This window comes from Camelus dromedarius, chromosome 31 (assembly GCF_036321535.1).
Source record: "Camelus dromedarius isolate mCamDro1 chromosome 31, mCamDro1.pat, whole genome shotgun sequence".
In the NCBI taxonomy this organism is placed as follows: Eukaryota; Metazoa; Chordata; class Mammalia; order Artiodactyla; family Camelidae; genus Camelus; species Camelus dromedarius.
The window spans coordinates 17523147-17595235 of NC_087466.1; positions in this window are offsets into that span (position 1 = coordinate 17523147).

Consider the following 72089-nt stretch of genomic DNA (forward strand, 5'->3'; position numbering starts at 1 on the left):
CCCTACCCCTCCAAACTCCCCTGAGCCAGGGAGGATGTAGTAAATATGGTGGCAGTTTTGACATCAGGCCCTGCCCAGGTGAAGCCTGCAGCTTCCTGGAACTCCCCGAGGCAACAAAAGAACTTAGCTGGCAACACGGAGAAAAGAATTGTAAGTGACGTCTACATGACATCTTCGGCTGATTGAATTAGGCAAGGGATCTTGAGGAAGGATGTATGTGCCCCAGTTAAGTGTCAAAAAGGTTTCTGCAAAAAAGAAACTTTTGTGGCCCAAGGACTTATACGACCCACATCAGGTGGGAGGGCTGGTGAGGGGTCTGTGGGCTTGGCCACAGAACAGGAGGATTGTCGGGTCTTGCCAAGCCTCGGGGTTGATTTAAGGGAAGGGGTGAATGACACAGAAGAAAATGTATTCGGATACACCAGTAGATACTACAAAGGGCCTCATTTTCCTCATCTGTAAAATGGGGATAAAGGTGCAGATTCAATAAGATGGTGCGAGTCAACACTTAGCACAATGCCTGGCATATAATTAGTGTTCAACAAGGGAGGAGGTGCGATATACTATAATTACTTCTGAATTTCAGATAAAACAAATGGGCCCCGATGCACAAAGCTTGTATGTCAGCCATTTTATCGGAGTTGCTGGCCAAACAAAGCCCAACAGCTCCTCTTCTGCCACAACCTCGCCCTTCCCAGTCCCTCCCCTCTCCCAGCCACGCTGGACAGCAGCTGGTCCCCCATCTGGCCAGAGGCTTCCACACTTCCCTGCCTTTGAGCCTAAGAATTCTTGAAACACAAGTGTTCCCACCCCCTCCGCTTTCTGTCACATGTGAGAAGTTTTATCATTCAAGGCCCTTCTCTTGGAAGTCTTCCAGGATTGCCTCCATCAAAACCTATCACCGTCCTTGGCACTCCCATGACACTCTGCTCCTCTATCAGCAAGTAATACAGGTTGTTAGTTGTTAATATCACCACTGCAATCAGAGCTGCCATTAATTATCACCAAGAGAAATTCTCAGTTAATTCTCCAAACAATCTCGTGCAGCAGGTGTGCTCTTCCGCACTTCACAGACAGTGAAACCGAGTCACAGAGAGGTGAAGCCACCTACACACGGCCACCCAGCCAGGAGGTGACAGAGGCAGGCTTGAATCTGGGTCCGTGTAGCTCCAAAGTCCTCACTCTTCTCCAGACAAGTGCCAGAAAAGGTAGCTGAAGAGGTGGGAACCCGCATGGCTCACCTCACGGGGTGGGGGGTGCTTGTGAGTTATATGCCCTGGAGGGAGCAGCAGAGCGGTGTGCGTGCATGCGTGTACACACACGTACACACACACACACAGCTTCCTTCTGGCTTCTCCTGAATTTCAAAACATCTCCCCTTTGCTGAGTCACCTCCCTGAGAGGAGGTGGAGAAATCAATATTGTGTTGCCTATCAGCCCGGTTATCAAATCAACAGGCTCTGGCCCCCAAGGCCACGGCTGATCATTCCCAAACCCTCAAACCCCATTTCACTACAATTAAAAGAACATTTCCTTTTAATCACCCCCAAATATTTCTGAGAAGGCAGAAATAAATAAGTCCGGCCAGGGAGAAGACCAGATGACGCATCTCTCCGGGGACGAGCACAGCACAGTGTGCAGGGGCAGCAGGCCCTGAGTCTGGAAGGGACTGCGCAAACCCTGAGCATGGCTCCCGGGTCTATTCTGGGGGCAGTGATGAGCCGCTCACAGGGCAGGTCGCCAGGGGTGGCTACTTAGAGGAGTGTAGGTCACAAGACATGGCAGCGAAAACCCAGCCAGAGAAACACCATGGATGAGGTCCTGCTCATCCTCTGTGGGAGACGTATGGTCCCCCACCCCTACCTCTTCCTTCTAAAGTGGCATCAACATTCTCTGAGGGCCATGGTGAGCAGCAAGCCCACATGGTCTCAAAAAGGACAGCCAACGTGAAGAGTAAGGGCTGAAGTGGGGGTCACGGTGAGTGGGGCAGGGAGCACTTCTGTGATCTTGGGGTGTCTCTGAAGCTTACTGGGCTGCTACTTCCTCCTCCAGTACACAGGAACGGAGTTTATAATCCTCCTCTCTACCTGGTAGCTCTGAAAACAGCAAGATAGTAAGGATAACAGCGAAGCATCAATGAGCACTCGCCGAGTCCCAGGCCCTTCCTTAAACCCACTGTGTGTGAATGATCTCATTTTACAGATGAGGAACAGGTAGCACAGAGAGGTGAGCAATTTGCCCCATGTCACACAGCCTGAAGGGCACAGAGCTGGGATCTGAACCCCGGAAAGCTCAGCTTCTGAATTGGGCCCCTTCCCCTTTTCCACCTGGCCTGAGTGAGGCCCAAATCTTTGGGACCCAATTATAAATGAATAGATTCAGCAAGATGATTCCTGGGGTTCCCTTTGGACCCTGTTGACTCATGACCTCCCACAAGCCATCCTGGGATCTGGCTTCTAAATTAAATCCTTAACACCCCAAACACACTAACAAGCACTCATTACACATCTCTCATGTTTTTTATATTATATATAAGGGAAGAGAGAAAGGTAAGAAATGAAACTGGCCTGCCAGGGATCATGGTCTACCTGATGTAAACACAATGCAGCCATGATGCAGCTAAATTAGTTACAAAGCAGGAAAAGAGATGATTGGTGCTCTGAGAGAGGAAGAAATGCAAAAGACAATAAAGGCAAAAAGAGAAGGCTATAGATAGAAGCTATGGAGCTCAAGTAGGACTTGAAGGGCACGTAGGTATGGGACAGGCAGAAGAGAAGAGAGCAGTTCAGGAGATCAGTACAGCTTGGGCAAGTGCATGGATCCAAGTTGGCCCAAGCAGAATGAATCCTGGGACATTTGTTAGAACTACAGGGGCAAAGGTGCTCTTTCCCTGAGAGTTGCCATGCTGGTGAAAGAGAGCTGCCAGGGGAGAGCCCTGGCTGAGAACAAAGCCCACCCACACAGAGGAACGCTGAGCCAGGAGATGAGCAGGATGAGACAACATCATTTGAGCTGCTGGATACAGCCATGCCTGAAGCCACTTTGACCTGGAAGTTTCAGGTCATGTGAGCCAGTAAAAATCCTTTTTGGTTTAAGCTGGTTCCAGGTTCTCACACACAACAAGAATCCTGCCCATTATAGTAGAGAGTGGCCCCAAATTCTCCCTCACTGTGACACAGTCTCTGAAAAGTCTATTTGAGATTCACATATCAGTTCTCCTTCTCTTTCACTTGGTTCCACAAGGTGTCTCCCTGTATCACAGCATTGAGCACACAAATATTCACTGAATGAATGAAATTCCCCCCATAGTCAATGCATACCTGTCTGTCAAGGTCATATTCACTGCCTCAAATTTCATTCCCTGGTCTTCAACTTTTAAGACAGTATCTCAATTTTCTGCCATCACCCTGCCTCTGGTCATCACAATCACAGATAAGTAATTAACTCCAGGAGGTGTTCCAAGCACCCACAGCTCTGCAAAGTGTGCATCCCTGAAGGGAGGTGCCCACATCAGTCCGCCTCTTCTGCGGGAAGCTGCCAGGTTGTCCCTAAATCCAAACATCCTCTTAGCTGCAGTAAACTTGGGACTATGATCCTTCCACCCATCCAACGAGCATTTGTTGAGCAATTACTACACATTGGACCTTTCCCTCAAAGCATCTGAATGAGTCTGGTTATAGAACTGGACACAGGGGCAAAAACCCAGGGCAGTTTCTTTTCCATGAAACAGAAGAGGCTCTGCCCCCACAAGAAGATAAAACCCTCAAGGTAAGAGCAGTGTCCCCACTAGGCAGGAAACTCACAAATTCATCTGTTGCCAATAACAATAAAATGTTTTTCTCCTCCTAAAAATAATCTCTCCTTGCAGACATCAAGGTCTCAAATTTGAATCTTGTCGATACCTCTGGTAAACTGAAAGGAATGTTCCCTTGTAAAAAGATGAAATAATAATCATAGTAATAACAACAACAACCCTCTTAAAAAATCATTTACAAGGCCAGATGCTAGGCTAAATGTTTTAGCTACGCTATTCCTTTGAATCCTTGCTACAACCCTAAGAAGTGGAGAATTGGGGGCTCAGAGAGGTTAAGTAAATGGCCTGAAGTCACGGAGCAACTGGAGCAACGAGAATTTCTACCCAGATCTGGGAAATTCCGAAACATCTCTGGGACTCAGCTTTTTCCTTTGTGAAGTAAAAATAAGTTGGACCCACTTTAAAGGGTTTCTACGAAGATGCGATGAGACAATGCCCACAAAGCGCTTTAGCACATGGCCGTACTCACGCGAAGGGCTTCATCCAGCTAGACGGAGTTACTTCATCATCAGCATGCCCCTCACACGGCTTGAGGCGGGTGGGCTCAGGGCACCATGTGGGGCCAGGCTCGGGGAGGATACCCCTCTGCACTCAGCTCTCCCCCCGGCTGTCTGCCGCCAATGCTCAGATCAGTCGCCTTTTGACAAGTGCACAAAACAGTTTTGGGTGCCCACAGCCACCACAAGCCCGAGCTTGCTGGAACCACTCCGGCAGGGAGAGCTGCCAGGTGGCTCTCTTGCCGGTTGGCTCTCGCCCCTGGCTGCTGCCCAGAGTGACTTAACCGAGTCTGTACCCACCTTGCCAAACTGTTGGAGGAGAGACGAGCACAGCATCTGACCCAGCCCACCCATGCAGAACACCCACCCGTAAGCCATGCCATGATGCCCCGGGCACTCCCAGCCGGGTGCCTGGCACGCAGCCGCCTGATGGCACAGAGTGGGCAAAGCTGCAGAAAGAGTGGGTTATAAGTTGTGTTTAAAAAAAAAAAAAGGGACGATATTGTGTGCTGAGGGGATATTTTAATCTGGCTTCAGGCACTCCAGAAATAACAATAATAGCACACGCTCTATAGCACTTAATCTAACCTTTTATGTAAAGTAAGAAATTTAACCCTCACAAACATGCTGTGCAGTAGGCACTATTATTAGCCCAATTTTACAAGAAAACTGAGGCACAGACAGGATGACTTGCCCATGATCACAGGCTAGCAGGAGACACTGAACCCAGCCGTCAGCCCACACAAATCTGCCGTGTTCAAGAAAGGCTCCGAGGCAACAAATGAGGGACAGCCCTGAGAAACTGCCCCAATTCCCATTTTACAGATGGGAAGACTGAGGCTCAGAGAAGCTGAGCAACATGCTCAAGGCCACACAGCATTTGAAGCCAGGCTCCCAAACTGCATTCAGCACTACTTCCCGATTGCATTGAATTTTGCACAGCACCCGGTTTCTACTCTGTAAAATCCAGCTCTCTCATACCAGCCACCTCCCAGTGACAAGGAGGTGAGCTGGATGGGGATAGAGATTAAAAAGAGGTTCCTCTAGCCCTGTTCCTCTCTTCTGAAGAAGTCCAATGGTCACCAAGTTCCCTGCAGGAGGTGGGTTTTCTGCCCTAGAGAAGAGATTATGGCAGGTCGTGCACAGTGGGTGGCAGGGTTCAGGGCTGCTGCAGCATCCGGGGAAGCCCTAGGCACCTCCAGGGCTGTGGCAGGAGCCTCCACCACCCAGCTGGGGGAAATGAAGCCCGGGGCGCCAGCACCCCGCAGGCCAGATCAACAGCTGTCAGCCAGGGGCTCCCATCACCAAGGGCAGGTATGCCTTGAAAAGGCACATTCTGTATCATAACTTTATTTAGAAAGCAGTGCCCAGAAACAAAGCACCCGTTGCTCACATGACTAAAGCTGCAGAGGTAAAGCTCAACAAAATCTCAGCTGGAGCAGGGTGGGTTAAAACAGCACCACCCTCAGAGGCATCTGGAGGTTTCCCGAGTCTCTGACCAGAGCCGGGCCAGGTGGGAGCCTGGCAGCCTGTCAACAGTGTCCTCGAGCCCAGGGAGGTTCGTGACAGGCTGAGTTACCCAAAGATGGCTCTAAGTGTGGGGGGGGGGGGCTCTAAGTGGGAGAGGACAGGAGAGTGCTGCCACACACGCTCTCACGGGCAACACGCTCATGCAAACGCATACACTTGACATGTTACATTCCCTCACGCGTGTGCACGCACTCACAGCACAGCTCACGCTCTCATACGCAATGGGTGCTCACGTGCAATGTGCTTTCACATGCAACACGCACACAACACGCTCTCATACAACATCCTCCCCCGAGACACATTCCCCTACACGTGCGCACATGTTTAAATGCATGCTCACATACTCACACACTGTTACACATACGCTCAAGCTCACACGTGCACACACACAGGTGTATGGATGCACACGAAGTCATGAACCCAGGTGCCTCCCCCAGAAGCTCACATACATCCACACTCAGAAAGAAAAAGACATGCAGGACCACAGAGAAACACACCCAGATCCACACCCAGCCACACCCATGATCACCTCCCGAAGACACACAAGGACAGACACACACAACTCAAGAACACACACACACACACACACAGAGTGACACCCAGACAATCCCCCAAAAGCCATGATATCACACAGAAAAAGACACACAGAGAGCCACACCCAGCACACACCTGGCTGGGCGCATGCATGGGCACAGGGACACACACAGACACTGCCTCCTGCTCTCATGTCCACAGGTCCTCCCAGCTGAAGGAATGTCCTGGCACTCACCCTGGGCAGGGATGTCCAGACACAGGCGGCAGCAATGTCTTTCCAGTCCCAGCCTGGCAGCCTGAGCCCACTCTGTGGGCCTGTCAAGCAGCACCACCAGCAAATAAAGAGCGAATGTGCAAAAATAAAACCGAAAGGCTGTGATAAAGCAGTCCCCTTCCCACAGGACTCGGCGCTGACGCAGGTTCTGCTCTCTGCAATAAACATTTTCATTCTAATTTTAAAAGACATTAGCATTACCTCTTTGGCTCTCAATCCAGCCAGACGGTACCTCACCCGCTGGGCTGCCCACTGGCCACACTGGGCAGGAAGGGGATGCAGGGTCTCAAGCCTCACTCCCCAAGCCTACAGGTCACCCTGCACAACGGGTGCTGACCCAGGGACCTGCTGACCACCTGGGTTTTATCTGACATCCTTGCAGGGTCCCACTGATGATACACCCAGTAAAGCTAAGAGAAATTCCCAAACTTCCCCTGGAGAATTCTATCTGACTCAAGTCAGGATCCCTGTGGATCCAATTGTGCCATCCAATATGAGCACCTCCCATGAGGAAGGCAGCTTTCAAACGTTGGGCCTGCCCCCTGACAAATGGGGGAGGCTCGGTGTGAACTAGGGCACCGCTGTCCACCCCCTAGCCCACAACTCGCCCTGCCTGCAAACTCAAGTCTCACCTCACACCTTCCAGCAGTGACCCAACCCGGATTTCCAGGCTTGGCAAGAACTTAAGGAAGAAGGGAAACCACAGGCTAGTTTGTGAAGGAAAGTGAGCTACTTTTATGAGCTCAGAGGCCTAGACCCTAAAATACAGCATCCAGCCTCCAGCCTCAGCTCTTGCCTCATCCTGCTCAGCTTTTGGGTCCTAGGCACTCTGCACAGGTGATTTCTGCAGAGCCACCTCCAAGCCTCTGCTCAAGCTGTTCCCTCCTCCTAGAACACATTTTCCTGTCTCTCTGCCAGAACTGCCTGGTGATCCTTCAGGTCTCAGCTTTCAAGTCACTCCATCCTACACTGTTGGGGACCTAGGGATCCCATGTTGAATGAGGCCACCCAGTTCCTGCCTCCATTAATCTATGATGTGGGTGGCCTCCTTCCAGAACTTTCCTCAGCCTCCCGGGCTGTGTTGAGCACTTGTCCTCAGTTCCCACGGGCTCTTGGGATAAGGGATAGCTCTTCCTGGGCTGGTTCCACCCGCCTGTCCCTGGTCTGTCTCCAGCAGCTATGACTAGGGGCTCCCCAAGGGCAGGGAGCAGTCTGCCATGTACCCCCAGGTCTCCCTGCACTGGGCACAGCTTTAGCCCAGTAGGTGGCTGCTGAGTGAGTAAATGAACAAAGAGTTTGTGCTAGCTGAGGCATGGCTCTGTCTTCACTGCATGCAAAGAGAGAAACCAGGAAAGGGAGATCCAAGCAAGATCTTGCTAGAGAGACGATGTAACATTGGCTCTGGCTCCCAGCTCTTGTGTGCTCTGCCCGGGGATGGGGGTGCAGCCCCCTTCAGCTGTTACCAAGTGTTTCCACATTATTATGTCAGCAATCAAGACTCCGTAGGTCCCGAGCGTAAAAATGTGGGATGGAAAAGAGAACTGTCAGCAGATGGCTCAGAGCAGCCTCAGAGCCCACCCTCCAGGCCCGCCTTGAATCTGCCTTTGAAACATCCCTGCATCAGTCCTCTGCTGGGCAGCCCCAGTACCACTGCTGGGCCCAGGCCCCCCTGACACAGGGAGCAGTGGCTCCTCCCCGTCTCCCTAACTCTGATCTAACCCGCACGATCCCTCCTCTCCATCGCGGCCTGCGGGTTCCCTGCAAAAGGTAACTGGCTTCTGTCACTGCCACTCCAGGTTCAAACCTCTCCATAGCTTCCTGTAGCTCACAGAATTAAACCCCCAAATCCTTACCCTGAGCCTCCAGAAAAAGTCCAAACTCCACACGGTGGCTCAGGAGGCCTTGCCTGACACAACATTCATCACCAGCTCCAAGCTGACTTCAATCTCCAACTCAATGATTTACCAGTCTTCAAGGCCCCCAGTTCTCATCCTCTATGCCAAAGCCCATGCTGTTCCCTGTGTCTGATGCTGTTCCCTGGTGTAAAAGGGAAACCCTAATTCCCTGACTGGCAAACTCATCTTTCCAGACCCACAGCAGTCTCTTTGCAGCTCCTTCCCAGCTCCTGGCTCTGAGCACCTGCACAGCACATACCCAGGGCCCTAGAAACCTCCATCTCATGCTGTCACGGGTGGTCTTCTCTCCCCAGTGAGCCATTTGAGAGCAGGAGTCCTATTTTATTTATCTAGGGGCTCCCCAGATCTGGCCCAGAGTAGACACATTAATATATAGTAATGATTATGGCTATGATGAATACAATGTTTAAGCTCCCTCTGTGGCCTGGTAACTTGCTCTAAGCTCTTGAATTAGTTTGTTTCTAGAAATCAAGCCAAAAGGAAAGATCCAAATGCCTCAGCTTTCTCCCCATCTCTCCAGGCTCCAGTCTGAAGGTGGAGGGCTTGAGGATTAGCATGTGAGCAGTGGAGGGAAGGCCCCCTGGAAATGACACAGAAGAGGGGAGGAATGATGGGGTTCACCACCCCAAGCCAGGCACTTGAGTATCTGAGACCCTCACACTCAGCCCAGAACAACATGGGTCTTCATTCCAAGGCCACCCTGTGGGTCCCAGTGGATACTCCCAGGTCTGAGGCCCCCACATCACCTTCCAGTGGCTGAGCTGCTCCCGCTTTCTGGAGGAAAAGAGCAGGCTAGAGACACAGCTGAACTGGAAAGCGGGGACTTAACACATCAGAGAAGAGGGACAGGCGATAGGAATGCTGTGTGGTCTCAGGCAAGTGACTTTATCTGAGTCTCAGTTTCCTCATCTGGAAAATGGGCGAAAGTAATAAAAGCTCCTGAGATCCCACACAGGGAGCACCCAGCATGGGGCCTGACCGCTCACTCTGCTCCACACATAAGGGCCATCATGATGATACTTATACCAACCCAACTAGCTTCTGAAGAGCAGGAAGAAAGGACAGAGGGGAAGCAGAAAGGACAGAGGAAAGCAGCCCAGAGGAGACAAAGAGCCTTGGCCCAGGCAGTCAGGGAACTTGAGACCATGGTCCCACCCTCTTCCTCCAAAGGCTCTAATTTGGACCTTCTGGGCAGCTGCGGGAATATGAACCAGGCTCTGGTGATAATGCTCTAAGCATCAGGCAGCTCTTGGTTCTTCACACTGACGGGGTGCTCAGTGGCATGGATAATCCAGAGGCTGTCACTCCTCCATGAGACACTCTTATCAGGCATGGCCAAGCCTCTCGAACTATCTTCTGCCCCTGGATTCATTGCTAGCTCTGTTTGGTTCTGGGGGATGTGAAACTTCTGGGCCCTTGCGTCCGTGCTGGAGGATAGGGCGAGGTGGGGACTCAGGGCTTCCTGGGCCCTGGGGGCAGCTCTTAGCTCCAGCACAGAACAGTTCCATGATAGATGCCACAGTCTGTTGTGGGGGACTCACTCCAGGCCAGTTCCAGTGCCAAATGCTTTAGACCAGCATTTCCTGATTCTGTACAGATCTCTTTGAGACCTTGAAAGGGAGCAACAGTGTTCAAAGCAGACAAAACAGAGGCCGTGAGCTTCCTTGGGTCATGGAGAGCAAAAGCAGTGATAACAACAGGAATAGCAATAAAACATTAACGACAGTGACAGCTGTACTTTACTGAACACCAGCTTTATGCTGGGCCTTGCGCTGGGTCCCCCACCAGCATTCTCTCATTTACTCCTCAACAGCACCCTTCAGGGAGGTAGTAGCATTGTTACACTTATTTTACGGAGGAGGAAACAGACTTAAAGTGATGATGGCCGTTCCTCCATTATCCAGTTTGACAGACCAGGAAACTAAGTCCAGAGAGGGCAAGCCACTTGCCTGAGGACATAGACACCAGAATTTGATCCCAAAGTTTCTGACCGTCATACTCTTAACTACAGTTGTTTCCTTCCCAGCAAAATCCATGCCAGCCATTGAACAAACAGTTGCTGAGCCTTTAAGAAACTCCAGGCAGTGTCTGGGGCCGGGGAGACTATGGTGAATGTGATGAGTCCCTGTGCTCTTGCGGCTGACCAGCTAATGGGGGAAAGACAGACACTGAAGGCTCCATCACTCCCAAGGATGACGAGGGTCAGGGAGGGAACTGGGGGAGGCTGCTAACAAAGAGAGTCTATCTACTTTCTCCCAGAGGTCAAGAGAGCCCCCCTGGTTAAGCGAGACGCCTTCCAGGCTGCACAAAACTTCTAGTCCAAAGGAGAAAGACAGACGTTCACTGGACAATCACATCAAGTCCCTTCTAGCACTTAAAATGGTGGGTGCCACCTAAGGGTCAAGCACTGTAACCAGGGCCCAGCGGGAAGAGACATATCCTTGTCCCCTGTCCCCATAGACCCTCTAAGCTGGAGGCAACAGCAGAAGTTACTTACCTGGAGGAAAAGCCAGGTTCCAGGTCCCTCACCTTCCCTGCCAGCTTAGACCCCACTCAACTTCTCCTGACCTTCCAGCCACAAGGAGGTGGCCAGGCTGCTCACGTGGGCCCAGCTGCAGCCTCCGCTTTCCCTCCTTCACGTGTCTCTCAGAATTATCGATTCTGCCACTGGAAAGGCCAGGATAATTTTGCTTAGCTTCAAATACCTGGTTCCCATGAATTCCTCAGCCAGAAGGTTATAAAGTTTCTCCTAAAACATGGGGTAAGATTAACCCTGCTTATGGTTAATAATACACTGTACCCTGTCCATCAGCTGCCTGTCTGCTATTGAAAGTTCACTATTACATACTTATTTAAACAGCCTCGCAAGGCTTCCAAGGAAAGTGCAGTTATGCATTTTCCCCTCCTTGCTGGCACGAATGACTATAGATAAACATCAATTCGCTCCCGCGGATCACAGCCACAGTAAATAAATTTTTCAGGAAGCTTGAGATCCGCACAAAGGCTTCACCAAGCTCCCATTTCACACAACATCAATGTTTGGCCTCCAAGAAATAAAAGCTCTAAGGTGCCCGTCACTAGGCAAAATTATCAATTGTCAACTCACTTTTTAAGAGGGAGAAGATGGAGCATTTTAAGGAGACATTTCTCCCTGCAGGAAAAAAATTCTGGAACGGTCATTGCACCCATAAACTAACCACTAGGACTTTCCCCCTAAAAGCCCAGGAGTCCATGCCCCCAAATTCTGGCCCCTGGGCAAGCAGAAGTAGCCATAGCTCAGAGCAGCCAGTTCCAGATGAGTTCAGTGACTTCAGTGACTCAGGCTTTGGGTTATTTTTACTTTGTTAAAGTGAGTTTTTTTTTTTTTTTTCACTACTTTTAGAAGTGGCAGACGAGGCTTGTCTATTATAAAATATTTGTTGCAAACACACACACACACACACACACACACACACACGCCCGCTCACTCACCACCCCACACACAGTTCCCGTTTGTGTAAAAATCTCAAGTCGTTCTGGTGTGAGGGACAGGAGATGGGGAAGCTGAGACACCCTTCTGGGCAAACCAGGGTTTATGTAACCCTCTGGGCCTCGTATTCAGCACAACTGTGCTGGAGGTGGGAACCTGGAGCAGATGCCATTTTATAGATGGGGAAACTGAAGCACAGGGAAGCCTAAGGAAGGGAGAGGGAACCAGAGAAGTGGACTTGGTCATTCCTGCATTCGAACCTCAGCTCTGCTACCTACAGCTGCAGGCCTTGGGCAGGTAACTGAAACTTCCTGGAGCCTCAGTTTCCTCATCTGTAAACTGGGGATTGCAGCAGTCTCCGCCACACAGCATCCGTGGGAAGATGAGCTTCTAAATTCATACTTGCTCGTTTTACTCTAAAGGGTTCATATCCTCCTAGCTAATCACTGGCAGGAACCCAGGCTGGATTTGTGAGGAGGGAGCACTGTTATTGGAGCAGCACATCCAACCCTGATTCTAAGCCTGTCACTTCAAGTCACAGCTGTTCTCCCAAATCTCCAGATTCTCTGTCCAAGTAATGAGACCCTGGACTCCTAAGTCTTTAGTATTAAAATCCTTATGTGATGTCTTCACAGCCATCCCGCAGGGAAGGTGCTGGTATTATCCCCAATTTACAGGGATGAAAACTGGGGCTCAGGGAAAGTTGTCAATGACCAAGGAAACATGAACAACCCCAGACCTCAGCTCGGCCCCGCTCAGAAGCCTCTGCTCCTCCTCCCAACGGCAGTAAAGATTCCAAGTCTCAGTTTTCCTGCCTCCTTTAGGACGGACTTGGGAGCCCTTTCTCCTGCCCATGGTTGGGGGAGTCATCCCCACACCCCCTCCCTTCTTCCCCCCAAAGAACTCCTAACAAAGCTCAGAGTGAAAAGGACATGTTTACAACATTTTCTAAAAAGGTCTGCACTAGGTTAAACAGTGTTCTCCTCCCACAACCCCGACCCCACAAATTCACATCCAGACTACGGCCGGAACCTCAGACTATGACTTCACTGGGAAATAGGGTCCTCGTAGTTGAAATTAGTAAAGATGAGGTCATACTGGGTCAGAGTGAGCCCCAAATCCAACGATCATTGTCCTTATAAGAAGAGAGGCCAGGCCAGACGGAAGACAGCCATGTGACAATGGAGGCTGAGACTAGAGTGACAGAGCTGCAAAACAAGGGGCACCAAGGACTGCTGGCCACACCCAAAAGCTGAAAGGGGTAAAGAAGGACCCTCCTCTGGAGACTTCAGAGGGAGCATGGCCTTGCTAACACCCTGATTTCAGACTTCTGGCCTTCAGAACTGTGAGACAACACATTTCCGCTGTTTTGAGCCACCCAGCTGGTGGTAATTTGTCATGGCAGCCCTAGGAAACTAATACAATGCTATTCCATGAGAAGTGCATAGAACCATGGGTGACAGTTGTCTGGGCTTTTGGAAAGTTCCAGGCTGGCTGAGGTGAAAAATCTAAATGGGCCCTGTCAGTAGGGCAATCAGGATGAGGTGGCCCAGTTCCCCAACTCTCAATGGCCCCACAGAGTTTCTACCTGTACTTGAGAGGCTACACAGGGACAAGTGCAGGCCACCCTGCTACACTTGACCTTAGCCAGCAGTGGCCTCAGCTGTGTCTCCTCCAGGCCTCATGGAAAGGGCATGGCTGAGTCAGAAAATCTACCTTGGCAGCTTTTGGGCTGTAAACCTCACCTCCCTCCCCTGAACAGTAACACCGAGGCGCACATCCCAGAGTTATTTATTGCTAGTTGCCTCTTACTGAGGCCATGCTTCATACCAGCACTGTGCCTGGTTGTCCCATCCCTGGCTGGAGTGGGCTCACTGACTCCTTTGGCCACCTTTTGAGGTGAGTCTAAAGAGTGACCCCTTATACAGATGTGCAAACTGAGGCTGGGAGTGGCTGAAGTTAGCTAGGACATGGAACAGTTGGACATAGACCCCAGTCTGTTGGACTCTAGCACCTGTACCCTTAGTCCAGAAGATAACATACATGGGGCCTCACCACAAAGCAGGAGCTCCATAAATGCTGATGCTTGCTTTGGAATCCCTCGGTTTGGCGATGGCGCTGTTTCTCAGCACCTTTCCTAAGATAAGCCAGAGAAATGGGAGGAGAGCCTCAAACTAGTCTAAAATTAAAAGAAAGCAAAGAAAACCAATAGTTAGTATCTATGTTAGGCTGACTGGATTGTGGCACCTTTGAAAAACCACTGGACAAAATAAAGGAGTTGTATCTTTAACACCAAAGGCCTCGTCCCCCCGGGAACACTCATGGTCTCTGAGTGGGGGTTGGGGTTTGGGGGTTTTGTTATTCACTGTAAGGCGCTGGCTGAGGGAGCATTTCATCTGACCCTCACTGAGGCCAAGGACGCCAAGAGGTGGGGAAGGTAGAAACTACTGCTGTTTTACAGAAAAGACTGTGGAACAGAGAAGTAAAGGGGCTTCCCCTAAGTGACCCAGCCCAGAACCCAACTCACCCAAGATGCCCCCTCATCTGGCCCCTTGCCAAGCTCTGTCACTTTCACACTGACAAATGTCCTGAATTCATCCACTTTTATCCAAGTCCACTCCCACAACTCTGCTCCAGTCAGCCGTGATCGCGTACCAAGATGTGGCAGTAGCCTCCGCTGGGGGCTCGCCTCTGCTCCCCTCCAACTCCTCACAGCAGCCAGAACCACTTGTCTCAAACGTAAGTCTCTCTGCGTCACTCCTCTGCTCAAAACCCTCCATGGCTCCCTATCACCCTCAAGATGAAGTCCAAATCCTTACCCATCTATGAGCCCACCTGGGATTCCTCTAGCCTACTTTGGGCTGTTCTAACAGAAAAAGACTGAGGGCCAGAGTGCCTGGGTTCTGCTCTCTGCCTGTTTAATGTTCAAGCATTACCACTCTGATTACAGTTCTCCAAAAGCACCTGTGCCCTCTAATCTCTGAGCCTTTGCATCTGCTGTTCCCTCTTCTTGGAACATCCTTCCATCCTCCGCTTCCCACTCACCTGGCAAAGCCCAGTGTTGCCTTAGGTGTTGTCTCCTGCAGACAGCCCCCTCAGGCTCCCTGGATGTCCCCTGTTATAGCATGTGCCATCTTGCTCAGGAAACCAACAGCTAAGCAGAATTCGGGTCCAGGAGATCACAGACCCCAAGGAGCCATGTCAGGGCACATAATTCAGGAAGGAGGCTTTGATTCTCTCGGCATACTCTGCTCAGAGCTCTGAACCTCAGGGCAGATAGATCAGAGTTCTCAATCAGACCTCAGATACTGCCAGTGGTTTTCTTCCCCTATAAGGTGTTATCTATTTCTTATTTAGTCCTCATTATTACTTCGTATTTCAGAAGAGGGAAGTGGGGCGTTAAGAAGAGAAATCACTTGCCCCAGGCCACAGTCTGGTTGCCTGTAGGGCAAGGACTCCATCTCAGTGCTGCTGGACTTGGCTGCAGAACTTGTGCCCTTGACCACTGCATCACAGGGCAGAAGATGCCCTGAGAACAGCAACTGTGCAAGACAAATCAAAGGAACTATAATCACCACTATGGGATGCCAGAGCTGGGAAGGACCACAGCTCCACCTGGCACAACCTCAATTCCTTTTCCATCCTGGGCCGCAGTCTCCCCACCTGTAAAACAGGTATAACACCACCAACACCACACACCCAATGTGCTCACATAAGGCAAATGAGTGGGTAGGGGAGAGGGTCATAACTCCTGAGGTTAGCAGGTCACTCAGGAGCAGCCAGGCGGGAAGCCCAGGCCTACTCTCAGCCACCTCTCACCTACTGAGTTGTCAGTCATTTAAGAGGTCACCCACAGTGCCCAACTAAGTGGCTAGAGATCATGTGACTATGCATGAGGGAAGCGAGCTTCCTGGCTCTGCTCAGTATCCAAACCACAGAGACTCAGAACTGCATGTCTAGAGGAAAGAACTTGGGGTCTGGGGCCAGACACTCCCAGGTTTGAGTCCCACTTCCACCACCTGCAAGCTGTGTGTCTTCAGACAAGTCCCTCAACCTCTCTGAGCTTGTTTCCTTCCCTGTGAAAACCCATCTATATCATGCAGCTGCTGTGAAAACTTGAGTTAATGTATCACAGGGTAGGGGTTCTGCCCATTGTATCTCTAATAATTAATGAAGTGCTTTCAGTCTCTCAATTTTTTTACATTGAATTTCTTATTGTGAGATAATTATAGATTCACACACAGTTGTACCAAAGAATACAGAGCGACCTCCTGTACCTTTTCATTTTCCCCTTGGTAATAATTTAGAAAGCTTACTACAAAAATCACAACCAAGATACAGATATTGATGCATTCAACATACAGAACATTTCCACCACCACAAGGGTCCCTCACCTTGCCCTTTTATAACCAAACCTACCTTCCCTCCATTCCCATCCCTAATCTGTTCTCTATTTCTATAATCACTCATCCGTTAGCCATTTCTGTCTTCTCAAGAATGCTACATAAATGGAATCATCCAGTATGTTATCATCTTTGAGACTGGCTTTTTTCGCTCAGCATAATTCCTTCAAGATTTAACCAAGCTGTTAATGTGCCAATAGTGCTGAGTAATGATCCAGTGGAATGGATGTACCACAGTTTGTTCCATGGAACAGATGTACTACAGTTTGTTCAACCACTGACCGGCTGAAGAGCATCTGGGCTGCCTCCACTTCGGGGCTATTATGAGTAATGCTGCTGTGAACATTCGTGGGCAGGTTTTTGTGTGAACTTAAATTTCCATTTCTCTGGGATTTGGCCTTTCACTTTTAAACCCCTACAGACATATAATTTCATTCATTCCACAAATATTTTTTGAGTACCTATGTGCCAGGATTTGAACCCTCAAGGACTGAGGGAAGTGATTTGATGGCTTAAAAAAGGTGCGCTCTTCCTCTCTTGGTTCTGCACCCATTTCTGTGATGTTAACTGTCTTCCTCTCCCAGGCCACACTCACCTCATTAAAGGCCCCTGGCAGCAACAGTTTCCTATAATATAAATTGGCTGGTTCCTCATTAACTATGAAAGACCTAAATGCTGATCACCTCAATCAATATGTTCTAAGCTCTCACCATTTATAAAAAGAAATAATCAGGTCAGCTGAACCTGTTCCCTGTAATCAAAATGTTCCCGTCCTCAGTGCACCTCTGGCCACTTGATTCCAGACGCCAGTGGGCTCAGCATTTTCTCTATCATGAAATAAACTTCATCTTAAGTCCTGAACTCCTGAAATCCATTGCTCTTGTGACAATAAAAATGCCAGCCATGATATAATAGGAATATTTAACCTCCAGTGTCACCAATGTTTTCAGCAGCTGCACAGAGCTTGTTCTAGCTCACTGACAGGGCTGGCAGCCCAGCCTGGGAGATTACTGTGCCCATTTTCAGAGAGGCCCCAACTTGCACTGTGTTTCTTTCAGGTTAAGTAGAAGGCATCCAGGAATTATGTTGCTGGAATCAGGCTGGGCACAAGGTAGGAAACTCTGGCTTCTCTGCCAGCTGCTGCTGTTCCTAATTTCTGATCTCATGCCGTTAAGATATCTCCCAAGCCAATGCCGGGCACAAGAAGAGGCTTTTCGTCAACATTCACTCAGATAATAATGCTCTGAGCATGTGTTTTGTGCAGGCCCTTGCTGGGAGCTGGGAGGCAGGAGGGAGCAAGAAGACTTCTCAGAGCTTACACTTCAATGGGGGAGAGAGACCCCAATACAATAAACAACCTGATACACAATTATAAATGGAGACAAATGCTGGGAGGAGAGTCAAAGGGTGCTGACAGAAGAATAAAGGGGGGAAATGCGCTTTTGCAAAAATGGTCAGAGAAAGCCTCTTTGAGGAGAGAATGGAGCTAAAGTAACCAGCTAGAAGAAGAGCATCCTGGCAGAAGGAATGGCATGTGCACAGGTCCTGGGGCACAAGCAAGCTTAGTGTATTTCAGAAACCAGAAGCATTTAGGGAAGTCTCTGGCTTTGTCTCCTTTCACGCTCCCCCTCACTCACTCGGTCCCATCCACGCTGTCTTCCATGATGTTTCTCAAATCTTCCAAACACATTTCCCCTTCGTGGAATGACCGGAACCCCCTCCCACAGCTTTTCGCATGGCCTCTCCAGATGATGTGCTGGTAAATGCTTAATAATCAGCTCCCTGGAAAAAAAGCTCAAATTTGTGGCATTTGCCAATTTCCATGGTGTTAATACTCCCACCCTAGCTAATTTCAAACTACCAATCAGACACCACTGAACAAGGGGCTGGGAAGAGATGGGTGCAACTGGCTCTCGTGAGCCTGCACAAGCCAACTCCAGCACACCACTGGCTTGCTCCCTCATTTCATTCAGGCCTTTAAACACCACCTCTTCAGAGAAGCTTGTCCTGTTCCCCACATCAAAAACAGCACCCCCATTGCCATCCTCCGCCCTGTTTCACTTTTTGTCCGCTCCTCTCACACCTGATACTCATTTGTTTCTCTACCGCTTGTCTCCCCTGACTGGCAGGGCAGCTCCATGAAGGCAAGGAATCACTAGTGTCCAGGACAATGCCTGGCACAAAGCAGATGCTCAATAAACATTAAGAGCATAATAGGATGATGTGAAGGCCCACGTGTTTGGGCTGCACTGATGAGAAGATGGGGCTGGGTCCAATTGCCCATGGCCTGGTGACTCTGATGTGGGCAATGACTTTTCCCTGGGAAGCTTCTGAGCAACTGAGCAATGAGACTGACTTGAGTTTTAAGACACCCCATTTGGATGATGCACGGGGAGAAGCCCAGAAGTTGAAGTCAGGAGCTTCCTGAGGATGCTTCAGTGGCAGAGAGTGGAAGACACCGAGAGACACCCCTGAACCGCGTTCTGCAGCAAGAATCCTCAAGACTTGGGAGTGGGTGGGGCATGAGGACACTGGCTGGACCCCGAGGCCTCCGCAAATCCTGTGCACCCAGCAGGAGCCTCTCCAGGAGGGGGTCGCCAGGGAACCTGGGTGACGGCAGGCCTGGTGGGCCGTCTGCCAACCTACCCACCATGTGGTTCCTCATTATACAGTGCAGTCGCTGCTGCCAAGCCTTCGCAGCCACTCTCATACCGTTTTGCTTTTAAAATAGAAGTTTCCTGTGAAATTGCAAATAATTCATCGCTGAGAGTCCTTAAAACGTTCACAGGTATTTAAAATGCTATATAATCAAGTTCGCAAAAATATAAAGTGTAAGCGTTAAAATACTTTAATGTTCTAATTAAAACCAACCACTTACGCCCTCGTGCTGACTCCTGTTTACTATTTCCGTAATAGCCAATGGCCTGTTCTGGAAAAAAATTTTTTTAATTGGCGTTTAAAAAAAAAAAGGAAAAAGTTAAGTTTGCTCTTTCTAGCAGTGCCCTGAAAAAACTAAAACTCACACTCTCAAAATACCTACAGGTTGCTGACTGCTAATGCATGGCGGGGGTAAGAGGATAAAGAGGGCCCCTCAGCCCACTCCCCTGGAAACAGGGACTGGGCAGGAATTAGAGAAAAGGGAGCAGAAAACCTTTATGTCTCAGGGTTGTGAGAATGCCCACCACCCCAGACACCACCAAGCACTCCACTCCACCAACTGGTCCTCACTATTGGAAGCTAGGAGGGAACTCATACTTGTTTGTAAGGTTTAATGAGATGAGCCAAGGCTCTATCTGCTCCATAAACCCTGATTTCTGTGCAGCACAGCCATGATGGTTTTGCATATGCTGTTCCCTTGCACTTCCCCCTGCAAACTTCTACTCAACCTTCTATTCTTGGCTCAAGTGTCACCTCCTTAAAGTAGCCTTCCCTGATTACCTCCACGTCAGGATTCAAGTTAATTGCCCTGTTGTCTGGTCTGCTCTTGCTGCTTTCCTGTCCAAGGTTTGGCTTGTCACCCTGCCTCCACCAAAGTCGTCAAGAATGAGCAGGTTCTCAGGTCAAACGTGGGCCATCCTATGGATGGCAACCCTAACTGCTTGCTGGGCCTCTCCTCCTAACGCTGGCTCCCAAAACACAAACTCCCACGTGCTTCCTTTCTTGGCACTGAGTGCCATCCGTAATCATACATTATCTCCCTATTTGCTTGCTCAGCAGCCCCCTCTCCTCTAAGCTATAATCTGATCCATGAGATCAGAGGCATTACAGGTGCCCAGGGCCCACCTATGTGCACACAGTAGGTGCTCACTAAATGGCATAGAAAATGGTCTCTTAGCTCCCTCCTCAATCTTGGTCCTTTTCTTAAAGTGGCTCCTATCTGGCTTATTCATTCATTCATTCACTCACCACCACCCTCCCCTTTACCTAGGACCCACTTTGTGTCAACCCCTGGAGACATGCCAAGATGCACTGACTCTGGGGTCCCCAGTCCCCTTCACTCCAAAGGGTTCTGCTTCCTTTCCCATCTGTCCACAGCCCCATTAACCTGTCAGGCCCTGGGCCTTGGACCCTGGTCCCTAGAAGACCAGGCTCCAACATCTCTCTTCTCCACAGTCTCCTTGACCTACTAATTCCTAGCCTTCTGGTCCTTGTTCTCAAAGGCCTCTAGCACCTGTACCCTCCTTCCTCATTCCTGCCCTACTTCTAGGCTGCATCACTGTTCACCTGCATGCTGGCTGCTCCCTGCTCCCACCCAATTTGACACAGTGGTTCTTGGCCGGGGGTGACTGTATCCCCCAGGGGACACTTGGCAATAGCTGGAGACATTTTTGATTGTCACAGTTAGGGTGGAGGCAGCTGGCAATCCAGTGGGCAGAGGCCAGAGATGCTGCTTAACATTCTACAATGTACAGGACAGCCCCCTACAACCAAATGGCCCAAAATGTCAATCATGTGGAAGCTGAGAAACCTTGGGATAAAAGGATCTTTTAAGCATACCTCCAAATATCTCACTCTCCTGCTCAAATATCTTCTATGGCTCCCTATGGCCCATCAAGCTATCCAGCAAGACCTCTTCATGACATTCAGAATCCTGCATTCTCCCAGCCTAACTCCCACATCTCCCTTTCGCACATAAGCCAAGCTGGCCTGCATAGTGCTTCCCAGCCTTGACCTTGGTCTACTGACCTTGGCCCTTGCCAATGCTGTACTCTCCTCCATCTGTCAGTCTGTCAAGTCTCCCAGCTTTCAAGGCATATATTAAATGTTCCCAGGCTCCCCAGCTGACCTAACCTCTGTCTTTCCTCTGCGTCCATGCCCTGGGCTTCAATTTCCCCCAGGCCACCTGCCACCCCTGTCCACTATGGTCACTGCTATTGGTTGGTTCTCTCAGACTCTTTGGGAAACTTCGTCTCACTCATCTCTCCCCGCCAAAGTGCCCAACACAGTACAGGAGGCATTCAAACACCTCCACCCACTTACGTTTCAATCCAGAAATTCCCCCCAAATGCAACCAGTTCAGGCCATCAGCCTCTTATTTGGACTGATTCCAATCCCCTTAGTTTCCATTTACAACGTATTGTGATTTCCACATTTCCTCTTCTCTGTTTTCCCTTCATCTCAGCTTGATGCAGAGGCCGGAACTGCTCTGTCCACAATGTGAGTAGAGACACAGATGCTACCAATCCACCTGCTGCCTGCGCACAGACCCCCACCTGCCCCGGGGGTGGTCCTGCTCTTTTGTAGCAGCTTGATTTCAAACGACAAGGTAAAACATCTTCAATGCTGGAAACCTAAAAGCTGCCTTAAGAAAGTCAAACACAAAAATCACCTATAATCTCTACCAACCAAAGAAAATGCAGAAGAGATCCAGGAACCATTCCACTCAGGAATGAGGGAGCTGGAGCATTTATACACCACCTTCTGAGACCGAGGGCTGCTCCCAAGAGCTCCCCGCATTCTGGCCTGCTCCACTCTCAGGAAAGTGGTCTTAAGGTTTTGGACATAAGCCCCCAGGGACCAGAGATACAACAAAAGCAGGTGGAAGCTTGTCAGAAGACACTGGAAAGTCACAGGGGACCGGTGTCAGCGTCTGCTGATCTGCTTTTGCCTCTGCCTCAGGCTACACGGTAGATAACCACTGCCCCAGCACGAATTCACGTTACATCTAGCAACTGTCTTCATCTTCATTTGGGGATCACCATCCTATCCAGTCCCACTCCCTCCCAACTACTGTGAACATCTGCTGTGCTTTCCTGGCCAGATAGCATCGGAATCTTCTTCTTGTGGATGGAGAAGACCCCCTTACATGAGTCTTGGTGGGAGGCTGAGTTGATTTCTGTTGTTTGCAGTTACGAGTCCTGGATGGGGTACCTCCCAGATCACAGGGGTGAAGCTTGAGACCCAGGCATAGGCCAACAAACAAATCTCATTTCCCTAGACTGGGGAGGCTCTGCTTTTTTAACTTACAAAAATTACGTGCTAAAAAAAAATAAAAAAGATCACACACTATGTGCTGTTTACCCTCAGCTTTTAACCACATGACAATATGCTGAGGATGTTCCCCCAGGACAATAAATATCAGCTGGTTTTTCCCTTCTTAAAAAAATCCAGTTTCCATACTTTTCCAAAAAATGAAAATGAAATCAAATGAACTTTGCTTGGAACAATTTGAGACACTCCTTGAGAAAGTTGGAATCCCAGGGGGTGTTTGCAAGCCTCGGCTAGACACTCTGGGTGGATGACAGTCAAAAGGCAAACCAGAGGATCATGCCCTACCACTGCAGTAGTTAGTCAGGACTGGTGACACAGTGGCTGGGGCTGGTCCCTGGGTCCCAGACACCAACTCCACTTCCCTGAAATGCTGCCATAACCAGGGGGCCTTTAGTGTTCACTTTGTACTTATAACTATAACAGCTCCTATTTATTGAAGAATTACTGTGTTGGGAGCTGTACCAAAAACTCAACATCCATGTCACTGAATCTTCTTGGCAACTCTATGACAGCTATTATCAACAACATCTCCATTTTTAAGGTAAGGAAACTGAGGTTCACAAAAATTCAGCAGCAGTACTATTAGCAGTAATAATGGCTCACATCTGTTGAATGCTTACTATGTACCAGGCACTGTTCTAAGTGCCTTACATTGATTTATTTCACTTCTTCAATAGATATTTGCTGAGCACCTACTCTGTGCCAAGCTCCATTTTAGGTGCTAGGAAGACAGCAGTAAGCAGAACAGACAAAAATCTCTGCCCTGCTGGGGCAGCTATTTTAATGGGAGAAACCAGTAAGCAAGGTAAATGGTTAAAAGCTATAATATGATCAATCATGTTAAGTGCTAAGGAAGGAAAAATACATAGCAGGGAAAGGAAGAATGGGGGTGTGTGTGTGTATGTGTGAGTGTGTGTGAGTGTAAGTGTGTGAGTATGCACACACTGTGAAATTTTAGTTTGGGTGGCGAGAGGGCTTCCCTGGGAATGTAACTTCTGAGTAAAGACCAAAGTGAAGGAGCAAGCTATGCCAACATGTGAGAAAAGAGGGAAAAGCAACAAGGAGAAGGCCAGAGATTATCATCATTCCCATTTTACAGATGAAAAACCGAGACCCAGAGAACAGAAATGATTGCTTGGTCACATAGCAAGCAAGTGGACGTGCCCGGACTGGTACCTGGGTCTTCTGACACTAGATCAGATAGTTCTTTCCACTGAGATCCCTCAGCGAGCAATTACTCTATGCCACATCTGGATTAAGATGCTTGTGAGAGCCTGTCTGTCACCAAGGAGAGCTGGGAAGTGAGGCTGGCATCCTTCCACACAGTCCAAAGCCATGTGGGCACTCCCAGCTTGTGCACACACACAGGTGTGCATGCAGGCCCTCTGCCCCCCAATAATGTGGGTGCAAGAACAGCGTCGCTGAGGGATGTGCAACGATTAAGCTAATAAATAAAGCCGTCCAATCGATGGTTCCTGGAGCAGAGCACTGGGGAATGAGAAATTGCTACTCATGCCGGGAAAATCCAGCTCCTCCAAGACCCACCAAACCACAGCTTCAACCAACAGCAACAGGGAAGAATAGCTGAGCAGGAAGAGAGAGGCCAGGGCCTAACAAGGGTAAAGCTGTGTGATCACAGGCAAGCAACTGCCCCTCTCTGAGCTTCATCTATAAAACAGGAGTGGTAACACCAGTCCTCAGTCCAAATGCTACTGCAGGTCCAACCCAGTGAATGTCACAGTGCATCACAAATGGTATGGACAATTCTGACCAGGTAACACATGCCTGTAGCATAAATTCAGAGGCTACAAGAGGGTATAGAGGAGAAATTCAATCTCCCACCCAGCCCATGTCCTCCTGCCAGGGGTAACCACTGTTGGCAGTTTCTTATGAGTCCTTCTGGAAAGTTCTATACCAACAATTATTCTCACTTGCTTGTCTGTGCAAAGAGCAATTTGTCTGAGGTCACTGGCTTGTAAAAGGCAGTGCTGAGACTGGAAGCCCCACATCAATCTGACTTCATAGCCCAAGTCCCCAGCCTCTGTGCCACCCTGCTCCCAGCTGAGGGAAAGTCTGGAATATCAGTCCACAGACAAGCAGGGTTCTGCCACAAAGAATTCCTCCACTCCCCGGGACCAGGTCACTGCAGACCAGGGGCTACAGACCTCATGAGGCTATACCGAGGCCCCAGCTGGCCCGAGCACCACCTCCTCTTCCTTGGCCACCTGGCTATGGACCAGAATTGCCAAATCTGTCACCACCCACTGGACAGCTACAGTAGACCCCTCAGCAGAGACGTCCCATTCCTACAGCCCACTCTAATGCAAAACTTGAATAAGCCACTCCTTCGCTCAAAACCTTCCCAGGGCACTGCAGATAAAAACCAAAGTCCTCCTCCAACCTAATCCAGCCCTTGTTCACCTGTCCAACCTCCTCTTCCATCTCCCTCCCCCTTGTCACCTCATCACTCACCTGCCACCTGGCCTAGCTGGCTCCTCCAGCACACGTGCTGGCCCTTCTGGCTCTCTTCCCTTCTCCCTTCATTCAGAGAGAACTTTCTGGCTCACATTCAGAATGAAATGGTCTTGTTATTTTTTTGTCAGAGCTTCCTCACAAGACTTTGCATGTTTTATAATTATATACCTTGTCATTCCTTCACTGCCTGCCCGCCTCCCCTCAGCCAGAATGTATACTCTTTGCGGGCAAGAATCTTGTCTCAATAAACAGCTTCCTCTCTGATGCCCAACGCAGTGCCTGGCACACAGTGTGGGCTCGACTGTTGAATGAATAAATAAAGTGACCAGAAGTGACACCCTCCACAATGAACCATCTATGCATTCAATTTGCTCACTGGCCCACTTTCATATGAATGTTTCGAAAATTTCAGAGGATAGGGCTGGAAACCCCAGCAACCCCCAGTGGTAAAAAGCCTTTGCCACCCCATGGCTACCGCCTGGACTCCCTTTGTCTTCTCTCTTCTTCCGTGCTGTTGCATTAAGCAAAATTTCTCCATTGGCAAATAAATGCTTTTTCCATCAATAACCGCGGATGACTAAATCAAACCTTTAGCTGCTGTTCTTATCTCTTAAACAGACCCATGGATTTCCCAACCAATCAGAAGGTGAATCAAACACTGCCATTTGAGGTGGGAGATAATCCAGTCAATTTCTTCCAGGAGGAGGGATCTGGGTGGGAATTTGCGTACGGCCCCCAAAAAACAAACACTCTTGTAAATAAAGGCGGCCTCCATCCTGTCTCCACAATGCAACTCTTATTGAGTGAGTCAGGTGTTTGGCTGATTAAAAATTGATCCATTTCAAAATCTAATCAACAGAATAGGATTCTTTCATACGTTATCAAGAGAGCTGCTGACATCGAAAACCAAACCTGTTATTAACCCATGAACTCCAGTGACCCGCTGCTCGCCGCTCTGCGGGACCGTAAATTATTCAGTGGTCCAAGACCAGGGCTGGTGAGCCTGATGGATTTAGATGGGGGCGCAGCCCAGGGGGTTCAGGTCGATGGCGTGGCCCTGTGGGTCCCCAGAGACCTGGGTTCCAGACACTCGAGGTTTTCGTATCATGACCACGAATACATTAGCCCTGTCCGCCTGGGCTTTGCCACGGCTGTGCCTTTGACAGAAAAGCCTGTCTCAACTTCCCAAGCAGAGCAGGCAGGCTGGCCCAGGCCTCAGGGAGCTGCAGGGCTGGGGAATGATATTATCCCTAATTCCCAAGTTAATAAATTATTTTCTTTGAACTACAGAAAAGGCAAAAATAAACAAAGACAAGGGGGGCCTGGCTGCATTTTGCAAACAGTTAGGAACAGGCCATACAGTCAGTTCAAATATTTCACCTCCTCATGCAAGAAAGAGCTCTGTTGCAATGGGACTGTTTAAAAGATGAGATGAAAAAAAAGCCAGCCATTGGCTGTTTATGTGTCTGCGGGGCCCAGAGGGGCCAAGGGCTTTCTCGCCAACTTCTAGACTCTCTGACCTTGAATTAAAGCCTCATTAAGAGTCATATCTTATAAAAACAAGAGCAGAGTAAATAAAGGGCTTTTTAAAAGGACACATACCCACGCCAAAGTTTCCATCCTGCTAAGCAAGCAGGAAATCCAGCGGCAGCAAAGGCTGTAGTTGGCATTATTTTGGGGTCCGTATTCCACAGCTGACCTGATTAGAAAGAAGGATTTAGAAAGGAAAAATGTAGTCTCAGGCAGGGCTGGAAGGAGACTGGAAACTGGGAGAAGAAATTTGGACTGTTTGCTGAGTAACAAAGGGGACCAAGGCAAGTCACTTTCTTGTTCTCAACAAGGAGACCCCAGAGGAGTGTAGATGCCATCATGGGCCCCTCAGAACAGCTGCTGAGAGAACCAGAAAGGCTCTGTAGGCAAACAGGGTTCAAATCCCAGCTCCACATTTCCTGGCTCTGCGAGCTTGAGCAAGAGACTCAATCACTCTTAGCCTTGGTGTTCTCATCCAATCAAATGGGAATAATGAAACAGCTTTGTTTCATTAAAAAAATTTTAATTCAGCTATGGGTTTTAAGGTAATCTTTATTTGGGAGGCACACAGGAATTACTCAAATGTTCAACAAATGGCATCTGTTGTTTTTGTTGTTAATATTATTGCTATTATTATGCGAGGTGTTTTGCACTCCTTGGAGGAGTGTGTGATAAAGTCAGCAGTAAATTAGCACCCTCCTCAACTGCACGGTCCCAACCTAAATGCTGGACCCTCATAAAAATAATGATTCCGACCTTCCTCTCCAGCACACAAGGCTTTATTGGTAGGAACTCCAGAAAGTACCTATACAAAGGTTGAAAGCCCAGGTCCTGGGTTCAGATTCCAGCTCTGCCACCTGCTAGCTGTGTGACTCTGGGAAAATGAATGCACCTCTCTGAAAGTCAGCTTTCAGAACTTTAAAAAAAAAAGAGATGTTAATAACATGGACTTCGTAGAACTCACATATAAGCACAGTTCCTGGCACACAGTAAGCCTTTAATTAATGCTGGCTATCATCATCATCATCATCATCATCATCATCATCATCATCATCATCATCATCATTCTGACTCAGTTTCCACTTGATCAAGTGATTATTTTGTCCATTTACTACTGAGAGTTGAACCTGGCAAGGGCCTCTTGCTCAAAGACCCTAGGTGAGTCACTCCACCTGTCTGATTCCTGGGTTCTTCACCCATAAGGGTAAATAATGAGAACTATAAACTCCAAAAGACAAGGCCCTCATCTGGCCTGGTAACAACACTTGCTCCCTCAGTCTAGAACAACACCCAGCTACAACAAGCATTTAAAGAAACAAAGTACTACAATTAAACATCAGCTTGATAAGTTCCTTCCCAGAAAAGTCTGTGCCCGGCACAAGCTGTCATGCAAGAAAGGTGAATATCTCCCTCACCAAACCCAAACCCAAACTCTGAAGACGCCCTCCTTGCTGGGGGAAGCATCCAGCCCACCTTAAACTGCCTGGATACTTTGGTTCTGTCCTAGAGAGCATTCAGGAGGCCAGGGAGAGGCTGAGTCCTCAGCAAACTCTTACAGACCACCAGGAATCCTCTCTTAAATAATAATATATTTATAAGTCTGAGGCCCTTCTGACCTCTTCTCAAAGCAATAGCATCCTCTGAAGGCCCCAGGACCCGATCATATTGATCCTGTCTGAGCTGTAATTCCGTGGCTTTGAGTTGAGCAGACAGGGTCGGCCTGCCCAGCTGGCTGTGGCCAGGCAGCTCTTGGGTGCCCAGCAGCAGCTGGGAAGAAAAAGAAATCAGATCTGCCCTCCAAAGGAGGGGAGAGCAGCTGCTCCTGTGCGCAGGGCTGAGGGTGGGGGCAGGAGCTGGTGGTGAACATCTCGTTTGTCCACTCCTGCCCTCAGGCCTGGCCTGGCCCCAGCTGGGCCAGAAGAGACCCCAGAGGTGGAATGAATGGACCATGAGTCCTTGAGGCTCTCTGGTTAAGAAGCGGCATGGCGAGAGGAATCCAGGCCCTGGACCTTGGCCAGGCCAGATCTTACCCGGTCAGACGGTGCAGTCTCTCAGGAGGCCTCAGGTCAGGACTCAAAGGACACTGTGCCCTCAAGAGCAACGGTCAGAATCTGGCAGACACTTTGAGCTGAGACAGGCTCTCAGGCCAGCCAGGCCCTCCCTGCTGCTGGGGCTGCCGTCTACTGTTTACCTGCTGCCTGTTTTCCTCATGACAGGGCTTCCAAGAAGTGCAGACAGAAATCAATGCAGCTGGTCCTGGTGCCCACTCCCCCCACCTTTCCCTTCCGCTGCCAAAGTTCAGTGCCACTTCCTGTAAAGCTGAGGCGGGCTCTGAGCTGAGCTAAGGGGCAGCCAAAAGTGAGGACACCCCCTCAACCCCCTGCCCAGGCTGGGAAAGGCCAGTCAAGGCCAGACCCTTTACCTTCACCCACAGGGGAGCACTGACTGGCAGGGAGCAGCAAGGAAGAGTTTTCCCTGCCCCGCCGTCCACAGAGCACATCACAAACATGGCTGAGTAGGAGGTTATCTTAAAGTCTTGCTCTCAGTCACCTGGGGCCTTGGTTAAAAATTCAGTCTCTTAACCCAGCCTTGGGGATTCAGTTTCAAGAGATTTAGGGTGGGGCCAGGATTCTGCACTTTAACAAGCCCCTAGGTGATTCAGCTGAGAAGCCAAGTTTGAGAAACACTATTTGTATACTAAGATGCAGCTTCCAGAGTGCTAACCACTGCCACGCTCAGAAGAGAAAATAACTGGAATTAAGAGGATAGCTAGCTCAATGCAGGACACTCAGGTCAATCTGAATTCCGATAAACAAGATTTTTTTTAGTATAAGTATGTCCCAAATATTGCATGAGATATATTAAAAATCATTTGTTGTTTATCTGAAATTCAAATCTAACTAGGCATCCTATATTTTCATTTTTTAGTTTTTGCAAAATCTGGCACCCCAAACTGAAAACCATTTACCATTCCACAACAAAGAATTACTGACATAAACCACAGCTCACCCATGTGAGAGAGTATTTATAGCCACTAAAATGGACAGCAGCGGTCAACACAGCACTTGCCCTGTTCCCCATGCCTCACATACATCAATGAACTCAGGTATTCGCCAAATAACAGAGGCAGTCACCGTTACTGTCCCTGTTTGACAGAAGAGGAAACTGAGGCACAAAGAGGTGAATTCACTTGGCTAAGGCCACACAGCTAGAGAGTGGCAGAGCCGAGGATTAAACTAAAGGAAGTCAGGTTCCTGAGCTAAGTGCAGATTTAATCATTTTATTGCTCTCTAATGGAAGAATAAAAGATAAAAGACATAAATGACTAGACCATGTAACCTAGCCTGAGGTGGAATAATACTTACCCATGACTTCATTCTTTAAAATTTATATATAAAATATAGATAAAGACATTAGAAATGATTAGGGCATACACAGCTGGCAGAAGTATAAGCTGGTACAACCACTTTGAAAACCACTTGGCAAACACTATACAGAAGCCATGCATATACCTCTCTGTAACCTGGCAAGTCCACTCCCTGATACATTCCCGGGGTCTCCACCAGAGGCAATTCTGTCTACCTCTGAGGGAATACTGGGCAATCCCTGGGGATCCTTTGGATGGATGCTACTGGTACCTAGTGGGCAGAGGCCAGGGATGTTGCTAAACATCCTCCATGGTCAGGACAGCCCCCACCACAAAGAATCATCCAGCCTCAAATGTCAACAGTGCCAAGATCGAGAAACTCTGATTTATACTCAAGAAAAACGTGTGAATTGGTTTACCCAAGAGATTCAGGCACCAATGTTCCTAAAAGCACTGTTGGTAGGAGCCCCCAGCTGGAAGCCACCCAAATGCCCATCAATGGGAGAATGGATGAATAAATTGTGGTCTCCTCACACAACAGAACGCTAGACGGGAACGGGAATGAATGAACTACAGCTACACACAACAATGTGGGCAAATCTTAAGAACATAATGTTGGTGAAAGAAGCCAGACACAAAAGAGCACATGCTGGGTGATTCCTTTCACATAAAGTTCACAAACAAGCAAAACTAACGCATGCTGTTAGGAGTCAGGATGCGTCACCCTTGGGGCATGGGTTGGCAGTGACTTGGGCGGGGGCTTGATGGGGCTTCTGGAGTGGAGGACAAGGATGTTTCTTAATCTGAGTAATGGTTCCATGTTTGTTACAAGTCAAGCTAAACACGTATGATCCATGTCCTGTTCTGTATGTTTCCTACGTCATGACAAAAAGTCTAACGCAGTTGCACAAAGGATTATAGGAATAGAAGAAACAAAACTGTATGGGGGTGAAGAGGCTAGGGGTGCGGGGACTTGCTTTTGACAGGAAGACAAACAAATATGGACAAAATACCACTAAATAAATAAAGCAGGCTTTCTCCGACCTTGGGATGGAAGGGCTGTCAAGTGGGAAGTCTTAAAGAGAGATGCAGGGTGCTTCTGGAGACGGGAGCAGCATCTAAACTTTACTGAGCACTCACTACGTGCCAGGCGTCATGCTAAGGAAGTGCTTTACCTGTATTGTCTTCACTGAACCCAACGCCCTCACTCAACAGAAGGGAAAACAGGCTCAGAGAAGTGACAGGGTTGGCTCAGTGAGGATGGCAGAGCTGGGATTTGAATGCACATCAAGCCTGATTCCAGAGCCACATTCTTAACCATGAGATTTCCCTCCTACTCTCGCACAGGAGAGCCACAGTGGCACCACCACCCTTCTCTCCTCTCAGGGGTCCACCTGGAGCTCCCAGACCCCCGAGGAGGCACAGAAGTCAGGAAAGAAGGGAACAGAGTTGAACCGGGAAAGGCAGAGCAGGTGGGCTACAAAGCGCTGCTGCAGGGCCGTGCTGGGAACACAGTCGAAAATACCAGCTGCTCCAAACAACATCGCCTTTAATCTCTTCAGAAAATGGATGCTGCTCTTGGGTCCCCGGAGAGCCCAAAGTTTGGGCTGAAGGCTTTCTGGAAAAAAGCTGTTGCCAGCGTCTCCACAGTCAGTCACTCCGGGTGACGTCTGACACTCCACCGCGGCACTGGCTGACAAGCATCTTCAAAGGACAGAAATCAGCAGCTTAGCCGTCTTTTCATACAGATGTCATTAACCCACAGGAAGCGCTCTCCCTGCGCATTGTGAGAGTTATTTTGGTTTAAGGAAGCCAACCCCAGAGCAAACCCAAGAAAGAAATCAAAGGAAGGGGGGAAAAAGAGGAACTCTGGCAAAATGAGGAAAAGTGGCATTTGGGTAAACTGCACACAAAACAATTTTTTTCAAGATGGTCTTTTTTGAGATCAAAGATGAGGGGGAAAAACTGTAATGAACGTCAGCAAGTGTGGTGGGCTCAGGGAAATGCGTGGGACTTTGAGGGTATCTGCAGGCCACGTTTAAAGAGTGAGCAAAATCCATTCTCGATGAGCCAGACTTGCTGGGCTTATGTGTGACCAGGGAGGAGAATGGGTGTCACTTGTACAGAGCTAAACCCCCTTCATCACTCATCCAGACCCTGGCACCAGTAGGGGCTCAATAAATGTTGGCTGAGCTGGATCCAAGCCCTGGGAAAAGGTAGGATGGAGAGATTCTCCAGGGGATGTCTGACCTCTGAGAGTGAAAAAGTGGGCCCTGACCCCAGGGCAAGTGACAAGGGTCAGATCATCTGACAAGCAGGGGGGCTGCCAAACATTCTAAAGAATCCTAAAGGAGAAACTCAGCTTTCCATTACACTGAAAGGACTTCATGTCTAGTAATTTGGGAGATAAGATAACCTGAAAATGCTCACACAACAAAACACCCAGAAATAATAGATGAGATACCAACATCCCTTTAAATATATAGGTCAGTTCAGTAAGAAAGTAAGAGAAATTCTCAAGGGCCAAAACTAAAGAGGGAACTCAAAATCAGACTGCTAAGTATGTGAACTGATACTTCAGTGCCTTTAGCAATGAAAGGGTGGGGCAGGTGCCCATGTTAGTAGTCCAGAGGCCTTCACTGTCCATGAGAGTAGGTCAGAACCCTTCTATCCACTAACACAGGAAGAAGAGAAGGCATTTGGTATGTCAGCCTTGCCTTTAAACTGGAAAACTAAAAAGCAGCTGATAATTCACAACCAGAGGTCTGCCCTCACATGGGTTTGGAGTTCAATTTTATGCTACTCTTTAAATGCTCAGATGTGTGTACACCAGCATCACCTGGATACACAGATTGCTGAGCTCTGCCCCCAGAAGTCCTGATTCAGAAGAACTGGGATGGGGTCCAAGAATTTTCATATCTAAATTCTCAGATGCCTTTGGTCCAGGACCACACTTTGAGAACTACTGCTGTCAGCCAAGCAATTAATGTTTAAAAAAATCATTCTCCTCTGGTAATACCCCTGGACATTAAGCAAAAGCAAATACAAAATCTCTCCAGAAGAGAAGTAAGCAAACTATGACCTGCAGGCCAAATCCTACCGCCTGCAGGCCAAATCCAGCCACACCCAGTAGATTATGTATTTATGGCTGCTTTTGTTGCACAACAGCAGAGCTGAGTTGTTACAGCAGACTGCAGCCTACAAAGCTAAGAATATTTGTTATCTGGCCCAGAAAAAGTTTGCCAACTTCTACTCTAGAAGGCACACAAAATTCCCAGAGATTCAACTCTACTGAAGATGAGCTTTCAATCCAAAATTACAAAACATATGAGGAACTAGTCTACTATGTATGAGAATCAACAGACAGAACAACTAGCAAGATCAGATATAAGAACTTCAGGTAATGGAATTATTATATACAGACTATAAACATAACAGAAGGGCAGAGACTACCTACACTTAGCAAATCTCAGGTCTTCAATCAAGTGTGGCTTACTGTGTGCCAGGCTTTGGGCCAAGTACTTCACATGGTTCAAATCCTTTTCATGTGAAGAACTCCACATCAAGTATGAGGTCAAGGCTCAGAGATGCCTCTTCACTTGCCTAAGTTTACACAGCAAATATGAAAGAGAGCGGGATGAAACCTATGCTTTGGTTGAAACCCAGTTCTAAAAGGTTCCAGAGCCTATGACTAATTTCCACTCCACAACAGGGTGATCCACAACAGAGATTGGGAGGTCTTAACTTGGAGTACCTTAGTAAATTTGGAGGACCCAACAACCCAACACTATATGCAAAATACTACGTGTCTCTATCATGTTCCCAAAGAGAGGATCTATAGCATTCATCAGATTCTCAAAGTTGAAGAATCTTTGAGAGCCAGATCCAAATGCAAACCTTCCCTCCATGCTACACCAGAACCATGTTAAACACTAACATTTCTTATGCACAATGCCAAGTGCCATTTGAACTTTGTAAGAATATGCTTGTTTAAATCCCATACAATCTTACAGGGAAGTACTTTTATCGTTCCCATTTTACAGATGAGAAAACTGAGGCCATAGAGAGGTCAAGTAACTTGCCTGAGGTCTCACAATTAACAAGTGGCAGAACAGGGACCCCGGAGTGGAAGCCACTCACCTGGCACACTTACCCCCTGCCACACTGCCTCCTGCTGCCTGTAGTAACCAGCCCTCCAGTTCTGAAACCAATCTCATCTATACAAGCTTGAAGGGCCCTGGGGTCTTTCCAGTCTGCCCTGGAGCCATTCCTATATGCACAAGAAACATGAGGGTACTTCTACCCTCATTTCAGAGCAAAATTCCTTTCCTAATCCCAACCTTCACGTCCAGAAGAATATTTCAAGGCCAGCCAGACATGAATCGGACATTTCTCGGAGTCTGAGCATTCCCCGTCTCCCACCACCTCGCCTGGCGCCGGCCCAGACACCAACTACCTACTTGGCTGCTGCCTTGCTCATCACCAGCATAAACACACATTTACCCAATTTTTCAGAATGAGCAATATTTACTCAACAGCCCAGAATGGCTCATATGGAACTATTAAACCCCATTGCCTCAGTCTGCAGCTTGGAGCACGATAATGAATCAGTATTTTGGAGCGATTACGATGCTAATAAGAATGTGTGAGGCACAGAATATCACTATGCAGGGGCAGCCGCCAAATCCCCTGGACTCCCTGCCTCCCAACCTCTCATTCGGGAATTCCACCATCCAGAAACCAGCCTGCCTGAGAACCTCCAGCCCCCGAGGCGGGCCACGCTTGAATTATTGGAACACAAAGCAGATGAGAAACAGAAGCCTACCATTTTGCAGAGGGCGGGCCCACGATGCCAGCCCTCATCGGGGAGGTGGAGAGCGATGATGCCCCACTCCCGACAGCCCCGAAGGCCCTGGAGCTCCCTATTCTGGTGGGGCCTGGGGTTTCAGCACAGCATTTCACACACTCAAACACATACAAATATTGGAGAAAAAATACTTGTTCCCTCAGGCTGCATGCCTGAAGCAATGTTGGATTTGGTGGGGTTTTCTTTCTTTTGGATCTTTCTCTTTTCACAAGCCTCTAGGTAAATAATAAATGGCAGGAAGGAAGAATATATTTGAATGTGGTGAGACCCTCCTCCACCTCCCTCTCCATCTGCCCAAGGAAACTGCTCTATTCCTGTCCATACCTTGACCCGCTCTGTCTAGTTACTGATGAATTTTCTGGATGCCTGCAGAGGCCAGGCATGCAGTTTCCAACCAGGGGACAGTGGTGGGTATAGCTGAGCCTCTCTGTCTAGCTACTTGCCCCCTAAGTCTCTAGGCCCTCAAACCCCTCCAATTCTTCTTGCATCCCTCCAAGGTCCCCACGCTGTCACAGTTCCCCTCTATTCAGGATAAAGACCTCAGCAGAGCCTATAAGCCCTATTTGAGCCAACCGTGTCTACTCTCCCCAGCCACACCCCACCTCTCTGCCCCTCAGTCTGCGCTCCAGTAACACTGACCATCTTTCACCTCCTGGAACAAGAAGTGTATCCTCCCATCCCAGGACTTTTGCATGTGCTGCTCCCTTCCTCCGCCTGGATGACCACAGCTCCTCTTCACTTGGCTAACTCAGGAGTCTTTCCTTAACTTCCAGACTAACTCTGTTACACAGTATCACCATTCCCAGCTAATCTCCTCCACAGCCCTTCACACGGTTTGCAGCTTCAAATATGTGTGATTATTTGATTAATGTCAGTCTCTTAAGGGATTTTACTTCTAAACACCATAGAGACCAACAGTACCATGACGGCACAGAGCATGTCTGTGTTGATCACAAGGGCATCCTCACACATGGCCTGTGGCACACAGTAGGTGCTGGATAAATACAGACGACTGATTAACTGACTGAATGGATAAATCCTTGAGCCCCAGCACCTCCCCTGCTCTCCTTCCTCAACTGGCTGCTGCTTCGCTGAGCTGGACCCCGATGCTTTTCAGGCCTTTACTACATGGCCCTGTTTTATCTACTGCAAAGTGCCATGTTCACATTACAAGCACCAGATAAATATTTAATCACAAATAAAATGCTTGTGGACCCTCAACCAGAATGGCCCCATGCCCTTCCCTTGGTTTAGCCGAGCGTGTGTGTGTGTGTGTGTGTGTGTGTGTGTTCGCGCGCGCGCGTACACCTCCGTATTTCCACATAAGAGTCTTCAACAGAAATGTACATCCCAGCACAGGCAGAAAAGCACGTATCCGTGAATGTGCCTGCCACGGTCATTCAAAAAGGATTAAGTGAGAACCCACTGCACCCTTGGCACGAGTGCTGGGGTAAGAACAGTAAATAAAACACACCCATCAGTGGACGCACAAGAGCTTGCTATGTGTTAGTTCCCAGTTAAATGCTTCAGGTAAATTCACCCATTGAATCCCGACAATAATTCCTGTGAGAGAGGCTTCACAGGTACCCATTTCACAGACAAGGAAGCTGAGGCAGAGGAGAAAGCACTGGCCTGACATCTCATTGACAGGAACAGAATTTCAACCCAGGTTTACCTGATTTTGGAGCTAGGTTCCTGGCCTTGAGAACAGGGCCAAAGACATAAAACCAGAAACACAATTCTTCCCATCACCACAGTGTTTTAAAAGCCAAAAACAAAAAACAAAAAACAAAAAACAAAAAACAAACCTGGAGATGCCTGGGGACAGGGTCTGGCTGAGGGAAAAGTGATCCATTCACTTCATGGAATATTAGGCCAATAAAACACTTGTTCTAAAGACAGCAAAATGAGGTGGAAAAGGATAATGCCGACGTTAAGAGAAAAGACCACGAAATGGAATCAGCCGTACTTCCGTCGGCAAAGCAGGGAGGAAGGGAGGCGGAAGCACGCTGAAGTGCTGAGGGGGGCTGTGCTGGTGGCATCTTCTTCTCCCTCTTTTCTCTCTTTTTAAAACCTTCCAACAACGTGGCAGCATGGCTTTCATAAGACAAAATTAAATTTTTAAATCCCTTCTTTTCCTTTCAGCCAAGGGATTCCCTGATAATCCTTCTGTGGCCCATGCCTCCCTCCCCAGCCCGCAACCCCAAACGCTTTCCTCAGGCCCTCTTGGCTCCCTAAGATGCCAGGAAAGAAAACAGACAGGAGAAAGCAGACAGAGCAAAGGAAGCTGCGGTGCTGCTATGTGCAGGGGTCCTAGTGATGCAGCACTGGGAAGGGGGGTGTGTGTGCGTGTGTGTGCGCGTGAGTGCCTGTGCCTGTGGCTGAGGCTATCGTGGGCCTGAGGGTCTCCAAGCAGTCTCACCAACCAGAGCCTGGCTTCTGTGTAGCCATAGTGAAGAAACTTCCCAAAGCCATCCCAAGAAGCAGGGCCACGGGGCAGGCACCCCAAGGCAGAGAAATGGCAGGTGTCACCACTCATTCTTTCTAAGGCCCTGAGCTCTTCTTGGAGGAAAGATAACTGTGTCATTTCCCTTCATCTTTATCACTGGCACCGGGCCATCAAGAGGATTAAGGTGCTAACAGGGAGAAAGGGGAGCAGGTGCCGCCTCTCCCTCTGCTTCTGAGGGCAGCCACAGCAGGGGCTCTTGAAGAAGCAGCCTTGTCTTGTTCACACTTCATAGAGGCCATGGGCTCCACCAGAACCTTCCAGAGTGGGCTGGACCAGGCTGGGCCTGAGGGAAGCAGAATTTGCTCCTCTCAGTGTCTTTAAACCAAAGTCAATCCCTATTCCTGCTGGGGTCTAGAAAGTTTAGGAGTTGCTCCCCCAAACTTTCTGACAGCAACAAAAGTGTCATGCCATCAACAGGTATTTACCGAGCATCTAATATGAGCCAAGCTCTGTGCCTGTGACAAGACTCAACAAGACAGACACAAATGCTGCCCTTGTGTGTCTTAAAGAAGACAAGGCAAGTGATCCAAATGAACTGTGATGTAATTATGGGGGGAGTCCCCTGATCCTGCCAGGAGATTCAGGAAAGCCTCCCAGACTAGAGATGTGAAGGATGAGAGAAGTTTGTCAAGTAAAGTGATGACAAGAGAGTTCCCAGCAGGGGGAACAGCATAGGCAAAGGCCTGGAGGTAAGAAAGCACAAGGCATTTGTGGACCTGATAATAGTTTAAGTCTGGCTGGGGGAGTTGGCAGCAAGGAAGTCGAGTAAGAGGTGGGACGGTGGAGGCAGATGAGGGTGGGAGGAGGTGATCCTGACAGGACTTACAAGCCAAGGTAAAAGTTTAGACTTTATCCCACAAGCTACAGGGAGCCACTGAAAGATTTTAAGTGGAGGAGAGAGTGAAGTCAGGAATGACCTGATTTCTTTCTTTTTTTTTTTTTTTTTATAAAGATGACTCAAGGCTTTGGTGCTTAACTTAGGGTGCTCAACTCTCAGTTTCAATCTCGGAATCAAGCAAGGGCATCGGCAGGTAACTAAGTCACTGTCACCTCCCTGCCATGATTTCCTGGGGATGCACGCTTTCTACACCGAGTTCTGTGATCAAAAACACCACGTGAGTTGAGATTGAGCTCAGGGTTCACACTCTAGGCATCATCTCTCTAACCCTCAGTCCTGCCCATCTGAGAAATGGGGATAAGGCTCTATCTGTCCCCTCCAACTGGGAGAATTAAATGAGCTCATACCTGTCAAGGGCTCGGCACAGTACTTGGTGCTGGGAAAGTACTCCATAAATAAGCTACTGAGATGTTTCTTTTCACCCGTTTAGAGCCCACTTAAGCATTGGGACAGACGTGGAGACCCAGGGCCCACAGGTCCAATCTGAAATTTATGAATAGGTTTGATCTGTGTGCCCATGATTTCATTATTTTCAATTTCTTCCTTGCATTTGCATCTTAAAAGAATAAAACCTGGGTTCATAAAATTCAGGTTTCTGGGTTCTCTTGAAAACTCAAATCATCTACTTAAACCCACTGTAGCATGGCCCCTCCAGCCCTGAAGGCACAAGCCAACTACCCCAACTCCAACTGTCAGACCAGCTGGGGTGTGACCCCCCCATGTGGGAATTTCCCAGAGCTCAGGGTTAAAGATGCTAAATCTGGGTAAGGAGCCAGCAGGGGAGGGAAGGGCTGCCTGGCAGAGCCCACCCTCTGGCACAAAGGCCCCCACCTGCTTGTACTCAGCCCTGCCATCCTCTCCTAACTTCATCTGCCACCTCCCTCCCTCTAGGATACAGAAAGCAAAGACTGAGAGGATCCAGGAAAGAGGTTGGAAATAATTTGCCCCATTTTGTAGATGGGGATAACTGAGGCAAAAATGGACTCTCACCAAAATCAAAAAGGTCCAGGAATCAGCCACTGGTCCTACTCCCATCACTGGGAGGGCCCAGCTAGTTCTGCCTAGCAGCCCCTCATCAGGGAGCCCCAGCCTTATCAGGGTATTTAGGGGACAAGATCCTCTCTCACTCACAACCCACCATACTCAATGGGGTTCTGAACATTTTTTCAGAGACCAGGACTAATTCCAGAAATCGGAAAGTAGCCCTCCTGCCCCAGAAGGCCTGCAGAGGGGCCTCCTCAGCTGACGCACCTCCTCTCCAGCTGGCCAGCCGGGCGGGTGCCATTACCTACACAGAAGCAGCAAAAACATCCCCTCGGGCCCCACCCTCTTAGCTGCCCTCCCGCTACCTTCTCTTGTACCTGCCATTTGAGAATTGCTCTGTCTCTGTCGGCCTCTCTCTCTGTTCCTCTACTGTGTTCTCCCTTCCTCCCCAGCCAGGGAAGTAGGGGTAAAAAAAATCTCCCAAGATCTCCAATTTAAAATAAAGTCAGATCCTTTTCTCTCCCCTTCCTCACTACCTAATAACCACACTTGTGTGAAGCTGATGCTCTACATAACGAAAAGAGAGGCCTCCTTGGAGAGGGTACAATCAGACAATTTTTAAGATCATGGAGCATTAGACCATTCCCAACTGGGTTTACTAATCAAACAGCCAAATCCTTCATAACCAGCCAATCCCTACAGGGCAATTAAATCTTTCCCCTTTAAAACACTTGCCACACTGTCTGGGGACAGAAAGAAAAATTTGCAAAATTCATTTGATAAATTAGCCAGGGAAAAGAAAGGAGTGAATCAAGCTTTGTTCTTTTCATTTTTTTTAATTATGGAATTCACAATGCCTGAATAATGTTTAATAAGAACTATGAAAATTCCTAACAGTATTACAACACAACACAAAAGAATTAACCTGGTTACCGTGAAAAATTGCATATTTAATTAAGAACAGAGAGTTCAAAACTATCCAGAGATTTCAAAAGTGCTGTTGCCTGAGGGGCCAAATTACATGCTTCCAGGGCTGCTAACGGAGTTAGCACGTTCAGTCATTACCCAGGCGTTCCCATTAAGTGACTCTGGGCAGATGACATCAAATTCATTTCAAAAGCACCAGGAACTGAAGCATTCACTTGGGTAGTTTAAGGGAAAGCAACTACCCTGCTGGTACAAATCAGACCCCTTGTTGATAAAGGCAATAATTAAAGAATAATGTTAATTAGCTGCTTTTATTTGAAGAAAAGTACGGTAGTTGGAGTGTTTCCAGGCTGCTGAGGTGGGAGTCGCTCTTTCTGGAAGAAGGGGAGGCTGCTGGGGGAATGGGGAGCCTGGGAGCCCACAGGAAGAGAGAAAGATGGCAGAGGCTGGGGCAGGGAACAAGACAGAGCCAGGTAAGGAGGCTGTTAGCCTGGCCTGCCTGAGGCCTGGGTCCCATGCTGGAATCGACCTGGTCACCCCAAGGTCTTCAAGGGGAAATCGAGGAAAGATGGCACTGCCAGTATCTTGGGCACTGTCACCATCAGGCCTACTTCCATCATGGCAGACTCTGGCCAACCCAGATCTCCCTGTTCAGCCACTTCCTGTCACACCCACTTCCCTCATATGACCTTCTGTCTCTCTTCATGGTCTCACTCTCAGCCCTGAATCACCACCACCTCCCTTACTATACATAGCAGACCGTTTTCCCAAAGATGGCCATCCCAGTATCTCTGATGCTTTTCCTGCACTGTGACCCTAACACTCCTCCCATCCACTGGTGGGCTCTACAGCCCCTCCCTGTGAACCTGAAAGGTCCTTTGTAACTGCCTTGACCCTCAGAGAAGACAAATGATGGCAGCGACTTTTGAGGCTAGATCATGAAAACGCCTTCTCTTCACCTCACTCTCTTCAGGACTCACGTTTGGAACCCAGCCACCAGGCTGTGAGGAAGCCCAAAGTAGTCCACACAGAGAGACCACATGGAAAGGGCACATGTTGGTGTTCTGGGTGGTAGCTGAGATCCCAGCTGACAGCCAACATCAACCACTAAGATGTATGACTGTCGAGTTACCCCCTCAAACTCTTGAATCTTCCCAGCTGAAGCCCCATACATCACAGAGCAGAAACTCTGTCCTAATTCCTGACTCACAGTACTTTTTTTTTCACAGGACAGTTGTTTTACCCAGTAAGTTTCGGGGTGGTTTGTCTCCAACAATAAATGACTGATACATTAACACAGACAAACATAGGCACACATTCAAATTGTCCTCATCCTCAACATTCCCCTTTCCTCCCTCCAGGAGGCCCAGCATGAGAAACAGATCAATGGATCTGACCACCAATGACAAGAACTTCTCCCAAAGAAAGCCATAATGAGCCTCGACTTAATGCCTCTTTAGTCAGCTCTCAACAGCAACCGAGTTCCCCAAGCACCTGCTATGTGCATGTGGGGGCAGGAAGGACTCAGCAAACCACAGGGTCTAGTGCAGAGGGAAGAGAACACAGGAAGCCCCAGGGTATGGAAGACAAACCGAGACATCCATGCAGCCGACTGGTCTGCCCAGGACCCATGGCTGGTGCATGGCAGAGCCAGGCTCTGATCCACCTGACTCCAGTGAAGTGCTTTGATTCTCATTAGCAAGATGTTTAATTAGGGCAGCTCATCGATACATCCCAGAGAAACAAATTACGCTCTGGCCCAAGCCCATTCACCTGCTGGCAGCCAGGCCAGCCCCAACCCACTAAAGGGGCCATTCCGGGCAGGATGCAAGGGAGCCTGTATTGATGGGGCAGCTGGGGCAGCTCTGAGGCCTCGGGGGCTGGGAGCTGGGGAGCTGCCTTCCCTGGAGCGCCCCACCTAGACAGCCAAGTGGGAAACAGGCGCTGGGCCCGGGTTTCTCTCCTCCCCATTCTGGGGAGGCAGAAGGCCTCAGAAGGCCTCACCCACCAGGAGATGCCAACATGCTCTGCTCTGCTCAGAGAATAATTTTTTTCTGGAGATGAAATTCATAAAGTAGGCCACGGGCCATGAGACCAACCCCCTTGCTTGCAGAGGCTGAGGAGAATGCCCTCTGAGGGACAGTGCTGGTCCAGAGAGGTTCCCAGGCTGCTGGCCCGAGGGGCCCAGGGTCCAGCCACCCCAGGATGTGAAGGGCAGATAATAGGCCTGGCTCCTCCCTGAGTCCCTGCATGATCACCAACTCCGACCTTGGCTCCTGGAACCCTGACCTCCCAGCTGCTTGTCAGAGCTCCCTCTCAGGAATCCTAGCCATGCCTCTACTCTTGCCAGCTGGCAATGGCCACTGCAAGCAAAACACCATCACATAAGACCTTTACAAGGCAAACCTGCACATGCAGTAGTCCCTTCCCAACTATACAGTCTCCGCTTTGGGTATTCACAGAAAAAACAAGAGGCAGGATAGCCTATGAACACAGGAGGAGCTCTGGAATAAGACTGCCTGACTCTGCTGAGGGACTGTGGGCAAGCCACTTGAACTCTTTGTGCCTCACTTTTCTCCTCTGCAAAATGGGAATGTTAATAGTGTCTACATCATAGAGCTGTTATGGGAATTATATTATTTAAATAATGGTATTTAGGAAGCACTCAGAGTTGTGCCTGGCACAGAGCCACCCTTAATAAGAGTTTGTTAAATTTAAGACAAAACAAAACTTCGGAGCTCCTCTCATCCCTGAATGGTCAGGTAAATTCTGCCCACTTTCTGGAATGGCTACACTGAGGCCAGAGAAGGCAGAATCACCTCCACACCAGTCACTAAGTCGGCACAGCTGTCCCCAGAGTGAGGGCTGTGCAAGGAACATCAATAGGTCAACTGGGCTCAGTGGGGACTGCACAAAGAGGGAAACTCACTCTCCATTCCCACTCTCAGTACACATCTCAGATGACTGCTGCCCTGTCTGAAATGCAGGCACAGGGATGCCAGTTCTGCTGAGGACAAGTCAGGAACTTGAGTTTTTAAGATGCGACCTCTGAGCAGGACACCAGACATTAGCACTCACCAAGTGAATGCATCATGTTATGGGGGAGACCAGCAAGGAGCCACCGAACCACTTGGTGCCCTGGAAAGCAGCCTAGGACAGGAATCCTAAGCAGGAGATAAAGGATGGCACCCAACCCAGCATGGAGTCAGGAAAGGGGGGCTGGGACCAGCAAAGAACAAGGGGAACAGTGTTCCAGGCAGAGGGAACAGCAAATGCAAAAGGCTAGAAAGTATGAGTATGGCAGTTTGGGGATAGGGAGAATAAAGGGGTTTGGAGAGTGAGACAAAGCTGAGGTTGGAGACTACACAAGCTGGTAGATTTGTAGAAGCCAAAAACTTCTGGGGCAAAATTCCATCTCTTCCAAGGGAATGATGAATGTCTACGGGAAGCTTCTGAACTCCTCTGGGCACCTGTAGGTGAGCACGTGGCCCTTCCACAGCCACAGAGAAGCCATTTCGAAGGCTCCCCCTCAAAGGAAGAGAGCTCCTTAGTTATTTGCCTCCACACCACAGCCTGAAATCACTCCCACTGCTGAGATGAGAGTGACAGAGGGCAAGCATGACAGCCGCAGAGAGAATGTCTGCGGACACTTGGTGAAGCCAGGCTCCACGCCATGCCCTTCACATGGATCACCTCCCTCCATCCACACTGCAACCCTCTGAGGTGACTATTACTGCTGTCTGTTTCACAGACGGGGAAACTGAGGCATGAAAAGGGCCAGTCCCGGGGTGGTGAGAGGGGAGCCACTCTGTCCAGCAGGAACCCCACTGCCCCTGCACCGAGCTACCAACCTGGGTTCTCCCCTCTAAGGGATCAGGTCGGGGCTGGGGAAACATGGCGGGGCGCAGAGGCCAATTCTGAGAAGTGACTGCCAGCTGGCCCTGCATTACCCCAAGTTACCTCCACTGCAGCGAGATCAATACTTGGGGGGCTGTGCTTAGCTTTAGGGAAATCATTAAATGCTACACCAAACTAGTCAAAAAGTAATTGCATGGCAAGGAGACACTGAAAGGAGCTGCTGCTTGGGAGCGTGAGCACACAAATGTACATAAATACACACTAAGGTATGGACAAAGACACACACTGACACACACACGCACACACAGTCACCCACACGTGGATGCAGACACACAGGTGCATGTTCAAAGACACTCAGGACACAAAGACACATGCTAATATACACACACAAGGACAGACACATAAACGTGCAAAGACCCACAAACATACTCAAAGATACACACACACAAAGACAGTTGTGCACACATAAATACAATTGCATGACATTCACACCCATCCCAGTTTGTTCACTTGACTGATTCTTCTTGAGGGCCTACTATGTGCTCAGCCCTCAGCTGCTAGATTCAAGGAACACGCTGCTTTGTGCTCACGTGGAGCTTAGAGTTCACAGAAGGAGGCCAGGAGTTAATAATCAGAGCTACGTGTGATATCTATTGTGGTAAGTGCAGTAGAGATAGGACCCACAATCTCAGTGGAAAAGCTGCCCCAAGGAAGTGACACTGAACGAGCTCCCAGGATCAGGGGGGATGTGAGAGAATAGTGTCCCAAGCAGAAGGGAGCAGGTAATGCACAGGAGGGGTGAGGTGCAGAAGAAAATGAAGAAAGACGTGTAAGTCTGGAACAAAGTGGGCATGGGGAATGTGGCTCAAGATCCAGGTCAAGAATGTAGGATGTACTAGAATTAAGCTAGTATAATTCTGAAGTTGATTCTGATAAGTTAAGATGCATATGATAAGTTAAGATGTTTTAGAATAACCACTAAAACACCCTCAAAAACACAGTTAAAAAATCATTAATGAAATTAAAGTGCTACATTAGAAAATGTTCACATAATGCAAAGGCAGGCAGAAAAGGAGAAACCAAGGAGCAAAAAAGACATGAGACACAGAAAACAAAGCAAGATGGTAGATGTAAACCCAACTATATCAATAATAATATTAGATGTGAGTGGATTAAACAATCCTATCAAAAGGCAGATTTTCAGACTAGATAAGAAAACAAGATCCAACTATGTGCTATCTACAGGAGACATGCTTTAAATTCAAAGACACAAATGCACTGAAAATAAAAGGATAGAAAAAGATGTATCATGTAAACAGAAACCACAAGAAAGCAAGCAGGAGTGGCTATACAGGTATCAGACAAAACAGACTTTAAAACAAAAATGTTACTAGAGATAAAGAGGGATATTTTATAACAATAAAAGGGTCAATCCACCAGGAAGATGCAGCAATTAAATACACTGTGTGGGTGCTCACAGACTGGACAAAACTAAAGGGTGAGCAAAGTCCTATTTATTGTGCACTCCAACCCACATTCCTGATAACCTCCCATGGAGACATCCAACCCCTCTTCTACCTAACAGCATCCTCATACATGAAGGCCAGGACATGGCCGGACAGAGCACCCTCATGCCTGTGCTCTGATAGCCACACCATTTGGGTCATCTCATCTTTTCATGGTCCTTACCATTAAGCAACATTTGGTAACATGCTAGAAACCAGACCCGCAGGGCCACTGTGCCAAGAGCCCTTCTCAGAACATTACTCAAGCGCTGCCCCCACCCCCCCCCGCACAAGCTTTATTTCTGAGGAGGGGGACACAACAGCCCTTGCCTACTGCGTACCTGCCACAAGAGGCCTCCAAAGCACCCCTAGCCACTTGCACAGGGGAAGCAGCCACCCCTCCCTAAGGAGGCCACCCACTCTGAGCCTCAGTTTCCTCATCTGCAGAATGAGGTAACACTAGTACCTACTGCAAAAGGCTGTTGTCAGGATGAAATAAGAGAACAGGGTACTGACCAGCCAGGGTGTAGACTCCCTAGGGCCACTCTGTGGGGAGGACAGAAAAGTGAGGAGACATCTGAGTCCCAGGAGCCATTCTAGGAACAGCTGTGGCCCAAGTCTTTGCTTCCAGAAACCAGAGCGATTAGTTCTACCATGAAAGGAAAGAGCTTACGGAGCCAAATATGAAATGTAAAGTGTGGGGAATATAGCTGTGGAAAGGGGGTGCTGAACTTAGCTGTTTTTAAAAAAAATCTAAAAAACTTTTTTAATAAAGCCTACAAGTCTATCCCCTTCCTTCTTTATCAACGACACGATTTATTGACTGAGGAGGCCATATTGACTAAATAAATCTTGATAATGACCAAGGCAGCAATCAATACCCGCTTATTATCAGCCCAGGCCGAGATTTTCATTTCGCGGAACACCGGCCCAACGGCAGGGCGTGCCACGCAGCTCTGGACTCCGGCGGGTGGGCCAGGGATGGATGGCCAGGTGGCGCTCATTTTCCAGGACAGGAGACAGGAATCTTTCTTGTGTTATTAATAACCTCCCACCTGCCACTCCACCCCATGCCTCTCAGGCTTGTGGGTCTGGATTCATTTCCATGAGTTGAGAATAATGAGGCATTTCAAGAGATTTAAAAATAAATAAATAAAGGGGAAAATACAAGCGTAGTGACTATGGTGGGGGAATCCTGAGAGGAGGGCAGGGAGTAGGGAGACCGGCTCTGGAAGAGGCAGGCACCTCTGGCCCCTAGAGGGTCAAGAGCAGGGACGTGAATGGCCAACCCACCTGAGTTCTGGGTTTGAGTTCAGGCTCTGCTGCTTACTGACAATGTGGCCTTGGACTTAACCTTCTGTTCCTTGGTTTGCTCAGCTGTAAAATGGGATCGTAGTAGTTTTCCCATCAGCGTTGTTGTGAAAATTAAATGAAATAATATTTGTCAAGGTCTCTGAACACTGTCTAGCATGCAATAAAGGTTCAATAGCTACTTGTTAAAGAACTGCCAGGCCTTTCCGTGCCACGAGCTTCCTTCTGACACTCCAAAGCCTGCAAAAGCCAGCCCTGGCCTTGCTAAGGCCAGCCAAGTGGCATTTGGCAGAGGCCTGATCTCCTATCTAGTGCTTCTCTGCAAGGACCTAGCCTACCTGGCCACTGGCTGGTGAGGCCCAGGACATGAGTAACAAAAAACAATGGGAATGACAATAATATTAAAAGTAGTAATAGCTGCTCTTGTTTCCTGGGAATGACCACATTCCAGGCCCTGTGCTAAGGGCTTTCCACACTTCACCTCATCCAACCCCCACAATGTCCCTATGAGGTAGAGGCTGTATTTAATCCCTATTTTACAGATGAAGGAAAATGAGACTTAGAAAAGTCTAGTGATCACCCAAGGCCTCTCAGTTAAAAAGCATCAAGGCCAGGGTCCAAAGCAAGGTCTGACTACTCCAAGCCCATGCTCAGATCATTTTAGGAAATGCTCCCAGAGTAACTGAAATGCCCTCAAATCATAATCATAATCATAATCGTTGCTGTTGCTGTTGATCATAAAGATAACGATTAATAACAGTCACCATTCTGAAAAGGCTTACAGCATGTCCGGCACTAGGCTGAGTGTATTAGTTTGTTGCTCTTTATTTCTCACACCTTTGAAGAAAAGTACTTCTATCTCCAACCAACTATAAGAGAGAAACGTTATGAAGGCAGGGGCTTGGTCTCTTTGTGCACTGCTGGACCCCCAACACCTCGCACTGCACCCGACACATAGCACGTGCTGAATAATGTTCATTAGGTGAGTGTATGAATAACCTGTCTGGACAACCCAGGGAAACTCCATTTTAGACAAAATAACTGAGGCCCAGACAGGGTCCCTCAGCCACAGAAGGAAAGGGGAGACGTCAATCCTGGCCTCCTGCCTGATTATAAACTAAGAGTCCTGGGGGACGCTGAGCAGGAAATTCCCTCAACCCGAGGGTCCCTGTCCAGAGACCATGGTCCCTCTTTGATCCCTGCTGGGCTGATCAGGTGGGCCCAGGAACCAGGCTTTGGCAGAAGAATGTCATCTGGGTCCAAAAACATTAACTGGCTGTCTTGTGTCTTCCCACAACAGCCGTTTCACAAGCTGCAGGGACCTGCTTTGAGCTGTCTGTGACTGAGGCCACCAAACCACCACTAATGGTCCACAGCCTGCCAGCAATTAATTAATGGATTTATTAATTAGGATAGGAGCCGTCTCCCAGACTGGAATTGGGGTCACCAGTTTCTAAAGCAAGAATCACGGAGCTAAAGATAAACCCTTGTTCACTGCGGGTCTGAGGCCTGTGCTCAATTCCCAGTCACAGAGTGAGCAACTTTCAAGAGCCAGTGGTGGGTGGAGCAGCTGGGGGTCTGGGAGGAGCTGGGTCCCTCAGGACTGCCCCCCAAGATGGAGTCAAGGCAGCTGCCCCCACCTCATCCGTCCTGTGGTATTTATCCACTCAATCCCTCAAATATTTATTGAGAACTTACCACGCCCTGCCATCCCCAAAAAGGAAGGCAGATGGTAAACAAATGAACGAATAAATGAGCATCATCCCATCAGGTAAAGTAGACAGGGGTAAGGAGATGGGAGGAGGCTATTTGGAAAGAGAGCTTAGGGAGGACCCCCCATGAAGAGGGGATGTTTAAGGAGAGGACTGAAGGGACTGAGACAGAACTATGAAGATGTCTGAGAAAGCACTTCATAGACAGTGGGAACAGCAAGTTTAAAGGCCCCAAGGCTGGAGTGCGTTTGGTGTGTTCAAGGAACAGTGAGGCCAGAGTGCTTGAATAAAGAGGGGAGGAGTGGGAGGAAATAAGAGCAAGAGATAACAGAGAGATGACAAAGAGGAGGGGGGACCTAATCATGCAGTCGGCCAAGTAAGAACAGGCAACCAGGAAGAGGCAATGCTGGGAGTGACAGCTCCTCAGGCGCCCAACAAGACATAGCAGGCACCTCAACCAAGCACTTCCTTTGCATGGGGTGCCTCAGATAGATGTCTAAACCTCATTTCATCTTTCCTGTAGAAGAGTGTGGTCCCCTGAGAAGCAATCACAAAGGCAACACTACAAGACTAAGAGATTTATCAGGATCAAAGCCTGTGCCTGAGGGAGTGAGCCAGAGTGAAGGAGAGAAGGAAGGAAAGAAGAAAGGAAGAAAGGGAAGAAAAAAAAGAGAGAGGGAGGGAAGGAGGAAGGAAGGAAGAAGGAAGGTTGGTTGAAAGCATCTATACTGCAGAGGAGTCTGGAGCCAGCAGAGGAGTCTGGAGCCGGCAGAGGAGTCCTGTGTTTCAGGAACACGTCTGCTTTTACTCCCTGCTACACTCAGTCCCTGGCTGGGGCAGTTGTGGGTGATCTCCAAGAGCAGTATCTCACTGCCAATCACACCCTCTATAAACAGTGATCTGCAAGGTGCATTCTCATGGCCACCACTGGGAGGTACCATTATTATATCCATCTTACAGCTGAGAAAACCAAGACTCAGAAAGGGGGAATAACTTGCCCAAGGACACACAGCTAGGAAGGAGCAGAACTGGGATTTGAATCCTGACTGCCTTGTGCATGGTCATGAGCTAAACAGGAGATGAGGGTAGGGGGAGGCATTTTGCAACAGAGCAAGAATTGGGCTGAATATCTTATTAAAAAATAAAAGTGATACTCAAGGCTTTTATAGTGTTCAATAGTTTACAAAGTACCCATTGAGAGAGATTCACACCAAGCCACATATGCGCTAAAAATCTTATTTTATGCTCCATCCTTACTCCCAATTGACATATGGCAAGAATAAGGATGAAGGCAAGTCCAACAGCCCACTGAGAATCTGAGACCCAGCCTCACTGCCTTCCTTCTTTGCACATGCAGTTTTTCCACCCACCTCAGGGTCTCAGCACATGCTATTCCCTCTGCTAGGATGCTTTTCCCTAACCTTGTCCTTGACATCTCAGCTGAAGGGTCACTTCTTCCAGGAAGGCTCCCCAGAGGTTCAGACCCATGCAGTTCCTTTGCCACGTGTTGCCTCAGAATCAAATCCCAGTGTGTGATTACACACCCGTCTGTCCAATGAGACATGTATCCACCTCCCCACTCACTCTGCAGGCTCAGTGAAAGCAGACAATTTTTCTTCCTTGTTCACTGTGGTATCTCCAGTATATAATTATTACTTACAGTACTTATGCTATTTACTTACTATTATTTACATAATTATCAGTTATAATTATCACTTGTACTATGAGTGGTGAATATACATTTCCCAGAGTGAAAGACAATAGCAATTATTATTACGAACATTATACAGCATGTTTATGTGCTAGGCACAGATCTCACACTTTATATGCATTAACTCACTAAATCCACAATCTTTAAGGAGGTGGATACTATTACCTGCATTTTACATTAGAGAAAACCAAGGCTCAGAGAAATTCAGTGACTTGCCCAAGGTCACACAGCTGGTAAGTAACAGAGCTGGGACAGAGGCCCCCTGGCTCCAGAGTCCTCACTAAATGTCTCTGGGAGTGAGAGACTGCAGGGCTTCATTCTGCAGCCCACACTACCTCCCTCGGATACGTGGACCCATGGGCGCTCATAATGGACAGGCACCCCAAGTAGGCGCCCCCAGCAAAGTGGCCTCTAAGCGACCACCTCACACAGGGAAATCTGCCCTCGACCTGGCTGCCCTGGTGACCCCTGTGGTCTCCCCATCTGCAGCACCCACACTCCGAACAGCTGGCTGGACAAGTCAATCGACCATAATGGTTCCTGGGGAGCCATTTACCCCGTCCAGTTTGAGGGACGGCGGCTCAGAGAGTCTTAAGCACTGCTCGGCTCCGGGTGTCTCGGGCAGACGACCAGCTCAGGCCAAAGAGGCCGAAGGATTGATTTTTTTTTCCCCTCTCTTTCTTCCTTTTAATGACAAATGCGTATCCTGGAATTGCTGTTTCATTTCGCTGAACTGAAGGATGGCAGAAGCTGGGGCAGGGGGGTGGTGAGTGGATAGGGAAAGGGCTGGGAAGGAGGGGGCAGACACGGGCCCACTTTAGGGGGGACTGAGCTACTGAGGAGAAGCAGACAGCAGGCTCTGTGCCCTCCTAATCATGTACCTTCATGAAGCTGGTCAAGCGCCTTGTGCTTTTTCTGGAAATGCAGCCTCTAGGCACTTGGAGAAAAGCAGCCAGTGGCCTTGGCGGCTACCTTCCCCGAGACCTGCCTCATGACCCTACAGCTGGACTGACCCACAGCAGACCCTCAACCAGGGCCTCTGCTCCACTGTTCCCTCTGCTTGGCACACCCCTGCCAGTCTCCACTCCCTGCCCAGTGTGGCCAGAGCTCTCCATTTGTACGGGACACTGGACATCTGGATTTTCTAGGTAACATCTCCTGTGTTTTACATGCTGACAATTTACACAGAAGTGTTTTTAAATATTGCACTAATCTAGACAGACACATCTGCGGGCCAGACATAGCTCCCAGTCTGCAAACTCTGTGGTCAGAGCTCCCAAATTACAAAACATCACATATAATATTAGTAATATATTAATACAGTAAGCCCCCAGTTGAGTAAAAGAGAAAAGTGCCCAGAAATCTCTAAAACAAGCTTGCAAGACCAGCAAGTTCCAGGAGCCACTGTTTATTTCGTTTTCTCACCCACTCTCACTCTCTAAAAATACCAACTACAAGAAGCAAGGCACTTACAGAACAGGAACCATGTGCTCAGCACTGTGCTGAGCACTGTCACAAAGTGCTTTAACTTTAAGAACAACCTAAAAGGTGGAGACCACTATTAATCACACTTAGAGACAAGGAAATAAGGCTCAGACAGGTTAAGTGACCCATCCAAAATCACACAGGTGACAGAGTGTGACAGATTCAGGACTGGAAGCCAGACAGGGGCCCCTCACTGTGCTGGCTCTTCATACTTCCCTCTTGAGGGAAAGAGTACAGAACAAGTTTCTGGAACTAAGTTTGATCTGACTTAATCCTCCATTGAAAAGTGGAAAACTTCAACCATGCCACAGCCATCACACAGACCAGCAGACCAGGTTCAGCAAACCATTTGGTCCTAAGGCCAAATCCAACCCACTATTTTTGTAAATAAAGTTTTATTAAAATACAACCATTTCCATTCATTCTATTGTCTATGGCTATTTTCATGCCACACTGGCAGAGCGGAGTGCATGCAACAGAGACTGTGTAGCCCACAAAGCCTAAAGCATATTATCTGACTCTTAACAGAAAAAGTTTGCCAACCCTGATGGTTAGACCTAGATGGCTTCCTACAGTGTCTAGAGATGCCACACCCTGAGAAGGTTATGAGGTCAAAATCTTCAGGGAAACGCAGTCCTTAGAGATGTGGAAGCACATTTGCACATTAAAGGGGGAAAGGGTAGTAGAAGCTTCTGCAGCCTTCTTTAGGCTGACTGGTCTTGGTATCTGGGCAGAGATCAAGTGAAAAGGAGAAGCCAGCCGTGGGAAGATCTGGAGGAAAAGAGTCCCAGGCAGAGGGAACTGCAAGTGCAAAGTCCCTGAGGAAGGAATGTGCTTGCTGTGTTAAGGGACAAAAAGATGGCCATTGTTACTGGAGCAGAGTGAGCAGGAGGAGATAGGCTGGAGCCAGAGCCAGAGAGATAACACGGGGGCAGATCATATGGAGCCTTACAATCAGGAGAAAGGACATTGGATTTTAATCTAACTATTATGGGTATATACTCCATATCCTACAAAACACTACAAACCCTTTTTGTGAAGGGCTCTTCAAGGCCTAGAAATTATGAACTCCATCTAAGACATAATTTCTTGTCTCAAAAATCTGCTTAAAAGGTCAATGGCTCCCAATCACGCTCCACAATGGGCCCCCAGGTCATTAGAAGACAATGTGTTTAACTGGCACACAAAGTATGTCAGCATCCTTCCCCTTTACAGCAGATCAGATGGGCACAGCCAGCGCATGTGATGGATTAAGAAATGGGAGACTCGGACTGTTGGGTGGTTTCCCCAGGAGTGCTAGAGGCTGCACTATCCAGCTGCTCTTCCCACCTTTCCCCTCTGCCTAGTGCCTCCGACTTCCCTGACACCTTCGATATACGCCACTGTCATAAATAAAGAGCACCCCCTAGACAGAAAAATCAAACAGACGACTGAACCCTGAATTCCAAAGCCAGGAACAAAGGCAGGCCACCACCTCAGTCCCCTTCCCACCCTCAACCCCTGCCAGGCTCAGTCTCTGAATTAGATAACTGGAAACCGCCAGAAATTCAGCCCTTTCAGAAAGTATCAGAGAAAACCAGTTTATGGACAGCCACGTCCACCATCATCCAGGACCAAACTTAGCACCAGCCAAGGTGCTCTCGTTTGAAATCCCATCTGCTAGAGGAAAGGTTACCACGACAGAATGTCAAGTTCGAAGACAGAATTCTCTTTTTAACAGGAAAGGTGTGTTTTCTGGTTTTTGGGTTTTTTTTTTTTAAAGGAGAAGAAAGGAAGAAAAAGGAAGAGAAAGAAGAAAAAAGCACCACCACTATCAGAAAAGCTGTTCCCTCTGGCCAAAATAGCAACGTACTCATCTGAAATAACCCACTGAGACGTCTATTTGCTTCTTTAGGCTTGTCCATGGCTTCTCAATTTTCTGCAGTGAATTCAGGTATTAATAAAAGAAACTTCAAGACCTCCAACAGCAAAAACGATCAGAGATGAGATGCTGTTCATTTTTCTTCCAACACTCAAAGAGAGAGCCCATCTTTGGGAAGCAGTTTCTATCGAGCTGAGAATCCAAAATTTTGGGAGGCCCAGAAGAGACTGCTGGGTTCTTTAAATAAATTCTCAACACCTGTTTCTAGCTTCTTCAAAAAAAGGCCCATAGGGTGTGGCTTCCGATGAATTGTAGAGGCAGATGGAATCAGGTCACCCACTGGCTGGACTTGGAATGGTCCAGGGGGCTGGCCAATTGTTTGTCTTATTCACAGAGCTGCTGCTAGAAATCCCCCCATCCCCCCGCCCCCCACCTCTCCCTGTCCTCCCCCTCCAGCCTCCCACAGCCCCCATCTGATGCCAACCCGTCTGATGGGCCTGGGCCACTCCGAGCCTGGTCTGCCCATTTCCCACCCCGGCAACGATTCTATTACGGCAAAGTTTCCAAAGTTAGGATTCCGCCAACAGAGCTGATAGCTTATTTACTGCTGTCATCTAAAGAAAGAGGAATTTTGACACATTGCTAAATGATAGCACATTTAGATAAGTCAAGCTGTCAGAGGCTCTAATGGATGTCTAAACTCTCTGTGGCTGATATGTAAAATTTATGCACTTCAGAATATCATAAGGTTATAATATTTTAATCACATCCACACTCTTTTCTAAACTTTGAGCAGGAAAAAACATTCCATCAAGTCCCATCTCCCATGCGCCAAGAAACTAAGCCTTCCCAGAAGTTTCTCCAAACTCCTTGTAAGAGTCCAGCTTCTCTCACTCGGTCCGTCAGCCTTCCTCCCTAAATGCTCACACCCAGAGGAGAATTTGCCTTTTCCTTCAAAATTTGCACAATGTGGTCCCTCCAGCCAACTTCTCTCCTCCCAAGAATCACAGATGTGCATTTGGACTGGGTGCCCTCAATTCTTGTTAGCTTGATTAACCCTCTTTGAACACACACACACAAAAGATATCATGGGAGACTGGACCCAGAGCATCGTAAAAAAAGTGGCAAAGTAAAGCAGAAAAAGAAAATCATAAAGGTATGAATCCGGTTACGACGATTATACACAGAAAAGCCATAAAAAAATACTGCATTAGTAATGTTCACCATAAAGCAATCTTATAACCAAATGAAATATGCCTAGCATTAACTTTGGGATAGAATTTTATTTCTCCTCGTTTCCTGGACTGCTAGCAGCAGAGAAAAAAAGCAGCAGCAGCAAAGAAAGAGGAAAGCAGTTTCAGGGGACCTGGAGCAGGGTACCACACGTCACAGCACCTTTACCATCATCAGCCCACAAGTCATTAAGACCACTGACTGACTTCCATCCTAGGAAAACAGCTCTGCTATGTCTGGACACAGCACTAGAAGGAATAATAACCGAACTGCTTCCATGTTTGAAAAATACATACTTCCGCAGGGCTATATGCGGGGCCAGTACAAGGTCACCTTCCTTGCCAGGATCATGGTGGCATCAGCAGCATGGTCTGGCCTGGGGGTCTGGCCTGGAGACACAGGCTGCCTCGGCCACTGTAACGCTCAGTAACCAGGCTGTGTGAAACCACTGAACATGAACAGCCAAGAACTGAAGCCACACACCTCCTCACACTCACAGCAGCTAGGCAGTGTGAAGAGTGGGCCCAAAGCTCTTGCCCTGCACAGGGCCTGGGGTAGGGGCCCACCTTTCCTACACGGATCTTGGAACAAGCCAGCTGAAGTTTTCCTTTCTGGCTATCTCTCCTATATGAGGAAAGCGGGAAGGGAAAAAAATGAAAATAAAAGTGTGGCGTAGGAGTCATTAGCATTATGCACAAGAGATGATCCCAGGCAAAAGTGCTTAGGCTTATAATCCGTTTCCACCAAAAATGCCATCAGTGGGGGGAGGGGGGCACAGGCCTGTTGGGCAGGAGATCAACTGAGCATTTCAGGATGAGAGTGCAGACCATGGCAGATGTGAGGACCTTAGTGTTTGCATGCGGCCACATTTACCTCTTCGCTCTCTTAAAAGTGTGCAGCTTTTCAAACTCCCCCAGGGACCCCACCCCCACTTAATATCTATGTAAATGAGCTTACCCCCTTCCCCAGAGCCCTCGCCTTTTGTGCCAGACACGCCAGCCATTGTCTTAATGAACAACCCCCCTCCCTGCCCTATGTACACAGCCTGTGCAGGGAGAGGTCTTGGCCCCATTTCCCCATCACCCTAACAAGGCTCTCCACCACCCTCCACCTTCATCCTTTCCAGTTCAAATTTGCTTTTCCACCTCAGCATCTTCTAAAATCCTAACAAAGGGTTCCCAGATCAATGGGAGTCCAACTGGAATCAAGATTTGGGTGACCTCAACCGCTTCACAAAGGACCCCTGAGCCCACGAAGGAAGAGAGTGAGGTCCAACCGCACCTCCACCTCAGCTCAGAAGTCAGCCCCGTGGGAGCCGCACCCACACCTCAGCATCCAGCCCCAGCTCTCACTCCACCTCTCGGCTGCATCCCGAGCTCCCTGGATTGAAAACGAGTTATCTAATGAAAACTGTGTTAACTGACATTCTGGCCAACCGGGAGCAAATACCAGTGCTGTAAATCTCGTCGCGGAAATTTTCCCCAGCCCAGAATAACAATAGGACCCTGCAAAGGGCTTTCGCCAGCCCTTCTGGTTCCTCTCCTCTTGTCTGCCACGTTCTTGTCATTCCTTATGTTACAGAACATCAATCATAAATAAAGACGCTGTCCCCCAGTCGTGCCCGGGTCTCATTTACAAACATTAGCAGGGAATACGATTACCATTGGCCTTCGTGCCAAGCCCAATGTGGCTGCCCAACTCTCTCTCCCCTATTCTCTCCCTCTCTTTCCCTCTCTCTCTCCCTCTCTCCTCCATCCCCCACTCTTCCAGAAAGGCCACTTTAGCATCAACCAGCAAGCACAGCTCACAGCCCTGCCTGCCTCAGCTGGCCACCAAACTGTAGCCCCAACTCGAGTGAGGACCTGGAATTGCAAGGCACTCGCAGTTATTAACTGCATGCCTCAGTGCCCCGATTTTCTCTCCAGCTCAATAGCTTTGAGGGAGGGGGCCTTCGGGGAGTTGGGGGTTAGGAAGGAGGGGAGCTGGGAAGCCGCCAGGAGAAGGGAGGTACTGGAACCACTTATCAGAAGAAACTTAACGAGATTTGCAGGCGGATTAAAAAAAAAAAGTGGGTCCCCTTTTATCTCCAGACTGATGCTCTTGCTTCTTCCGAGAATGTCAAGGCCAAGGCAGGATGCTTTAATCGCCGGGTTATCAGCACCACTTCCCCGCCCCTGGTTCCCACCGCGGCTGCCAAGACTTCGAGACTCCTGGTTTTGGGGGACTTGTCAGGAGCACCGTGCAATATCTAGGAAAGGACAGTGGCTAGAGCTGTGCCTCCAGTACGCATTCTCTGACATTCCACCCCACTCCCGGACCCGCCTCCTATGGGGTCAGTAGAGAATACCCCCAAATCTGCAGGAGACACAGACTCCCAGAGAAAAGTGGAATGCGGATAAAGTGCTGGAGTTTGGGAGGGAGTCGCCCTAGGAAAGGAGAGGGAAAGAAGAAAGAAAAAAGAAGAGACTGGAGAGAGGATAAAAGAGAGATTAGGCGGGGAGGAAAAGCAGGAGGCAGAAGACAGCGAGGGAATCTCCCATTTAAAAGTTCCCAAGGGCCCGAGAGACCGGAGTCACCTGCTCTGCGCCGCTCCCGACTCTCCATGGCCCCCGAGGCAGGAGCGCAAACTTGCGCGCGCCCCGGGCCCATCTCCACCGCCCGTTCCCATCTAGACTTGGAAAGAGGTTGGAAAGGGAAATAAGGCAAGAAGCAAAGACGAACCCCGAGAACCCGGCCCGAGGAGAGGTCTGCCGTCGCAGGCGGCCAGTCTGGAGGTGGTAGCTGCGGCGGCTGGGGCGGCAGCAGCGGCCCCCGGGTGGCGGCGTGTCCGGGCTGCGCAGCCAGGCGGGCGGCGACGGCGGAGGTGCCGGCGGGCGGCGGGGCGCAGAGCCGCCTCCTTGCCAACCCCGGATGCCTCCTCCTCTCTCCTCCTCCTCCCTGCCCGCCAGCTCCCTCCCTCCCTCCCTCCCTCGCCCGAGCCCCAGCCGGGCGCGGACAGGCACGCGGCGCACTCAGCGGCCTCCCCGGGCGCCGCGAAGTTGGGAGGCGCGCAAAGTGCGGCGCAAGGGGGGCTGCCGGGGCCGGCAGCCCCCTGCCCGGGACCACAGCCCCTGTCTTCCCCGCGTCTGACTCGGCCGCTCGCCCGCCGGCTCGCTTCCCGGGCCGTGGGCTCACTAGCGCTTCTCCATGGTCGCGGTGGCTAATCAATGATTGAACCGAACAAAGAGCAGCGGCGAGATCAATTCCTAATACCTATCGATGGGCAGCGGGCAGCCGAGCCCCAGCGAACCCCAGCAGTCGCCTCCCGCCGCCCCGGGGCGCCCGCTCGCCCTCCTGGGGACCTCCCCAATGCGCTCAGGGCGCGCCCGAGGGCTCCCCAGGGCCGCGCGGCCGGCGCTGCCCGCACTAACCTGGAGTCGCCGTAGATCAAATCGCTTCCAATATTGAAACATCGATCCCACATTGGCGGCCATCTTGGGGGCTATTCGAGACGCACACACACAAGAGTTTGGCTTTTCTCAATGGCTGCACTCAATATCCGGGCTGGACTCCCCCCAGCCCCGGGGCCGCCGCCGGCCGCCCGGGCCCTGCGCGCCGCCGCCCGGGGCCCCTCGGGCGCCCCCCGGCCTCCAGCCACCCGCTGCCCCTCGGCGCCGCCGTGCCGCCGCCGCCGCCGCCGCCGGGCCCGGGAGCCTTGCGCCCCCCCGACCCCCGGAGGGCGCGGGCGGAGCGCGCCGGGCGGGGAGCTCGGCGCCCGCCTGGGGGAGGCGGCCGGGGATGGGGTGGGAGGGGAGGGGCGGGGGGGAGACAGCCTCTCCGAGAGGCGCTGGCGCCGCCGCTGCCCTGCCTGTAGCCAGCTCCCGGGCCCGCGGAGCGCTCGCTGCATCTCCCCCCCAAGTCCGGGGTCGGTGTGCCGCGCGATTGCACTTGACTTTGGCTTTTTGCAAACTTATCAATACTGACGTAACGTGCTGATCAATGCAAAGGGAAGTTTAGGAGGGGGGGACTGCGGGAGGCCGGTGCGCGGGGCGCCTACCCTCGCCTTTCACCTGTCTACCCCCCACCCTCGGCATTGCATACTTAAAAAAAAAAAGTTAATAGTTTGCAATGCATTTTTTTTCCTTTTGCAATCGGGGCACACACAACACGTGCCTCGGGCTGCTGCCGCTTCTCGGCCAGCTAAGCTTCGGATCCGAGGGCAGTAGCCCGCAGCTAGGGCTGCGTAGACTCGCCGGCCAGCGGGCGGGTGAGAGCCAGCCAACGGGCGGGTGGAAGCCGCCCGGGGGCGCCACTGAGTCGTGGGAAATACGATTGCTGCGCACAATTTCCAGCCATTATAATATTATTATTGGAGGGCGGCGTCTTGGCCATAGCTCAGGGTTCTTTCCGGGGATCCTTTGCAACAGGAATTCCTGTAATTGTTATTATGTTCAGGAGTCTTTAGTCCAATTACATGGGCTACCCACAACTTTTGAATGGGAGGCCTTTTTTTTTTTTACTGTTATGATTATTGGAGAGGGTTCTCAACCAAACCTCTGGAGCGCTTCCCCCTCCCCCCCGCCCCAGTGGGCTGGCTTTTATTGTTATGATATGTTGAGGGGCCCTTAGCCTGGTGTTAGGGGGTGTGGATCATTAACAACTACAGAGGTTTCTGATATTGTTATCATTATTCCGGAGTCCTCAGCCTAGGTGGGGACCCCAGGTCCTTTGCTGTATGGGCCTCTTTTATTATGACTGTCTTTGAGGACAGAGCCTTTAGCCTAGCTGGAGGGAAATTCTGGTCTTCAGCAATTCCTCAGATGCTGGACAGTAGGAGTGACTACATTTCTTTTACATTTTTCCCCTCTCTTTTTGCCTCTGTGCAAGCCAGAGGTCCCCTGTCCCCTCCCAACGTCCCCTCCATCACCAACACTTCTCCAGGCCCAGAGGGGGGTCACTCTCCCTCTCTGGCAAGTCCCCCTGCCAAATCCCACCCCATCCCCCTCCCCAACCCGCAAAAGGGGGGCATTTTCCCCCTTCTACCCTGGGCAAAATATTTGCTTTTATACATAACAAATGGAAATTATATTCTCTTTTTATGATCCAGCTTGGACTTCTGACATCATTCTTGGTCTGGGACAATAGATCAATACAGAAGGTTATAAAAAAAGATAAAGTTTAGAAGAGTTGTAAAGAAGAGAGAATTGTGATGGATATTTTTGATGATTTTCCAATATTTGTGTCTGGGAACACGTGCCTCAAGGCAATTAAAGTTTTTAATGTAATGTAAATAATTGTTTCATAAATGCTTCAGAAGAAGGTGTGATCTTTCTGAGCAATCACTTGAGCTGTTTAAAAAATGTAATGTGATTTAAACAAGGATACAGTATTTCTGTTACCAACCCCATACATTTTCCATGAGGCCTGGGTAAATATATTAATGCACAAGTTGAAAGACTCGTAAGACTAAAAGTACAGTGTTCACCAAGACGTTATGAATTAGGCCTAGTTAGCAATTCCGAGTGGCCTGTTTCCTTGCCAGATTAAATTGCACATGATGTGTGGTTTATCTCAGCTCTCGGTAACTTCACATTTAAATTACAGCTCTCATTCTGCAAAATGAATTTAGGGAAATTTCATAACTATCACACGGCAATTTTTTTTAATGGCTACATTTTCTCCTGAGCATCTGTAAAGCTTGCAGCTTCCTTGTCTTTGAGTCTGTTTTTTAAAGACCTGTAATAGAAAATCTGGAGTGTGAAACCCTTCAAAGCAATTTTTAACAAACTAAGGCTTTGATGAAAGATTATTTTAAATTTACGTCTGACATCATGTAGCTCCTGATATGATGTACCAAGAAGGACACAACATCTCTTCTGGGGTGTTCCTGACAAAAGTGCATAATCTGAATCTAATTGTGAAGAAATATCAGACAAACCCAAACGGAGGGGTAATTCTACAAAATAAACAGCCTGTTCTCTTTTAAAATGTCAGTGTCACATGAAACACACAGAAAGACTGAGGAGCTATTCCAGTTTAAAGAAAGCAAAAGAGATTTGACAAGTGATTAAAACGTATGATCCGGGATTTTCTTTTACTATAAGGTGCATTAATTGGAACTAATGGCAAACTTAGAATAAATCAATAGATTATAGATAACGGTACTGTATCAATGTGAATGTCCTGGTTTTAATCTTTGTACTGTGGCTATATAATAAAATATCTTTGTTTTTAGAGAGAACACTGAAGTATTTAGGGGTAAAGGGAAAGCCATCATGTCTGCAACTAGCCCTCAAATAGTTCAGACAAAAATAATATGCATCTATTTATTTATCCATATCTACCTATTTAGAAAGAATGATACAGCAAATGTTGCAAAATATTAACATTTGAGGATTCTAGAGGAGTGTAGACAGAAATTCTTTGTACTCTCCTTGCAACATTTCTGGGAATCTGAAAATATGTCAAGAGAAAAAGTTAAAAGAAAAATAAATAAATTAAATTTATGTCTGACTTTGTCTCAGCTGTTAGGGACTATTGGGCTTCCAAATAAAAATTCTGCATGAAACTTATCTACTTTCCTGACTGACGTAGGCTCCACCTTTGACCAAGCAGGAAATTGCCACAGCAAACATGCTTACCGAGGAGCAGCGAGAAAATCCAATAATTCAGATTGTTTTAAGTCTGTGATATTTTTAAATGACTTAATGCAGTGAGTCTCTGAAGAATTCTGACAATTTTAATGGTAGAAACTTGCAGTCCCACTGAGGAATGGGTTGCTACATAAATACTGAATGATCGTGTCTTTCTGTCTGGGCTGAAACATATTAGCTTTGCTTAGTGGCTTATTGCTTTATTCACAAAATAAATTTCAGCCGTCTCTCCCCGCCATATTCCAAGTGCATCATGAGTCTGTTATTGGATGTGGGGGCTTATATTCCAAAGGCAACTGTTACCATCTCAGGCTCAGCAATAATGAATTAATAAGCAGTTAAGTGTTTACCCCCAAAACAGAGTTAGCTGGGGAAATGATATTATTATGGGTGGTGCTTAATGGAAGACGGGAAGCCAGGAAACTCAGACTTTTTCAGCAATCAGCCTTGGATTGGGGAACTAAAGTACTAAAATATTAAATTTTTTTTTGAAAAACTGTTTTTCATGTTCTTAGCACATTCTCCCTGCCACAAACACACACATACACAAATATACAAAAACTTAAGCAGGTTCCTGGTTGATTCCTGATTCTCAAAGACCCGTACATCAAGATGAGTATTTAAAGATTACCATGGAAAAAAAGACACCCTCTCCTCACCCCAGAGAAGGCAGAGGGTGGCCTGGGGCAGCCTATCCTAAAAGCAGAAGCAGAGAGCCAGATCCTTTGGGAAATTCATAAACTGTGCAAGAATCCCAGGGAAGATAATGGCATGTCTTTAGCCAGGAACATAATGATATGCGAAATCCCCAGCATCAAAGCTGAAACAAAAGAAAATGTCCTTTGGTGGCGGCTCTGCACTGCCCACCGCAGCTGCCAGACAGGGAGAAAGACAAGCAGAGACTCAAATTCACTTGGAAGAATTCAACAGTCCTAGGAATGGAGTAAGGGACACAGGAGTGTCTTGCCGACACCTGCAGGGGTATGTTCCTGGAGGCTGGCCCACAGTTAGGTATCAGATCCAGAGGCTGAAGTGACTGGCTACAAGAACCAAGTCAGCAGTTCCTTATACGCGGAACACTGACACAATGCTGTCAACCATTACCATTATTAAGCACCTACTGGCTGTTGGACGATTTATAAATAAATCATTAGTGTAACATAGTGGTTAGGAGTGGGACTCTGGAGCCAGACTGTCTAGATGTGAGTTCCAGCTGGCCATTTACAAGCTCTGTGACGTTGAGCAAGTTAGTTTAGCTCTCTGTGCCTCATTTTCCTCATGTGTACAATGGTGCTAATATCACAGAAAGTGATGAGGATTAATGAGTTAATCTATGTAAAGCATTAGGTAAATGTGCTATATCTAGTAGGTGGTACTATTGGTCTCAGAGTGAACAGGACAGAGACCTGCATTCCCATACTTCAGATAGAAAGACTGAGGCCCTGAGAGAAGTGGCTGGCTCACAATCATATAGTTGTGAAGGTGGCAGAACCAGCACTGATATGTGGGTTCACTCACATCACGACTGGGGCTTTTTGCACTTGAGCCTGCTCCGCCTCTCATGAGGAGGAAGAATGAGTGGAAAAGCAGATGTCCAGAAAGCAAGGGCTGCAGCCTTAACCATATGCCAACTCTCAATTACCAGTTAAACTCGAGAGGAACAACACAAGAGGGACAGGCTCCCTTGGCCTGATTCCCCTCCCATGTCAGAGACTAATCAAACAAATGATAGTATATTCATAATGTACTGATAATTCTCCTTTTTGCTCCCCTTCACCATTCACTTTGCCCCCATCCAATGTCCCAGAAATCTGCCCCTATGGACTACAACTCCCAGGCTTCCTTGCTCTCTGGCTTCCAGGTTGGTTTGGCCAATGAGAGTCCCTGGTAAGAAATAAGGCAGGAGGAGAGAAAGGTTGGGATATTTATTCCCTGGCTCCCTCCCTACTTGACTGCAGTTCTGGCCCAGTTCTACAGCCACAGCCCCTGTCAAGCTGTACTTCTGCTCTCATTGGGCCCCAGTAACTTCTCCCTCCCCACTTCTCTTCAGATCTAGGGTGGAAACGGCTTCCCTCTCTTGCTAGTATCTGTGTGCCTCAATATGCCCTGTCCACACTTTCATAAATAGTATCATTTAAAAAATTCCAGCTGATTTTTGTTGCTAGGACCTAACCAACACACCTACCAGAGAGTATTATTCAACTATTAAGAAAGATGAGGGGTATGTATATGTGTTGAGGTGAAGACATGTCTAGGATATATGGTAAAGTGAACATAAGCAGATTATAATACAATATTAATAAATAATCCCATCTTTGCTTAAAATACGGTACTTAGAAAAAAGTTAAGAAAAACTAGATATCAATTGGTTAACACACATTAGTTCTGGAAAATGGTTTTAGAGGCCTCTTATAATTTCCACATCATCATCTTAATTTCTTTTATGAGCACAAATGACTTTTATCATCAGGAATCTTTATTCAGTTAGGGTGGAGGGGATCTGTTTTTCTCTGGGCTCCTGACTGATACACATTCCACAGAATACCATATCCATCTGAGATGTCTATGAAAGAAGATCTGCCTAAATAAAGAGATATTCCATGTTCATGGGCTGGAAGATGTAATATGGTAAAGATGTCACTTCTCTCCAAATTAATCCATAAGTATAAGACCATTCCAATCAAAATCTCAATAAGGTTTTTCACAGAACTTGACAAGCCCATATTAAAATTCTTATAAAGATGCAAGGGCCAAGAATAGATGGAACAAGTTTGAAGAATAATAAGATGAGGGAACTTTTTCTGTCATATATCAAGACTTATTATAACGCTATAATAATAAAGACAGTGAGCAGAAGGACAAATAGACTCAGAGGACAAAATTAAAAGCCTAGACACAGATTCATACAAATATAGAATGGACTCACATAAATAGATGGTAGAACTGGCGTTACAAACTAGTGGGGAAAGAGACTTCATTTTTAATATGGTGCTGGACCAACTGGCTATCCATATGGGAAAAAAACCAGAATTAGATCCCTACCTCACATCATACACAAACATCAACTTCAGGTAGAGGTGCCTGCACTCTGTGGATTTAAAGAAAGAAACTCAACACGTTCCTTTTTTTCCAACAGTACAGAACATTTAAACTGAAAATTATATCCTTATTAAGCTGACTTTGCTATGCCAAGGCTGCCTTTTTTTTTTTTTTCTTTAAGCCTTCCAATAGCTCTGGTCATGTAATAGCCCAGAGTCCCTTTCAGAGCTGGATCTAAGGCCAGAACCAGCACTGAATTTTTCTTTGAGTATCCCTGGAATGAGTATCCCACTTGGCACCTGGCAGCTTCCAGAAGATTTAGAAGCGTGAGCTAATTAGAGTTTCTGGGACTCTCCTCCACACTGGCACAGGCTTTTCTTCAGGCAAACAACTTCACTGAGCCCCTGAGAAGCTGGCCCCAGGGCAGAAACCTACCTTCCAATTCTGCACCCTCATTTTAGCAGCAGGGTGTGCAAACTAGACAGTGATCTAAGTCCCCCGAAACAACCACCATGGAATTGAGGGCACCCATTTGGCTCTCCATCTCTCCCATATCCCACACATCTGGCTCAAGTGGCCCCACTTGGCTTCATGTCCACTAGGACACCAATTCCTCCATCAGCTCCCAGAACTATCAACTCCCTAAGACAGCCACAGGTCTTCCCTGTGCCCAGAGAAGAACAACTGAGCCCTCCAGCACCCCTCACCAAAATAAACTCCACTGGACCCTTAAAGCTTCAATGAAGAGTATGGATTATTACTGCAGGTTTTCTTAAGGGGTGGGGAATGGAGAGCTTAATGCCTTAAAATTCTTTTTCTTCTTTATTTTCTTCCTTTCCTTTCTTTCCCTGAAGTTTCCTTCATTAAAGCAACTGCTCCAATTTCTATTTTTAATTTCTCTCCTCTCAAATGGCACATCCGTCTTCTCTCATCACTCACTCTCAGTTTCTGTCTTCCCCAGCTCTTTCTCCCTCTTCCTCCATTCCTGTCCCCTCTCCCACTCTAGTTTCTCCTCCTTCAAATCTGAGGTTCTCACATTTCATCTAGTCAGCAAAATACCACCCCGGAGCCAAACAAAAAAAGAAAGAATTCCTTTCCTCCTCTGGTAAGATGGGGAGATGTGACCGCTTACATTTTTCTTTTTGTCCCTGTCCAATTATCATACTGTCATTGTCATTGTCATAATGGTGCCTATTATGTATCAGGGGCCTCATCAACATTCTCCTCAAATCTCACAATCTAGCCTGGCTGTGTCTATTTTATAGATGAGCAAATTGAGGCTCAAAAAGACAGAACAGCTCACCCAAGTTCACGCAACAGGACAATGGCTGAGTACAGTTTGGAGGCTGGGTAGGAAAACCTGCAGCATTTAGACGCCCTGCTGCAAAAGCCCTGACCTCAGCTCTAGCTTTTCCTGCTGCCTGAGTTTTGGGCAGGAGGTAAGTGAATAAAGGTGCTTCAAGAAGATGCCATTCAGACAAATCAGAGCCAATGAGGGCTGTGTTCGCCACCTTGGCAGCCAGCCCCTAAGTTACCACTTCCTCAGTGTCCTTGGAGCTTCTGATTTCTTAGCTCTTGACTCTCATGAACCAAAAGATGACCCACTTGGCCCCACGGGACAAAAAATAATGATAATGCTGCCCTTTATAGTCTGCTTTCCACAAATGGGGCTCACTCTGCCCATTATCTAATTTCCTCCTCATGACAGCTCTTGGAGGTAAGTATGGCTATTTCCTCCCTTTAATAGCTGAGGAAATGGAGGGGCTCAGAGAGGGTAAGTGACTTGCACAAGGTCACCTCACCTGTAAGCAACAGAGCTGGGGGGTCAAGTTCTGTTCTGTTTGATGCTGAGGCTCGGATTCTTAACCTTGAACGCCACCCACTTCCCTTCCTCAGCTGTCTCTAACTCCTCAGAGGGGCTCTGAATTCACTTCCCAGCTGGTAAGGGACCGAGTATGGGTTGCATCCCACAGCCAACTCTCCCTTGCACCCAGAGTCTCCTGCCACACTGTCCGCTGCTCTGGGGGCCAAGGATAAAAGTTCTAGAAGCTCTCCTTTGAAGGTTGAGTCTCCACTCCTCCAACCCCAGAAATCTCTGTGGACTAAAGAACTCAGCATCTGGAGGCGCTAAGTCCCCCTGATTCAAACACTCCCTGACCCGGGGGATAAATCTAACCTTCCTGCCGTGACTCTTGCTGCAAATCCTTGGTATCCATCAGGATCTTTGGCAAATGTGCCAGGCATCAGGGACCCTAAGAAGTCATCTGTCCTAGCCCTCTGCCACCAAACAGCCTGATAAAGAGGACCTTAGGCCAGGGTCTAACCTACCACCCATGTGCCATATCCCCTTCTGCACACACACACTCATGTACATATTTGCACATGCATACACACCTGCACTCATAGACATTGTTTGCCTACACCCCGGACACACTCACACGTGTACACATTTGCACATATATGTCAGCATGCCACTGCACACATTATTCATACACATCTGCATACAAACCAGAAAGCAGATTCTCTAGGACACACTTCTGTGCTCACACACAGGTTCACACAGCCCATGTGTGCACATTAAGTAAGCATATTACGCAGATACACGTGGTGTGTGTGCCTGGTTGTACGTTCCAGGGTGGGGCAGCGAGGCCTCTCCTGGGGCCTCCTGGAGCCCAGTCTTTAGCGAAAGCCCCACCTGGTGGACACTTGGTGTATACTCCAACCCCAGCCCAAGCCTAAGCACCCTGGAACCAGAGTGCAGCTCTGGGCAGCAGCTGAGCTGGCGGGCAATAAAAGAGTGAGCCTAAATCTAGACTTTGGGGCACTCCTGTCCCTTTAGAGCTCCCTTCTCTCCTCCCCTCTCCTTCTCAGGGCAGCAATTTCTTTGGCCAAAGGCAGGGAAAAGAGCACTCAGTCTAGAGGCAGAGGTTTGGATCACTGCTCTGCCAAGCCTCAGTATGCTCAGCTGTAAAATGGGCATAAAATTCTCAAACAGGTATTTAGAAGAAGAAAATAACATCATGGACACAGAATCATTTGCTATGTCGGGGTCAAACAGCCTGGATCAAGTCTGAGGTCAAATGTGAATTCAAATGGAGCTATAGCTCCCGGCTCTTCCCTTCCTACACGTGTCCTCAGGCAAGTCACTCCACCTTCCCAACCTGTTTCATCAACTGTGAAGTGGGGTGAAGAAGCAACAGCATCATGGAAGCCAAGTTGACTCTCCATCTCCATTCCTCTCAGACCAAACACAGGTATAGTTTAGGGGTGATAAGAAACAGGGCTAGAGTCAGAGGAACCCCAGCTCAAATTCTGATTCAGATTCTGGCTCTGCCACTTTTTAGACGTGGAGCAAAGCACTCCACCTCTCTGAACCTCAGTTTCCCCATCTGTACAATGGGGACCTCTTAGTGTTGTGGGGAGAGTTAAATGAGATAGTGCATGCGAATAGCCTGGCATCAGTAAGCACTTCATAAACTTGACTGCCATTATCATCAGTGTTGATGTTTGGGGAAACAAGTGATACGTGGAGGGGTGGGCAATAGAAAATCCTCAGAAGCCCAATGTAATAGTTATATTATTATAATTACTTATAATTTAATCCCTGTGTGCAAAAGCACTGTTCTAAGGACTGTTTAAGAATTAACTCATTTAACATCAGAACAATCTCATGAAGTAAGCACTATTATTATTCCCATTTTACAGATGAGGACATGGAGGCACAGAGATCATGTAACTTGCCCAGAGTCACTGAGTCAGAATGTGGATTAAAATCCAGCCTGAGCCCTGTGGATTTCTCCCTTTCACTACATCTGCTGAGCTGTTCTATCAATTCTGACCTCCCAGCCTCTCCTAAGTCTGGAAACTTCCCTATGGGCTGAAGTCTGGTGTTAGAGGGTAAGTCCTCCTATGAGAGTCATTGACAGTCCCGTCTTCCTCCCAGTCCCCAGGGAGACAAATGGCCACATATGCATCATGTGTATTCCAGAGGGCAATGGAATTAAGATAATCTCAGGGAGTCAATAAACACAATGGAAATAAATCTAATTGAAGAGCATCTGCTAATCATGGGATCCTGTGTCAGAAAACTTGCATCAGCTGGAGGTTGCTAAGTGGCATGAAGGTGGAGGGAACCTGGCGGGCAAGGCCTCGCCCCTCTGCTGAAGCATCACTGCAAAGTGGATGGACAGCTGGTGGCCAGACAAGAGACGAATGTAAAAGAGAGATCAGGTACCAGAAATTGTGCACTCCACATTTTAAAGTCAGTCACTGGGAAATGGTTGCCCAATGATGCCAGTGGTAGGGGAGTTAAGTTGTGATGTGGCATGGCGTTGGCAGAAGCCTGGATTCAGGGGTTCAATGGCCATTAGGTTTGAGTCCTGAATCTGTGGCTGCCTGGCTATGTGGCTTAAATCCAGATGCTTCAGCTCTCTGGACATCAGCATCACCCTCTAGAACATAGGAGGAGTAAGATCTACTTGCAGTCAGTGGTGTCATTGACCCCAACTCTTCACCTTTCCCTTTATTCAGGCACAGTACCTCGTGACTTAGCAGTGACCATCCCACTGTGGGTGGGGCATACATCCCTACCAATGGAGCCTCGGTTTGGCCTCATGACCTAATTTGGCCAACAGAGTGAGGTGGAAATGCTGGCATGCCAGTTCTGAGCCCACATCTCAAGATACGCATCTCCTACACTGTTGCCTTTGCCATGGAAGGAACATGCCTGGCCTAATGGTCCCACGAGGAAGATGCAAGACTCAAAGGTAGGGAGGAGTCTGGCTTCATGGATAACACGTAGAGGACAGCCTCCTCCACCCAGGAACACCTGCTGAGAATTGTCCCATGGCTATGAAACACAATTCTCATGCTGAGCCACCGTGCACTGGGGCCTATTTGTTGCTGCAGTAGGTGCCCCTAAAGCTGATCCCCTGGCAGGCTGGACTCTGCATCCCTTCCTGAGCCAGTCTTTGGTTTCACCAACCTTGATCTCCGCCCTACAGTCACCCAATAAGGACGCCATGGGGACCTCCTGATCTAAGACTGAGCCCACTCAAATCAGACCTTGTTTCCCACTGCACCCCACTAGGCCATCCAACTGCCCTGACAGGACCTACTCTGGCCCACAAGTGAGGTTCCACAGTGCTCTCACCAGCCTTCCTGGTGGCCTCCACCACTGGTTTGGGTGCTGGGGTGCCAGCAGGTCTTCACCCCAACCAGCCAGAGTCATGATGCCATGTGGCCTTGGACAAGTCACCTAGCACCTTCAAGGCCTCATTTTTCACATTTGTAAAGGGGAGTGCTGCCCACTGCTTGATTCAAGAGTGGTGGCATGAAGATCCAAACGGTGAAAGTACGAGACCTGCAGAACTATGAGCTGCCCTGAGGTCCACCATTCAATGTTGACTCCTGAGGAGCATCACTGAGAGAGAGAGGAGTCTCACTTCCTTTGCCTCAGCCTCCCTACAACCCTCACCCTGTTTCTCTTCTTTGTTACGGTCTTGAATGTCAATTTCTTTGGCAAGTTGGTGCTTCAAGAGAAACAAAGACTCAGATATCCCAGGAGTGGCCCTGCCTACAGAGATCCCTTTCTGCAGCTCCACGTTAACAGCCCCAGACAGATATTTCACTGAAGAGGCCACTCAAATGGCCAATAAATACCTGAAAAGCTGCTCTGCCTCACTAGTAACTAGGAAAAATTCAAACCCCAAATGGGGTACTATTTTGCACTCATTAGATTGGCTAAAATATCAAAGCCTGATAATGCCAAGTGTTGGTCAGAACGTGAACAAATGAATCCCACAATCACTGCTAGTGGGGGTGTAACTGGTACAAGCACCTTAGAAAACAATCTGTCATAATCTAGTAAAGCATGAGACATGCCGGCTGAATAGCCCAGCAATCTACTCCTAGGGTTATATTTACCAGGAACTCTTGTCCAAATGTACTGGGCAGGATGTAAATGATCTGTACCTTTACAAACAATTGTCCATAATAGTAAAAAAAAAGAAAAAGAAAAAAAAAGTAACCCAAATGCTCACCGATAGTAGACTACATAAATAAATTGTACTGGATCCACACACTGGAAATCTGTAAGTGGGGGAAATAAATGATTCAGAACCACATATTCAACATGGAGGATTCTCACAAACAGAATGCTGAGTGAAGAAAGCAAGCTGCAGAAGAACACAAATGGTATACTATTTATGTGAACTTTAAGAGTAGGCAACACTATTGTACATATTGTTTAAGGACACATTCATATGTTTCAATGAAGTGTAAACTCCCTGGGATGATCAACACCAAGTTCAGTACAGAGTATACCTCTGTGGGGAAGGGGAGAGGGAGGGACTGGGTGGGGAGGGGGAGGTAGGGGGTTTAGCTGGCAATCTTTTATTTTCTAAAGCCAGGTGGTAAGTATACAGAGGCTCTAATATTACTCTTTATATCTTCTCATATCTGAAATAGATCTAAAGGAATTTTAAAACAGAGAGTAGAAGGGTTGTTTGCTCTCATGAGAAAAGCCAGGACTAAATCTGCTGTGTAACATCCAGTTTGTGGCCCTGGTAATGCTTCATTTTCCTGAACCTCCTTTCCTTACAGGGCCACCACGTGGGCTGGAAATCCTAGTAAATGGACCTGGTGCAGAGTGGGTACAAAATGACTGCTGAAGATGACTACTGATCTTTTGGGTAAGTCTCAATTTCTATATGTCAGTTTCCTCAGAGCAAGGTGCCTTAGGGTCGCCCAAATTATGAGTGTTGAGGGCAAGGGAGAAGCAGCTACTCTCCTGGTGACTGCCCATCTTTGTAGTCAGTGCAGTCCCTGCCCACCAGCACGCTATAGACAAATGCCCTGTCAGTACAAGGAATGAGCAGGAACCCTTGCCCGGGATCCTCTTGGCCTAGATACACTGGGAACTGCTCCCCATCTGGGGTCTTGCAGTGGTGTGAGAAATGGGGTTCAGATCCCCTCTGTTCTCAACACCCACAGACCCTTCTCCTTCCTTCTCCCCACTGCCCTAGAACGTCTCTTTCTACTCCAAGGTGGGGTGGGATGGGATGGAGTGGAAGGACACCCACTTTGCCCCTTTAATCCAAGACATTTCATCTTGGAGCTGACTAGCCAAGTCTGAAATCTGTGGAGCAGGCCACCAGGAAGAGCAGACCACCAGGAAGGGCAGGCCACCAGGAAGGGCAGGCCAGGACTCTAGGGTAAAGCTGCTCTCCATAGGAGGAATTTCCATGTCTTTGAGAAGTCTCAGCTCTGCTCTTAAGGCCTTTCAACTAGCTGAAACAGACTCGGGGCCAAGATGGCAGAGTAGAAGGACGCTCGTAGCTCACCCTCTCCCACAAATATACCAAAACTCATATCCACAGACCGACTTAGCCAACCAGAGAACCTGCTGAACTCCAACAGAACATCACCCTCTTCAAAAAACAAACACGCCATGAATCTAGTAGGAGAAAGGAAAAAAAGTAAGAAGAAAAAGCAAAACAGTGTGGGACCAGTCACGCGGGGAGGGAGCGGCAAAGGAGGAATAGCACTCGTTCGCTGGGTCTCCCCCTCTTCAACAGAGAGGCCAGCGGGATGGAGGGGGAACCTCCAAGGTTCAGATCTGTAAGGAGCAGCCCTTGACTGACAGAACTAAGTTAAATGGGCACGAAGGGTCCCTGTGCATCCAGCCTGAGACGCGAGCCAGCAGCCAGGGGACAGGACAGGCTGCCCGAGCTGGGTGGAGGACTGGGGCAGCTGCA